Here is a 72,089-nt window from a genome sequence, read left to right on the forward strand (position 1 = left end):
TTGGTCTCAGCGCGATGTTAGATGCAAAATGATAGGATGATTTATTACGCGTCTAGATAACTAAAGGTGCATGAGAAGAACTATCATGTCCACGACCTCGAGTTAGCAGCTATTGTCCATGCCTTGAAGATCTGACGGCACTATTTGTATGGTGTCCCATGTGAGGTTTTCACCGATCACCGAAGTCTATAGCATCTGTTTAAATAGAAGAACCTTAACTTGCGGCACCAGAGATGGTTGGATTTGCTTAAGAATTATGACATCATTATCCTCTATCATCCCGTAAAGGATAATGTGGTGGCCGATGCCTTGAGTCGCAAGGCGGAGAGTTTGGAGAGTTTAGCATATCTACCAATAGCATCAGAGAGCGCCAATATGATGATCCTCATTTGCTTGTCCTTAAGGGCATGATTCAGTACGGTGGTCCCAGAGATGTTACTATTGGGGATGATGGGGTATTGAGGATGCAGGGTCGGATTTGTGTGCCTGACGTGGATGGGCTACGTGAGTTGATTCTTGAGGAGGCCCACAATTCGCGATATTCCATTTATCCGGGTGTCGCGAAGATGTACCAGGACTTGAGGCAGCACTATTGGTGGAGCAGAATGAAGAAAGATATAGTGGGGTTTGTAGCTCGGTGCCTCAACTGTCAGCAGGTAAAGTATAAGCATCAGAGACCAGGCGGATTGCTTCAGAGGTTAGAGATTGCAGAGTGGAAAGGGAGCGGATCACCATGGATTTTGTAGTTGAGCTCTTATGGACTTCGAGGAAATTTGATGCTATTTGGGTGATTGTGGATCGGCTGACCAAGTCCGCGCACTTCATTCCGGTTGGAACTACTTATACTTTGGAGCAGTTGGCTGAGATTTACATCCGAGAGATTTTTTGCCTCCACGGCGTGCCAATGTCCATCATTTCAGATCGAGGCCCACAGTTCATATCGCAGTTTTGGAGAGCCGTGCAGCGAGAGTTGGGTACCCAGGTTGAGTTGAGCATAACATTTCACCCTCATATGGACGGACAGTCCGAGCGCACTATTCAGATATTGGAGGATATGCTACGCACTTGTGTCATTGATTTTGGGGGTTCTTGGGATCAGTTTCTGCCACTCGCGGCTACTACCAATCAAGCATTCAGATGGCTCTGTATGAGGCTTTGTATGGGAGACGGTGTAGATCTCCGGTGGGTTGGTTTGAGCTTGTAGAGTCTAGGCTATTAGATACTGGCTTGGTCCAGGATGCTTTGGACAAGGTTAAGACAATTAAGGAACGGCTTCGCATGGCGCAGTCTAGACAGAAGAGTTATGCCGACAGGAAGGTCCGTGATGTTGCTTACATGGTTGGGGAAAAGGTGTTGCTCAAGGTTTCACCCATGAAGGGTGTTATGAGGTTCGGGAAAAAGGGCAAGTTGAGCCCTCAATATATTGGGCCATTTGAGGTACTTCAGAGGATTGGGGAGGTGGCTTACAAGCTTGCCTTGCCACCTAGTTTGTCGAGTGTGCATCTAGTATTTCATGTTTCTATGCTCCGGAAGTATGTCAGCGATCCCTCTTATGTTTTGGCTTTCAGCACAATTCAGTTGGATGGTGATCTGACTTATGATGTGGAGCCGATGGCCAATTTGGATCGGCAGGTTGAAAGTTGAGGTCAAAGGGCATAACTTCAGTAAAGGTGCAGTGGAGAGGTCAGCCAGTTGAGGAGGCTATTTGGGAGATCGAGCTGGAGATGCGGAGCAGATATCCACACCTATTTGAGACTCCAGGTATGTTTCTAGACTTGTTTGTGGACGAACGTTTGTTTAAGAGGGGGAGGATGTAACGACCCGGCCGGTCGTTTTGAGAGTTGTAGTTATGTTCCCCCATTTACTGCTCATTTTGTACTTTATAGCTGTTATGTGACTTGACGGGGTAGTCGGTTTGGGTCCGGTGTGATTTCAGGATGAAATGAGACACTTAGTCTTAAGATTGAAAGCTTAAGTTAAAATGATTGATCAGATGTTGATCTTTGAGTAAATGACTCTATAACAGAGTTTTGATGGTTCTGTTAGCTCCGTTAGGTGATTTTGGACTTAGCAGCGTGTCCGGATTGTGATTTAGAGATCCGTGGTGGAATTAGGCTTGAAATGGTGAAAGTTAGAATTTTGGGAAAGTTCGACCGGGAGTGAACTTTTTGATATCGGGTCGGATTCTGATTGCGGAAGTTGGAGTAGGTCCGTAATGTCAAATGTGACTTGTGAAAAAATTTGGGGTCAATCGGACGTGTTTTGATAGGTTTCGACGTCGTTTGTAGAAATTAGAAGTTCAAAATTCATTAGGCTTGAATCTATGCACGATTCATGTTTTTGGCGTTGTTCGAGGTGATTTGAGGGCTCGACTAAGTTCGTATGATGTTTTGGGACTTGATGGTATGTTTGGTTGAGGTCTCGGGGGCCCCGGGTTGAGTTAGGATGGTTGTCGGATAGATTTGAAGTTAAAGGGAATGCTGGAGGTCACCAGCTTCTGGTGCAATCGCACCTGCGGAGTAGGGATCGCAGGTGCGTTCTCGCATAAGCGAGAAAGGAGCCGTAGAAGCGGCCAGGGAGGAAGTGAGTAGAGGTCGCAGGTGCGAGGTTGTTTTTGCACCTACGATGCCACAGATGCGGTTGGAATTACGTAGAAGCGGAGTTGGGCCGGTCTGGGCAGGGCAGGGCACATGTGCGAGAGGTTAACCGCATCTGCGAGCCCGCAGGTACGAACGAGGCTCTGCAGATGCGGAGTTGAGAGAGAGGCATGTTTCCGCAGAAGAGGGTAGATGGCCTCAGAAGCGTCTCCGCAGGTGCGAAACCTGAAGCGCGGCTGCGGGCCTGGGGGACTTAAGTGATTTCCACATAAGCAGAGGATTTACCGTAGAAGCGGTTCCGCAGGTGCGAATATATGGCCGCAGGTGCGAAAAGCCTGGGCAGATTATTAAAACAAGGGTTCGCGATTTCGGCTTCATTTCAAATATTTCAAGCACGATTTAGGCGATTGTAGAGAGGGTTTTCGAGGGAATTCTTGAGATAAGTCCCTTGTGCTTATTTTTGATCAATAATATTGCTTCCCCATTGATTTTCCCACCTATTTGGTGTGTATTTAAGGTGTAGATTGAGAGTTTGAGGCTAGGGATTTGGAGAGTTTGATTTGGGGATTTGGGTGACGATTTGGTGTCGGATTTTGATAAATTTGGTGTGGTTAGACTCGTGGTTGAGTGGGCTTTCGGGTTTTGTGACTTTTATCGAATTTCGAAACGTGGGCCCGAGGGCCGGCTTTGAGCCGATTTTTGATTCTGATTAATAGCTTAGCATTTTCTTATGGAGTTGATTCCTCTAGCCCGTATTTATTATATCGCATTGTTTATGGATAGATTTGAGGCATTCTTAGGCTGTTTTGCGAGGCAAGGGTGTGTTGGAGTAGGAATTTGCTCGAATTGAGGTAAGTAACCTCATATTACGTGTTATGTATTTGGTTTTGAGCTGACGCACGTGCTAGGTGACGAGTGTGTGGGCGTGCACCGTAAGAATTGCGACTTGGTCAAATTCCGTGGAACCGTGTAGTTGTATAATCTATTGTTATCTGTACATTTTTCATGTATTAGAGCAATTTAACCACAAATCATGTTTAGACTACGTGTTGGCATTGTAAGGACCCACAGAGGTCGTGTACATGTTGAATTATCTGCTAAATTATTATTTTATACTCAGTCACAGTTTATTTGTATATTACATCTCAGTCTCCATTATTCATTTTGTATGCATTATATCATTGTTGTCTGGGCTACTTATTGCGATTTCTGAGAGCCCGAGAGACTGGAGAGGTTAATGACTAAGTGAGGCCGAGGGCCTGATTATGAGGTATTGTACTATAGCACGTGAGTTGTCCGTGCAGCACGTGAGTTGCATGTGCAGATCCAGATGTTATACTATATAATGTGAATTGTTCGTGCAGCACGTGAGTTGTTCGTGCGGATCCAGATATTATATTATAGCACATGAGTTGTCCGTGTAGCATGTGAGTTGTCCGTGCGAATTTATAGAACTTGGGCTGAAGGAGACCCTCCGGAGTCTGCACACACCTCCAGTGAGCGCAGGTACCTACTGAGTGCGAGTGTCGAGTGCTGAGTGAATGGGAAGGCTTAGTGACTGTGGCCCTGAGAGGATGCATTTGATTTCATTATTGTTGTACTTAGCTTCCATGTATCATTGTCTTGAAAATTCTGAAAGATATTACACTCTGTTTCACCTGAACTTGTCATGGAATAACTGTTGACCTAATTTATCGAACTTGAGAGCATGCCTACTTTCTTATGTTGAAATCACTGTAATTGAACTATAACTGTGAACTCGTCACTACTTTTAGTTCTTTATTTAGCATTGTTACTTGATAAGTTGGTTATACTCATACTACACCCTGCACTTCGTGTGTAGATCCAGGTATTCCCGGACACAGTGGGTGTTGATTTTCGCGCACAGTTGATCTTCTTGAGATTTCGAGATAGTTGCCGGCGTTTCACAGACCTTGTTTCTCCTTCCCTATCTTTCCACTTATTGTATTTAGATTCATATTATCATAGACACTATTTTTCGGACTTGTGATGTATAGATGCTCATGTACTCAGTGAAACTCCGATGTTGGGAATTTTCGCGTTGTATTTTGGATTTTCTATCTTGTTTATGAGAAGTTGTTATCATTTAAACTGTTTTAAATCTGTTTTCTGTTAAGTGTTGGAGTTATTTCATAAATGTCGGCTTGCCTAGTACCACGATAGGCACCATCACGACATGTTAGGATTTTGGGTCGTGACAATTTTATCCTTAGGCTTAATACCTTGTATTGCTATTACTTGTTATCAGTACTTCTTTCATCTTTTCTTTAGCTGAAGGTCTATCAGAAACAACCTCTCTGCCCTTCCAAGGTAGGGGTAAGGTTGCGTACATCTTACCCTCCCCAAAATCCACTATGTTGTTGTTGTTGTTGTTGTATCTTATCTTTAGCCAAGTGATTTGCTAAGACAACTTCATTCCAAGGGATTTTAGGTCTATTTCGTCCTTATTTAACACGTTCACACACCATAGTCTATCAAGTTGATGGTTATGTGCCAACACTATCCCAAAAATAACAACAATAACATATTCAGTGTATTCCCACGGTATGAGGTATGAGAAGAATAATATATATGCATATCTTACCCATACCTCTGTGGAGGTAGAAAAACATTTTCTAGCACCTTACCCTTAACAATCCAAATTAGGATAGAAGAGTACCTTATATAGTCAGCCATCAGCAAAATCGTGTCAAATTGTCCAAATGTTTGATTCTATTGGCCTATTGGGTCATGACATGCCTCTCAAATTATGGCTCATACCATGGCCCAAAAGCCGAAATAAGTTCTCCGCTTTACAATCATTTCCATTTTGGGATGGACTTTCAACCTTAGCCGAAAAAGAGACATTCCAATGAATATCTGCCACGTTTATCCTCGAGATTCCTAAGGCACTTTGTCTTTAACGGCTGTTAACGAACCTACCCACGCTGACTCTGGAAGGAAACCAATACTCGAAATCAAACCGTCCGCTTATCAAGCGCCAAACATCCAACGGTCAGGTAGCATTTTCGAAACTGTTCAGAGAGCTATCCGGTCAATCACAAGTCTCCAACCAATAAAATCCGAAAACGTGTCAGTCAACTCACGCATGACAGCTACTACATCCACCGGATTACCTGCAACAGCCGGTTGCCAACCGCAATCATCTGCCTTTATTCTCTGTTCTTTGGTTTCCCCATTTTCCCTTTTAGGAGCTTCTCTTTTTTTGGAAAATTTCTTTTCCTTCGTTGTGAGAATCATTACAATCATTTCGGGTCTTGCTTGAATCGTTTCGGTATTCGGGTCTGGTAACTTTGTTTCAATTTCAATATAGTTTTGATGATCCTTAAGTTGGTCCATAAAGATCCCTCTTTTAATTAGGTTCCTAAATTATGCCTTCAAATGGGTTGGTGAAAAATTAACCATTTTTGTGCGTTTTAATTATTTTTGATCGGTTGATTTTTAATGATATTAGGCGGTTAAGAAAGTGGGTTTGTTTCTGCTTATTGTGATCTAGGAAGAGCTCAAACGGGTCTCAAATTGGTCAATAAAACTGAAAGATTAAGACTTTTAATATTGCCAAGAGATTGAATCCTCTTATTTCCTTCGATCTGGGGATAAATTGAATTTTGACGGAGTATTCAATTTTTGGGGTTTTTAAGGAATCTTTTTTGGCTCTCAAGATTTGGTTAAGGAAGTAGAGTTGATGATCTTGGGATGCATATGGCTGCGGGCACTGATTTTTCACCGCCATTTGGTATATTAGAAGAGGGCTACAGTAGTCAGGAGAATACATCTTCTGCAAAAGATGAATTGCGAGAGGGATCAGGCGAGCTAAAGCAGACAATTGGTAAACCACCAAGGCACCTATCTGTCGGACGACATTCATTAGGCTCTGTTGCATTTGTAGCAGCGACGGATTTGGTAAGTTATTAGTTAATTAATGCTTTGGTCTTGCAGCTACTGTTTTATCTCCTAGCTGATTTACTTTATGCTACTTTATTATTTAGTGTTTTAGTCTAAGCAAATTTTTTATCTGAAACAACTTCTCTGCCTTCAAGATAGGAGTAAGTTTTGTGTACACACTAACCTCCCGACCCCGCTTGTGTGACTATACTGGATTTTTTGTTGTTGTTGTATCTAAGTAAAAATTTAGTTAGAGGTTTGTCCGAAGTCCTTTAGTGAAGGCAGTTTATTTTATTTTAAAATCTGGTTATATAGCAATGAATTCTAGTCTGTGTAGTTCAGAGGATGATTCCTTCTTTCTGTCCTATTGAGAGGATGATCCCTGACCATCTCTTGTGGTGTTAGATCAGAGAGATGACCACATCTAGTTCGAGGTTGGCGTAACCTAACTTGATGACACTCTTATAGAGTTTTCCAACCTGAAATGTTTTGTAAAGCATCTTTCTTGCTCGGTGATCAGTCAATGAAATCATTCTGGATTTGCACATGTATATTGGAGCATAACCTTGTTGGCATGAGCTTCAATATATAGATAGCAACTTGCTAGGTGCTTTCGTATAAGTGACCATTCCAGCACTCAAATTCCCCATCCTTTCTTCTCTTCCTTTCTTGTGCAGGACTTTACATTATTTTTATGTGTCCTCTAGTTTTGCCCCATATTTGTTGTATTTTTTGGGGCCCTTCACCTTGTTGCTCTATGACAAGCCTTGTTCATCGTCTAGTTCCCCCCCCCCCCTCCCCCCGAACTTTTTTTTTTGGGGGGGGGGGGGGGGAGCACATCTGTATCAGCATCTGAACTTCTACAAGTTGCAGTAAATTATCCTTTGATGCTGGCTAATAACAGCATTAGTACCTTCTATCAATCTTCCTTCCTGTCAATTAGACTATTACCCTCATACTTTCAAAAAAATCTACAGTAGCTTAGATTGTGCAACTAATGTTTTTTTCCTCTTACATTTTGCTAGGATCTTGAAATCGGAGTGAAAGTTTCACTGTACCCTTCAGAAGAGAACTCAAATTTTTTGCCAGTATTCCGTTCTGGAAGTTGTGCTGAGAAAGGACCCAAACAGTACATGGAGGATGAACACATCTGTATGGATGATCTACTCAATCATGTTGGTGACATGACAGGTCTAACTTCACCAGGGGCGTTCTATGGGGTGTGTAACTTCTCTACTTGTCTTTTGGATGGTATAGCTGTAATGCCACCTGTTATTAACTCCTGCACTTCATCAGCCTAAATGAACTACTTTTTCTGCTGGATATTCTCTCCTTATTCACTCAGCCTTAGGTCGAAACAACTTCTAGTTTATTTTCTGTCGGATGAAATTAGGAATTAGCTTAAGCATGTCGTAATTCGAGCAAATTACCGAATTTGTTTGATCAGTACGAGTGTTAAGGACTTCAAAATGATCTTGGCTGTGTACTTTTATCAAATCAATCACATTAGCAAATGGAGATATCAGGGGTGACCATTTTGGGCTTTATTTTCTTTGTAGTTATCATGTGGGAAGAGACTGTTGTGGTAAGCAAAAAATGGCCAAGTATATGTTGAGGGAAAAAGCAGAAGGAACACGAAATAGCAAAGAATCAGGAGCTTGTTCAGAGCTCACTAAAAAATATTTATTGAACAGTAACATATAAGGCAATGTACAGAATTATTCCTAAGATGATTTTATGAATCTTATGCTATACTGCAATATCTCCATTCATATTTTTAGAACTACAACAGTCTGAGTTTTCATAATCCAGAAAGGACTCGTAAACTCTTCCTTTTGTTGTACACCAAGCAACTAATGAATCAAAATTATTTTATGTTTTAGAACATCGAAAGCTTTTTAGTGCATACTACTTCAAAAAACTCTGAATATTCTGGACTTTTTCCTCATATCTTTTAAATGTATCAAAATTCTAGAAATTCCAGGACAAAAGAAAAGAGAAAGATTCAAGAAAGACAAAACTGACTCAAATTTACACTGCATGTGTACTAAAGCAATCTTCAAATTCTTAATTGTTGGCTAAATCGGCTTTATTGTGTTTATCTAGGATGCATGATAAATGATATGCACATGTAAAACATGTACAGATGCAAACTGTTTGCATTCTTTTAAAGTGAACAACTTTCTAAGCAGGTATTTGATGGCCATGGGGGTACAGATGCAGCACTATTTGTTAGGAATAACATTCTCAAGTTCATACTTGAGGACTCCTGTTTTCCCCTGTGTTTGGAGAGGGCACTCAAGAATGCTTTTCTGAAAGCGGACTATGCCTTTGCTGATGATAGTTCCCTCGACATATCCTCTGGCACTACAGCACTGACAGCTCTAATGTTTGGAAGGTTAGTAAGTCTGCATCTTTATCGTCTTAAAGTTCTTCCATCTGGACTTCTCTTGTTGAAATGAAAGATCCCTCAGTTCTAGTGACTACTGATCTAGTGACTGCTGATGTTTCTGACACTTCTTAGAAAAATGTACTTTCGGAAGGGAAAAATAAGATCAGAATCTCTTTCTTTGTTATTTGTCAAGTTTTTGTTATTTATGGAAATGAATGAGGATATTTCTTGGACCGGCTTGTGAAGTAGAATAAAGGGAACTGCATTGATTTTGTTTCCATATTTAAAGTTCAAAAATATGTATATATATATATATATATATATATATATATATATATATATATATATATATATATATCCTTCATTCACACTAATTCTAACTTAACCGTCAATATGGGCCTAAATGTGGAAATTAATGCAATATTAGGCTACCATAAATATGCTTCACGAACTAGTGCCAGTGTACAAATTGCTTGGTCTGTTTCGTTTCTTCTAGATTCCTACATCAAGTGCAAATGGCTTAATTTGTCAAGTTTCTTTATCATATGTACTTGATCAAATTTTCATTTCAACAAAGTTCGTTGCTTATTAGTGTATAACACGATTTGATCTTTTGCAGAACCATGATGGTTGCTAATGCAGGTGATTGTCGCGCGGTGCTGGGGAAACGAGGTAAAGCAATTGAGCTGTCCAAGGACCACAAACCAAATAGCACGTCTGAAAGACTTAGAATAGAAAAACTTGGAGGAATCATATATGATGGATACTTAAATGGACAGTTATCTATAGCACGTGCGTTGGGAGATTGGCACATGAAGGGCCCAAAAGGATCTGCCTGCCCATTGAGTGCAGAACCAGAGTTGCAGGAAACGTTGTTGACGGAGGATGATGAGTTCCTTATCATGGGTTGTGATGGTCTTTGGGATGTTATGAGTAGCCAATGTGCCGTTACACTGGCCAGGAAAGAACTGATGCTGCATAATGATCCTGAAAGATGTTCAAGAGAATTGGTCAGGGAAGCCCTCAAGCGCAACACATGCGACAATTTAACAGTAATCGTGATTTGCTTCTCTCCAGATCCTCCACCTCGGATAGAAGTTCCTCAGACTCGAGTTCGTAGAAGCATATCAGCAGAAGGACTGAATCTTCTAAAAGGAGTACTGGAAAGCAACTCATGAGAAAATTCTGGGAAATGATCAGAACGTCCCTCTTATCAATAGCCATTTGGAAAGACAGATCATAACTGGTGAGGGACATTTCTATCGCCCACCCCCACCCTGCAGCAGCAGCTTCCTCATTATGGAAATTCACTCAGGCTTATAGGCAGGTTTTAATTTATCAAAGCCCGTTGTTGTGGATGTGTTGTATCAATATAAGATATACTTACTGTATAAGTTCCAGCTCCTTTTTCTTGCTGTACAGATTCCAGAACCAACTCCTTGTTTATCTCCCTTCTAGTGCATTTACTAAGTATTAACTATTAATAGATTCTTTAACGCTTAAAAAATAAAATGTATTCATTTTTGAATAATATTTTATACTGCACTATAGAGCTTTCTTATGATGCAAAAGTTAATCCAATCTAATAACGGTATGCTGGAATTACTAAACACGTGTAGACTGTCAATGGCTTTGATGCCACAAGTGAAAATACAGAATAATAAATTTTCACATAAGAGACCAAATGCTACCTACATACCAGCCTAATCTGACATGTCCTCAGCAAATGTGCCAACAACGGTTAGACTTGTTTGGTACGAGAGATAAGAGATAATTAATCTCGGATTAAATTGAAATGAGTTTATTTCACATTTAGTTAGGATAAAATCGTGGTATAACTCGTGAGATTAATTATCCCAAGATTGTAGTATTTTTTTATTCCCTGGGAAAGTGGGATAACTAATTCCAAAATAATTAATCATGAAATAACTTATTTCCCAACTGAACGACTCAAGAGATTAGTTTCCTTACAATGAGTAAATTCCTACGCATTGTATGTCGCCACAGTCATAAATTCAAAATTGGTTGAAGCTTGTCAAACAAGAAGCATTGGTGTCCTATATGTTGGGAATAAACCCCCCACATAAATAATATTCATGGTAATAACAGTGGAACAATAATATAGTATCGAAATACGGTAATCAACAAAAATAAAAAGAACAGCAAGGACACAGGGATTTTAATGTGGGAAACCCTTCTAAATAAGAGGGAAAAATCACGAGCCCGATAGGAGCAAAGTAATCAACTAATAATGATGAATTTTATACTCAGTAGTCCCGAGTAAAGTACTCCAGGGACCACTACACACTCAAGAGAATAACCTTCTTTTAAGATTCTCACCTCACTACAATATCGCTCACACTCTCTATTTTTCATCACATACTACACCTCCTATGAATACCTCACATTGCTCTCTATGCTCTCAGATATATTTCTCTCTGAGATTGGTGTGTTAAATGAGAAGCTGAAGCCTTCCTTTTAGAGGAAGAGTGAGCGTCCACTCCAACCAATCAAATTGATTAGTTTGCAAACTATTGTTGCCAACTTACCGATTTGCTTTTGTTTCAAATCTAGATTTACTATCAGATTTGGTGTTTTCTTTTTTATTTTTATTTTCTTTTTCTTTTATTTTATTTATGGGGATGGACCCCACAAATCTCCCCCTCCAGACTCATCCTCCTGAAGAGGTAACACCGGACTTCTAACTTGAGTGCATGCCGATAAGTTCTTTGCACAACTCAAACTTGCCCCTTGATACCACCTTGGTCAGCATATCTGCAAGATTCTCACTTGTGGAAATCTTCGGGACATGTAGAGATTCACTCTCTACCTTTTCTCATATCCAATGATATCTCACGTCAACGTGTTTGGTCCTTGCATAGTACATGGAGTTCTTGCTTGGGTCTAAGGCACTTTGACTGTCACAATAGACGACATACTCCTTATGATGCAAGCCGAAGCTCTTGAAGGAATCATTTTAGCCATATCATCTCCTTACTAGCTTCAGTAGCGGCAATGTACTCTGGTTCAGTTGTAGAGAGTACGACACACTTCTGCAACCTCGACTGCCATGATATAGCTCCCCCATTGCATACATCAAGCTTCCGACTGCTGAAGAATAAGGAACTCTAGCCATGTTCCCTTTGTCAATATCACCCGCCATATCAGCATCTGTATAGCCCTTCAAGATTAGATCAGATCCTCCAAAGCACAAACAATCTCCTGTGGTACCTCTCAGGTACCTGAGTATCCACTTGACTACTTCCCAATGTTCTTTTCCAGGATTTTCAAGAAACATGTTGACAACACCAACTGCGTGAGTAATATCAGGTCCAGTGCATACCATTACATACATCAAACTTCCGACGGCAGAGGAATAACGAATTTTGGTCATGCTCTCCTTTCCCTCCATTATTGTAGGATACATCTTCCTGCTCAACTTTAGATGTCTATCAAGAGGTGTGATGACTGGCTTAGCACTCTTCATGTTGAAGCGTTCTAATACACGTTTAATGTACTTCTCCTGAAACAACCACAACTTTCTGCTTGTTCGCTCTCGGACTATCTTCATCCCTAAAATTTGTTGTGCTAGGCCCAAGTCCTTTATGTCAAAGGACTTAAACAAGTCTCCCTTCAACGATGCGATCAACTCCTTGTCTTTTTCTACAATTAACATGTCATCCACATACAACAATAAGATAATAAAGTTATTGTCAGGAAATCTTTTGAAGTATACACATGGATCACAATATGTCTTTATGTAAGTTTGACTTTTCATGAATGAGTCAAACTTCTTGTACCACTGCCTTGGTGCATGTTTCAACCCATAAAAACTCTTATTCAATTTGCACACCATGTGTTTCTTTCCAACTACTTCAAATCCTTCTGGGTGCTCCATATAAATCTTCTCTTCCAAATCTCCATGAAGAAATGCAGTTTTCACATCCAACTGCTCCACTTCAAGATCTAGGCTAGCTGCTAAGCTCAAAATTATTCGAATAGAAGTCATCTTGACAACATGTAAGAAGATTTCATCAAAATCAATACCTTTCTTCTGTTCGAAGTCTTTTACCACCAATCGAGCTTTGTATCTTACTAGCTTGCCATTTTCATCTTTCTTGAGTTTAAAGACCCAATTGCATTTGAGTGGTCATTTACCCTTTAGAAGTTCAACCAACTTGTACGTGACATTTTTCTGTAGATATTCCATCTCTTCTTGCATGGCTCTCATCCACTGGTTCTTTTCTAGATGAGACAGTACCTCCTTACGACTTTCTGGCTCCCCTTTATCACTGATTAACATACTTTGTGGAAGGGTACCTGCATGACCTTACCCTTGGCCTTTATGATCTCCTCGTAGGTTGAAGTTCTTCTTCTTCTTGCGTGGGGTACTCCACTTGCTCGACATTATCATCAAGTTGCTCCCCCTGCTCAATAACATCACAAGGTTGCTCCCCATGGCCGGCAACCTCGTCGGCCGTACTTTATGCACTTGTGGGATAGTTAGAAGTAGAATGAATGGTAACAAGGTTATGGATTATACCATTCTTTGCCTTCTCTGACTGGTCATCTGCAAATCCAACTTCACTTTCTCGAAAGACTACATCTCTGCTTCTGATGACCTTATTTTTTACAGGACCCCACAATCTGTACCCGAACTTTTCATCTCCATATCTGATGAATATGCAGGGAACGAATTTATCATCCGTCTTTGTTCTCTGCTCCTTTGGTACATGTGCAAAAGCTCTGCAACCGAACACCTTCAAATGTGAGTAGGACACCTCTTTGTTGGTCCAAACTCTCTTTGGAGTGTCAAAATCCAATGGAACTGATGGACTCCTATTGGTCATGTAATAGGCTATCTGAACTGCTTCACCCCATAATGACTTAGGCAGTTTAGCCATTCTGAGCATGCTTCTCACCTTCTCCACAATGGTGCGATTCATTCTTTCAGCTATACCATTGTGTTGTGGGGTTCCAGGAACTGTCTTTTCATGTCTGATCCCATGACTTGAACAATACTCTTAAAATTCCCTTGAAGTGTACTCACCTCCATTGTCAGTTCGGAGATGCTTTAGCTTTTGTTAACAAAATATTTGTTACCGCACATCGATTCAATTTTCATTGGACCACAAACATCATAATATACCAAATCAAGTATATTCAATTTTCTTTCAGACGATGTATGAAATGAGACTCTATGCTGCTTACCAAATAAACAGTAGTCATAAGGTTTTACCGTTGTACCTTTGGCATAAGAGGTAAGTGATTTCCTGGCAAGAATTTGCAATCCCTTCTCGCTCATATGACCCATTCTTTTGTGCCGCAAATCTGCAGAAAATCTCATTTTGTGTCGCGTTCAATTCACCTCGGCATATTTCTGCATTTGTCATGTACAACGTGCCACGAGCAACTCTCTTTGCAAACACCAGTGATCCCTTGGTGAGTCTCCACTTTTGATTTGTAAAATAGTTCTCGTGTCCATCTCGGTCTAAAGCAATTCCCGAGATCAAGTTCATCCGCAAATCAAGTACATGTCGCACGTCATTTAGAACCAATGTGCATCCGACATTTGTCTTGATAAAAATATCACCGATCCCCGCAATCTTTGAGTAACTCGTGTTACCCATTCTCATAGTGCCCAAATCACCTGCTACATATCTGCAAAAAAATTCTCTTACCGTTGTGGCATGGTAAGAAGTTGTTGTATCAACCACCCATTCCGACTTTAGACCTGCCAAGTGCATGCATTCCTCTTCATCATTTATAAAGAGGACAATATTATCATTGTTTTTCATCATGGCGGTTGTGTTGTCATCATTCTTCTGGCCACTGCTTTCACCTTTGCCCTTTCTTAGATTTGGGCAATCTCTTTTGAAGTGATCGGTTGATCGCAATTGTAGTAATTTCTGGCTTTTGATTTAGATTGGTTCTTGGACTTCCCACGACCTCCATATCTACTATAATTGCTTGAACTTCTTTAGTAACTCCTGCCCCTACCTTCGGTGATGAGAGCATGTCCTTGATTTTCAGGCTTCTTTCTCTTCTTCTCATTGAGTAGAAGAGCCGATATGACGTCCTTCAACTCAATAGTGTTTTTGCCCATGCAAGATGGTTGTTGGCACATTATCGTACGAAGATGTCAATGAGTTAAAGAGCAAGATGGCTTTATCCTCTTCCTCGATCTTTACTCCGAGGTTGACAAGCTGCGTGATTAATCTATTAAACACATTTAAATGTTACAAAAAAATTGTACCTTCACCCATATGTAGGGCATATAACTGCTTATCAGGTACATTTTATTTGTCATCATATTGGACCTGTATAGGCTTTCCAACCTTGTCCAAATGCCACATGTAGTATCTTCATCAATGATGTTATTTATCACATCATCTGATACGTGCAACTTGATTTCACTAGCAGCATTTTCATCCAAGTGAGCCTAATCCTTAGCTTCCACGATATCAGGCTTCTTGGCATCACTATCTAATACCTTGTATAATTCTTGTTGGATGAGCAGATCCCTCAACCTTAGTTGTCATGTTCGAAAATCGCTATCTTTGTTGAATTTTACTATCTCGTACTATACTCCGGGCATATTATTCACCGAGTATAGTACTATCGACCGTGAACAATATTTATGGGAACGAGCAGAACCTGTGCTCTAATACTAGTTATTGGGAATAACCCCCCTCCCCCCACATAAATAATATTCACGATAATAACAGCGGAACAATAATGTAGTACCTATATACGGTAATCAGCAAAAATAAGAAGAACAATGACACAAAGATTTTAACGTGGAAATACTCTTTTAAAATTCCCACCTCACTGCAATATCGCTCACACTCTCCATTTTCTCTCACAGACTACACCACCTGTGAATACCTCACACTGCTCTCTATGCTCTCAAATATATTTCTCTCTGAGATTGGTGTGTTAAATGAGAAGTTGAAGCCTTCCTTTTATAAGAAGAGTGACCGTCCACTCCAACCAATCAAATTGATTAGTTTGTAAATTGTAGTTGCCAACTTGACGATTTGCTTTTGTTCCAAATCTGGATTTGCTATCAGATTTGGTGTTTCCTTTTTTTTTTCTTTTATTTCATTTATGGGGATGGACCCCACACTATCTTAGCTGAGAGTTAGATCCAAATTATCGACGAAATCATGATTAGATTGAGAACAAATTTGTTTGTTTGGATAGTTGCATTAGCTGATGAGACAAAATTAATTAGGTGCACTAATGTCAACATAAGACATAACTTCCATTAAACTAAATTTTAGAAAATCAGGTGGCAATGTGCACACGAGGCACATCATTGTTTGCTCGTGTGAGTCCTTAATCATTACTTGAGATTGTCATATGCAGGGCTGTGGATTTGGATTAGATATCCGGATCGAAATCCGAACTGATCCGCTCAAATTCGAATTTCGGATATCCAGATCGGATTCAGATTGGTATAATTTTAATTCGATCCGAAATTCGAAATTATTAGGGGATGTATAAACACTAAACTTTAATTTCGGATAGCCAATACTTCCTTTACATCTTCCTCCAAGTTATTACCTTTACAATTGCTGGATTTAGCTACATTGGCACCATAGTACCCTCATAATTGCAGAAACATAATTTTTTCTTGTTGTATTGCCTCTTCTACAAAGAAAATATAAGTATGAGTTTTGCAACTCAAAGGCATAACAACTCGAACCTCTAGAGAAATATTTTCTTAGAGATGCAATGCTCATAAAAGGGATGAAAAACAAAGAGATGTTTGAATTAGCACAAAACACAGAAGAAGTAGATAAGGCATATGCATTAGCTGATTAGATTAACAATTGCCTTAATAATACGTATAATCCGATCCGAAAATTCGAAATATTTATCCGATTCAAACTTTAAAATCTAATCCGATCCGATATTAATTGGGATCAGATTCAGATTGTATTTTATAGAAATCCGATTTTTCAATTCGAAATGTGCTAAATCCAATCGGATTCGATCCATGCACAACCCTAGTCATATACTTCTAAACCATGGAGATGGGTCATGCTGTTGTCATGAAATTAGGGCGGATGACATATTTTTGTGTAATTGACCATAAAATTCTAACGGTTGCCAAATTTTTATGTAATTAACCACAAAATTATGATTGGTATTTCTGGTGATTGTCAGAATTTTTGGTGCGTGCTACAAAATTATGACCAGCATGTTTTAAAATTATGACGCATGGCTATTCTCTCAAAACCTTTCTTAACAATGTCAATATATAAACAATAATTTTCAAAAGGTCCGTCCAACATAATTTCGCTAGGGAAATGCACAAAATTTTCTCTTTGAAACCATGTTTATATTTTGTTCTTGTTATAAAGACCTTTACATACATAGGCTAAGCGACGCATAATTGCTTTCATCTCATCTCTCTCCTTCTCCCCCTCTTCCTAATCTATTTAGCTTAGCATATGATAAAAAGTTGAACTCATATATGTCTGGGTTGTTTTTATTTGACAAAGATACATTGGGTTGATTCAAGAAATAACCACATATTGTTTTCGTATTTTGAGATCATTTTCAGAAAGTTTACTAAACCAGAGATGTGTGCTTGAGAGACAAAGATAACTTTAACTTTAGAGAATGAATTCAAAGTCAAAGCTAGGCTAAATTAAACTAAAAAAAGATAAGAAAGTAAAATCAATCATACAGGTAATCAGTGAACTTTTGAACCCATGGTCGTTAGTTATAGAAGAAATTGAAGTACTTATAAAAAATTTATGACCAAGGTCTAAAGTTGTCTGAAAGATTTTTTTTATACAAAGTTCATTGAAAGATTTAGACACGACTGGCCGACAGTCTAAAGTTGTAAAAGAACTATGAAAAATACTTTAGACCTCGATTTAAAAGTTATCCAAAAGTGATAGCAAAATTTTCCATCCTTTCAACTTGTGTAGCTCATGAGTTATATTTGTAAACTTTTAAAAACATGGCAAAAATATAAACATTGGTCTCAAAAGGGGCTATTTGTGCACTTCAGCCAGGAAAATGCAATTGCTAATGGGCAAACTGGGCATTCAAAAAATTGGGGCTCATTTTGTAATTGTCATTTACGTGCAAACTGCAAAGCGAAAGAAGAGAAAGAGTACTCGGGAAGTCCCCCGCCACAATGAAAATGAAAAAACCTCTTTCCCGCCAAAGCAAAAAAACTCACAAAATACACGAATCCACAATTAGTTCGACATCGCAGAAGCCGTCTCCATTGCAGGAATGAAGAATTATAAGCCAGCACCACCGCCGTCGGCGACTCAAAACCCTAAATCCTCAATACATGTGGTGCATATTGGCGGCATTCCGGTGGAGTTCCCATACCAACCCTACGGTACACAGCTCGCTTTCATGAATCGAGTCATTGCCACACTTGATCGAGCACATAGGGAGGGTCGTTCTCACGCGCTGCTAGAATCTCCCACCGGTACTGGAAAGTCGCTGTCCTTGCTTTGCTCAGCTCTTGCTTGGCAACAGAAATTCAAGTCTAAGAATCTTAATCTTTATTCTCATCTCACCCACTCCAAACCCGATCCTCAAGCCGTTGCTGATCCTATTGGTCATGGCGGCGGTTTTATTCCTGAAACGCAGCCCTCAGGTACTTCATTTCGTTCCGTTATTACTTTGTAAGATAAACAACAATTGAAGTGTAGGACTTGAAGGCAGAGGCGGATTTCGCATTTAATTTTTTTTGCCTCTGCAGGGAACCCGGATACAACATCATCGGCTGCAACTAATGGGGAGAACAAGAAGAAAAATGTGGCGCCTAAAATCTTTTATGCCACGTAAGATTAATATTTTTTCCATAGTTTTTTAGATCAATATCTGGACCCTATGTAAAATTGAACCCTTAGAGGCTTAGCAGGCCATAAGCGATGAACCAAGGCTTTAGCGTGTGAAGTTAACTCATTCTAGAAGCAGCAAACTCTAGGCAAAGTAATTGGCAGAATTTGTGTATTGAAAATCAGGTCATCTTTTTCTTCTTCTTTTCAAATGTGATTCTCCATCACACACACACACGCGCACATGCACACTAGGATCAAGTAGGTGATTCAAAAGCTTCACTGACCATTGCGTCTCCAAGGAGGATAAAAGCCTTCAAACCATATACTATGTTTTGCTCGCACCAAAAAGTGCTAGGTATAAATACTCAGTCTTCAATTTGTGCACTGCTATGTGTTTATCTGTAAAGCATCTTTGACTCTCACCGGCCACGTCATGCACATAGGTGCCATTCCTAAAAAAATTTCCACTCTATCCACGTTGCATCCTCTCCATGTTGCTAGCATATCTTCTAATGTCCTTGGCATTACCCACATTATAATTTCATATGCCTGACTTTGTGGCCTGTCATAATTTAGTATACTTGGACCATTGTGACTCTTTCTGCACTTGGATAATATTCTTAGGAGGACACATGCACAAATTGCTCAAGTGATTCGGGAATACAGAAAGACAAGTTATCGGGTGCAAATGGCTGTGCTGGTGGGTTTCCTTTTTTCCTTTTAGTAAGCTATTATATTCTTTTCCAATCTTAGTTACCATGTAATCATGTTTATGGTTATACCTAAATTCCCATGGCTATCATTAGTCCCTAGTGCTTAGTTCAAGTGGCAAAGGTTGAGGGACTTGTGATTCAGGTCACAGGTTCGAGCCTTACGTCATGCGAACTAAGCTTGGTATATAATTGGAAAAGGGTAGATATGAAGGCTCATTGATCCTAAGGGTCGGCCGCAGACGAATATCTCGGCCAGTAATAAAGAAAAAATGCCCACGGCTATCATAAATTGTATAATGAATCTAATGGAATTAGGTTATTACTCCCTACATGTATATAGATGCAGACAGATACACACGTGTATATGCATACGTGCCTTAGGAATTACACTTGCTAAAATTTTCTTGTATATTCCTACCTATTGCTAATATATACGGTCATATCATGTGAGAATAAATTCTTCATTGGTAATTGAAAAAAAGAAAGAAAATGAACAAAGTTGCATACGCAGGAGGCTTGAAACTGCAACTGTTAAGGCTCCTTTCACTTGCAATTTCCTTTTGGGTGATAAATATGTTGCTAAGAAGTTTCAGAATGTCCCTTTATCCTTTGTTTCTTTTATTCCTCTAATTTTTCTCTACGTGTACAAAGTAACCCATTTAGGAGTTTTGTCTACATTTTCCATTATGTTTTGAGGTGGTCTTTATGGCTAAAGGCAGTAATAAACATGTTTTAGCTGCTCTTACAGTATACATACTCTTGTTTTATGAAACAATAAATACCAAATGGAAGATAAGATGCTCAATTTTAATGAGACAATTTGTACATGTTGAACAACGACATGATTGACATTGTTAAAGTGTCCCAAATTGGTTGTAGGAACGAGTTGTAGTCTCTTTATATGGTTCTAAGAAATGCTCAATCCCTTAACACTTAAGCTAGCTTTTTTGATTGAGCTAGGTTCAAGGTTCATTTTTCTTGTCATGATATTAGATATACACCTATCCTTGTTTTTTCCTAATGTTGGGTCCCCAAGTTATGTTATCCTCAGTTGAAATACACGAAAAGGGAAACTTTTTTGCGGTGCATGGGTCCTTTCCCTTGGATGACTTGAGTAATGGAGAGACAACTGGGCCCTACTGTGGTAGAATCTCGTGAACTGGGCCTACTATGCATTGGGGGTGGGGGGGTTAGAATGTCCCAAATTGGTTAAGGAAATTGGTAGTAGTCTCTTTATATAATCTTTGGTAATCTTCACCACTTGAGCTAGCTTTTGTGATTGACTCAAGCCCATGGTTCATTTTTCTTAGCAGTCATGATTGATTCCAGATACAACTTTAAAGTCTTATTTGTTCATATTTTTGTTGTGAAAAAGGAGATATTTGAGGTAGACTAATGAGAGGTATTTGGGGGCAATAACTGGTTTAAGCTAACAACCATAAATTGGCTGGGAAATTAGGATTTGCTGCCAAGAATTATGATTAGTGGCTACATATGAAAAGAATTCAAGTGAAACTATTAGGCAAACAACATGACAAGACGAGGATAATCCACAGTATGTAGGTGTGGTGCAAGGATGCCCTAATAGAGCTCAAAACCATGATCTATTTTATTGAGACGATTAAGCTACAATCACAGTTAACAAATTTGAAAATGACAATTTTGAGGGAATTGTCAAGTACTTGTGCCTTCGTTGGCAAATATTGCAGATGGAAGTACTAATTAGAAGGACTCCAACTAAATGACTAAGATTCAACAATTAACAATAAATTATAATATAGAGTTTTGGATGTGAAAACTCGGTTCAAGGCACACTATGGAAGTTGTCTTCAAAGGTAGATTCAGTTGCTACCCAGGTGCAAATAGCAAAGTCACGTCCTACTCTCAAGATACAAAGAACCACTTAGGAATCTTTAAAGTATAATAAATCAAAGTACTGGATAACTCTCAAATTGTTTAGCTGCTTTTGTAGGAAATTAGCGTGAATATGAAAGCGACTTTAGAGGAGATTGAAATGATGAAAGGTCAAAGGATGAATCCATGGAACTCAAAATCGTACGGAAGTCAATCGATAATTTCTTGGGCTGGTGCCTTAAGGTATTTAAAGAGTGAAATATAACCAATGCACCTTTTCATGAATAGATGTGTCTTACGAAGATTGGATCTTCAGTTAATGAACTAATGTGTTGTGCAAAGATTAGATACATATCTTTAGAAAATGTTGTGCCTTTTCAACAATAGGCATATTAAATTTTGAATCACTAACTAAAACCAATAGGTTTTCATATGTCAAAGTATAGAACTATCTTTGCTTTTGCTGACTTGCATGGCTAATATATTCTAGTTTGAAATGAAAGAAGGTTATCCCAGGTATTTCACAAGAAAAAGAGAAGCACTTAAATGGAACCAAACCAAACTGAATCACTTTGATAATCAAAGTAAAGAAGGATCCGGAAGCTCTTGTCGGTCTCCACTGCGTATTATAATTTGGATTATTTCATAATGTTCGATTAATATTTTGATCAAATTAGAGTTTGGGTTAGGATTTGTATGAGATAGATGATCTCGATGAGACTGATATTCCAAATATTTCCTTTTGGATCTTACTGAATTTGTTACCATTTGACAAAATATGCTTTGAAGTTTAATTGTAACATATTACTTCAAAGCGATTGCATCCAAGAATCACTTATTAACCAAACAAGTTTAGTGCCTTCCTAATATCTTATATAGCTACTAGGAGTGTTCAATTCATAATCAACAATGTGGTATGTCATATATATGTAGTTTATAGATTCATTTTAGTTATGGAGGCTCTGAGCAGGATGATGGATAAAGTTGTTTTCAGTGGCTATCTGAGGGTTTCAATGTAGTAGTTGGGGAACAAGGGTCAATAAGTTGTCTCACATCTTTTGTTTGACAATGACATTTTAATTTTTTGTGATGCAGATAGGTGTCAGTTGGAACACTTGCGACATGTTTTAGTTTGGTTTTAGGTGATGTTAGTTCTCAAAATCAATCTTAGAAAGTGTGAGATCATTCCAGTTGGAGAAGTAGAGGACATTGAGAATCTTGCATCAATCATGAATTGTAAGGTTGGTGTTCTTCCTACTACTTACCTTAGATTATCGTTTGGTGCCTCAAACAAGGATCAAGCAACTTGGAATCTCGTACTACTGAGAGTTAAGAAGAGATTGGCAGGATAGCAAAAGAGATCTTTGTCCAAAGGAGGAAAGGAAGTGCTTATTAAGAGCATTTTTTGGGGTATACCCACTTACTTATGTCTTTGTTTCAGGCACCTGTTAGTGTCATAGAAAAGATGGAAAGACTACAAAGAAACTTTTATAGGATTCAGCAGACGGGGCAGAAAAATTTCACTTGGTAAGGTCGGAGATAGTGATGACTCATAAATGTTGGGGAAGGTTTGGCGTTAAAGATTTGAGGGTTTCAATAAAGCCTTAGGAAAATAGTTACGGAAATTTGGGTTTGAGGAGCATGCTCTTTGGAGAGAGGCGATATCATAAAAGTATGCCATTTGGAGAGAGGTGATAGTACCAAAGTATGGGGTAGTGGAAGGGGCTTGGAGGACAAAAATTGTTACTATGCCTTATGGTTGTGGTTTGTGGAGAAATATTATGAAGGGATAGAAAGAGTTTAGCCAATTTGTATCTTTTCGAGTAAGTGGATGGGAGGAGGGTTAATTTTTGGGGGCACAGGTGGTGTGAGGTCAATTCTTTTAGAATTACATTTTCAAACATTTATAGGATTTCACGTCAAATAAAGATGACATTCCAACAAGTCCAAAGAATACAAGATGAAGAGGTTTTTTAGGATTTGAACTTTAGGAGGAACTTTCAAGATTGGGAAGTGACAGAATTCCAAAACCTTGTAGGCTTGCTTCACGATTAAGCAACATTGCAAGATATCCAGGATACTTGGAGGTGGGGGGAGGGAATCAACATAGTTTTTACTTTTTTCTATCAAATCTTATTATGAAAAGTTGCTAGTCAGAGAGGAGGTTCCTTTTCCACATAGATTGATTTGGAGTCCAAATGTGCCGAGAAAAGTATGCTTCTTTGCTTGGTTAGCTGTTTCGGGGTTATCTTGACTGTTGGGAAGTTGAGAAAGAGGAAGGTGATGTACATCAGCTAGTGCTTCATGTGCAAGGGTTCACGTGAGTACGTCGATCATCTTCTTCTGCATGGCCAAGTGGCCTCGAGGTTATGATGGGTAATATTGAGCTAGTTTGGTGTCTCGTGGGTGATGCTAAAAACCATGAAATATGTCATATTCAGCTAGATTCGTGGTAGAAAGAGAAGGAGACATAGGGCTTGGGATGTGGCTCATTTGGCATTTATGTGGGTTCTTCGAAGAGAAAGAAATAGGAGAGCTTTTGAAGAGATAGAGATGGATTTTGTACAATTGAAAAGTAGTCTTTTATCCCTTATGTCTTTTTGGTGCACCCATGAAGTTCCTATTTGTATAGAAGATTGAGTTGTTATTCGTAGAGAATCATATTTTTATGTAGGACTTTACCTTTTGGTATACCCCTTGTATGCGGGTTTTAGTAGTGTTATCAAAGGCGCGCTTAAAACGCGCTTTAGCCCTGAAGTGAGGCTCAAATCATGTTGACCGCTTAGCCTTGCTTAACGGGCTCTTCAGTGTTGTCATCAAGGCTCTAAGACATACTTTTCCTTGCCAATGAGCATAATCCTGAAGAGGCGATACTAAACAATTGATATTTTATTTTAGAATAAATTTTCTTCAATTTCTTTATCCATATATTTAGTATTCATGCTTATTGATATTAGTCTTGGACTACATATACATATATGCATTTTTTCTCCATTTGCGCCTTTCTTCATTAAAGCCCGCGCTTTATTTGCGCGTTGCGTTTAAAGCCCCAATAGACCTTAGAGCTTTTTTGCGCTTTTCGCTTTTGATAACACTAGTTTTATGCCCAAAATTTCTCAATAAAATTTATTACCTTATCAAAAAAATTGTAGCTTACAGAATATAATAATTTAAAACTACCTCCTCCCTATTCCGTTGAAAATGTCTTTCTACTTGCCAATTGTTAAATCCTTAATATCCTACAAGAGAGGGAATCCCGAGAAATATACATGTTAGAGAAAACTAGCCAATTTTTCTGTCACACCCCAACTTTGTGAGTGTGGCCGGTACTCGGTGCCTAAGGCCCGTGCTTACCAATCCTAATACCTGTAATATACTTAACCATATGTGGGATGACGAGGCCTCTGAAGAGTGATTACCTGATCAAAAGACATAACCACCTGCCCGCAGAAAAGGTCCAACATACGTATATATACAACAAGGCCGACAAGGCCAATATAAACACAACGGGTCCACTAAGAAGGCCGACAAAGCCACACAAGACTACTATATATAAGACGACTGTCTACAAGCCTTTAGAGAGTACATCAATATCTGGTCGGGACAGGACCCCGACATATCCAACTATGTCTACAAGCCTCTAGAGAGTACATCAACAACATCTGGTTGGGATAGGACCCCGACATACCCAACTATGTATATATACACAATCACCATACCTATCAGCTTACTAAACAACTTTGGAAGAAGGGAGCGTGGCAACATTCAACTGAGTCAAGTCACCTATTGCAAGGTATCGTGTGAATCTCTATCTGTACCTGCGGGTATGAAACGAACGCCCCAGCAAGGGGTCGTCAGTACGAAAGATGTACTGAATATGTAAGGAAGAGTACAGAAGTCAACCCGAAACTCATAAAAAACCTCTGAAGGCATACACTGTCACAATCCTGGATATATATGCATGTCTGTGGAAATCAAGCCACTAAACGGGGTCATATAATATAGTATCAAGCCACTCTGCGAGGCAAATCATGTCATAACATAGCGTACCCGGCCTCGAAGAGGACTCTGTCGTACCCGGCCTTAATAGGACTTGATAATGTCTTATGTCGTATCATAACGTACCCGGCCTTAAAGAGGACTCGGTCGTACCCGACCTTAATAGGACTCAATAATGTCAAAATAAGCTGTAACGGTGTGCACATATAACTATAAGTGCTGTACCCGACCGACTATAGCGCGGCTCGGTAAGAAAATAGATACACATATATAAGTGTAATGCAAGCAATAACTCTGAAGGGCCTTATGGATCTGATCGGAGTGGCTCAAGGTCGTTATCCTCCTTATGTAATTGTGTCTGTATCAATTGTCCGAGAGTCAACAAAGATCATCAAATTCAAAGGCTATCAAGGCGTGAAGTGATCCCGACAAAGAACAATAGGAGTCATGAACTATATCAATATGAAACAATGAGGTTCACAACCTTTAATCTTGAGAATAGAGTTCTTTTTGAAGTAACGACGTTATGGTTACGTTCTTTGTAGATCATGCCAAAAGAAAGAAAGAGTGAGCCTTAACATACCTTTGTCGTTAATTAACGACTCAACGTATATCTTCCCGAAGACTTCAATCTACATTAAGACAATAAAACTTGTAGTTAATGCCATAGAAGAACTTACAAACATGTTTCTAAGCTAGTAGGTCATTTATAGAAAATCGGAAAAAATTTCCCCTATAAAATTCCACTTCCATCCAAACCAGCATAAAAACAATAAGAACAACATCAACAATAACACACCCAAGCTACCACATTAAGAACCAGCCGAAACCTAGCTCAAAACCCTTCCAAAACAGTACACACGCACAAACAACTCAAACATACTTCCACCTTCACTTTCAATTCATAGTTTTTACATGTTTTCTTCTTCATTTCACTTAATTGATAAATGAATAATTTTAACAACATCAGCCACAACATAATCATATTATATTCCTAATTTCCAGCCATCACAAATCAAATTTATCACCTCAAAACAGCCCAACAAAACAGTAACCATATCTTAGGCTATTTCAATGCTATCTTGTAGTATTTTGCTTTAAACAGCCTCACCAACACTTGTAAAGGCTTAAGCACAAGCAAGGAGATAATTACTTACCTTATACAGAAACTACAACTCGAAATCCAAGCTCCTCTTAGCTCACAACAACCCTTAATGTCATCACAACATCATAGAAGCGCTTTCCGCTACCTTTACGGGGTTCTTGATGTTAGATATAGGTGGTTTACCTTAGAAATCACCCTTAAACCATTGAGAGCTCTTAGAGAGCCTTTAGAGAGATATGTGGGGTGCTCTGGTCGAAAAATGAGAGATAAGGGCTTCCCCCGTTTTTATAACAAAAGGATAAGTTTCCACCGCCTAGGTGGGTCCCATAGGGGCTGCCTGCGCAGTCTCGCGAAAGCGCGAATATCTCTCTACTCCGATGTCGTATCGATGGACGGTTTAATGCGTTGGAAACTAGACTCGTAGATCTTCAATTTGGTGCATGGATCACCCCGTAAATCCAAGTACATTAAGAGAAAAACTCGGTAACATTAGACCCAAATTTTCAGTAAAATTATGAACGTAACTTGCGACAACTTTTTGCCAACTTTTGTTTCATAACGTGCTTGACTTCAAAACTTAGCACACGACTATCATACGATTAAAATACCTCGTAACATCACCTTCTTATGATGTTAAGCACCCTAGTCTCACTTAAAATTATGGGTTATAACATCCCCAACTTGTCGACTTCCGACGAAACTTATTTTCTTCAAATCATTTAACTTCTAAACCTTACAACATGTGCGATGCATGGTTTTATACACTCATGAACTTGAGAATAGTCTTGATCTCTGAGCTTATGTCGACTAAATCATGACACACTTTAACGTGTGAAAATGTGGGATGTAACATCTTCATTAAGGATTTTGGATCGTTTTGCTTCTATGTTTCTTTCAGCTTGATATTGTACTTGTTGTTTGCTTACTATTTATCTTCTTTCAGGCTTCACGAAAACACTACTGTACAAATATGAATGTACGAGGTGAAGACAACATTGATGAGAAATGGTGATTTTCCATATATTCATAAAATCTGCTTTCCTATCTCTTTTGTCCAATGTTATAATGTTATGGCTGAAATTGCAGCAAGTTAATAGTGAAGGATCGAGAGGCTGGGTGCTCAGAATTCAAGTTAGTTAGTTTGACTTTCAGATGTTTCTATCGTCTATTCTTCTCTTGATTAAAAATTGAGATTTTAATCTAATTTCTGAATAGAAATTCTCATAAAGTCAAAGGTCATCCATCCCTTCAGAAAGGAGGGTGCCACGAGGCTCATGATATTGAAGATCTTGTTAAAGTTGGACAAATTGTTAAAGGTGACAAAGTCTGTGTGTAAAGTTTTCCCATTATTTTCTATGCAAGGAGTGAACTCATCAGCAAGCTATTCTACAATTTTCAGGCTGCTCATACTTTGCAGCGCGCTCCATGGCTGATGATGCGGAATTAGTGTTCTGTCCATACAGCTATATCATCGATCCAGTTGTTAGGAGAGCAATGGAAGTAGATATAACAGGGGCCATCATTATTCTCGATGAAGCCCAGTATGTATAGATATAAACCACTTGTGACATTTGTTGTTTTCCCTGGTGACTTGTTTGTGTAGAAAATAATGGAAAATTTAATTATACATATTAAAATATGCACAAGGAGTTTCGTAAAAACAGATGATTTTGACATAATAGCTGAGCTACAAATGCAGAGTTTTGCCTGCTATGAAATATATTAATTCATCTTTAGGTCTAGGAAATGGTTGTTTTGAACATCAGACAACAACTAATACTCTGTCTGATCCAAATCGATAGATCTATTTTGCTTATCAATTATTTTCAATTTGATCAATTTTTCCGAGTTGAAATTGTACTTATACCGTTTCATCTTTTGAAATAAAGTTCAGATATTGAGAAGTTCTTGAAGAAGTGCTTCAGCAAAAATTCTTTCCAATTCAAAATGATGAAAACAACTGTTAAAAATTGCTAGTAACTGATTGTTTTATTCAACATGAAGTAAAATAAGAGAATTATTTCGAGACAGAATGCTTAAACACGTATTGCATATCAGATAAAGTAGTAATGATTCATCAGAAGAATTGAAAAATGTATGTATTCCATAATCAAAATGAAGTATATACATATCATTGTCTTGACTAGTTTTTCGTATATTTGTTTTGGTTGGTGTCTGTCTGCAGCAATATAGAGGACATTTCTCGTGATGCTGGTAGTGTGGATATTGAGGAGGATACTTTTCTTCGTAAGCATGGACTAGCTTTTCTCCATGCCCTTACTTAATCTTTTTATTTGGGGCCAAATTGAAAGAAGACTTTCTTACATTTTTATTTTAGTTCATCTCTCACAGTTCTTGTTTTCTGGAAGAGTTGCAGATGGAACTGGAGCAACTCACACTATCTGATACTATGACTTACCAACCTTTGGTAGAAATGGTACAGGTAACTACTGCAAATTTTAAGTTCTGTTGACAGCTTATAGAGCTTTCCATCTATTCGTGTATTCATCGTTTTTGCAGGACATACTGAATTGGATTGATAGGAAGAAAAATACTTTAGAAAGGCACGACTTCCAACACTATTTCTCATGGTGAGTTATGGTTCGGTTATTGTTCCTGCTTCAGATGTGAAGTAACAGAGAAAAACATATATGTAATGTGAACAGATCAAGTTTGTATTCATCATTATCAAATGTTGGAACATTATATAACAAAAGGAGTATCCATTACTTCTCATAATTAGACTGTTCTTGATAATTGCAAAAGGTAAAGTGATAGACAGGGACTGTTTTCTTGCATTTCCCATGTATTTGGCCAGTATCTTCATTCTTTAAACTTGATGCATACAGTCGTATGGAAATGCTTTAAGATGCTGAGGGACTTTATCACTTTCCATACTGCTGAGGATAACTCCATTTATCATTTTTGATAGGGAAGTATAATTTTTCTATTTTAAATTATACTTTACATTGCTTCATAGAAGCTATAATTTTTTCATGACTTTCTTTATTTAGTATGGAGTCTTAGGAAACTGAAAGGGACATGGAATCAATTACTTTACTTTTGAAAAGCAAGACTCTGTCAGTGTTTAGGTTTCCATTTCCGACCAAACTTTGGTTATGTCATGTTACAGGACATTGTTTTAAATGTTTGGCATGGGTACCCCACATATTCTAATTGTTCAGAGTCTAAGAAAGCTCTTAAGTTTTGGCGCACTTAAACATTTATTACTGCTGAAGCTGAATCAGGAAATCATAATTGTATATGGTGTAAAGCCTTCAAAGTTGATCTTCAACCCAATAAAAATATTTGTATATGCAAAAGAAAAGTACTAAAATTCTACAATTTGAGTACAAATTAGATCTAACCATATTCTCACACAAGGTGAAAGCTATTTCATATACTTATTTGAGACTCTGACTCAAGGTGATTCATGCTCAAACATTACTGCAGGTAACATTGTTTCTGCTGTTAACTAGTTTTCACATTCTACCTGTGCATGTTGTGCGCTTGTGTGTGTGTGTATATATATATATATATATATACATACATACATACCTATTTATCTCATCTGCTCCAACTTAATTTGTAGTTGGACGGGTGACAAGGCCTTGAAAGAGCTACAAGAAGCCAATGTGACGAAGCAGTGCTTTCCCATTTTACAAGAATGTGCCTCGAAGGTAAATTCTTGTTGATGCTGGTCTGTTTAGTCTTAAAATAATGATAATGGTTGTTAAGTCCCACATTGGTTGAGGGAATGGGTTGTGACCCCCTTTTTTGGTGTTGGACAATCCTCCCTTGTGAGCTAGCTTTTGAAGTTGAGTTAGGCCCAAGATCAAATTTTCACATGGTTCAGATCTAAGGCACATCGATCCCTGTTGTTGTGATTCTCAATGTCGGGTCCACATGTCATGTTATCCACACTCCAATTGTTCTGTCCTGAGCGTTCTGGGGTACTAATTCCCACATTTGTTGAGGAAATGGGTTGTGGCATCCTTATATGATTTTGCACAATCCTCCACCCATGATCTAGCTTTTAGGGTTGAGTTAGGGCCAAGGTCCATTTCTTCACAGTGGAGATATGAGGACAAGTGTAAGTATTTATATAATTGCACTTGCTCTCACCCTAATCTCTTATCATTTTCCCCCTGAAGGCCATCAAAGCTGCTTCTGAAGCTGAGCCAGAGACAGCTCATTTGAGTGGCATGGCAGCAGCTGTATTAGAGGGTACTGCATCTTATATCTAATTCTAAATGCTAAACTTATCTTTTAAAGGAACTTTATGTACATTGACAATTATGAGTATCATTCAGGACTATTCACCTCACTTCGTTACTTCTTCTCGGGAAACGGGCTTCATGTGTGTGATTATCAGCTAGCTTTACAACGACATGTCAAGAAAAGTCCTGGTAAGTACTGATATATGTGAGAAAGATGCTGCTTATTGTTCCTGTCTTCAGGCGCACTAGGTCTCCCATTTGATCTTATTAAACTAAATTGCACAGATCATTTAACATATTTTGCTGACAAAAATATTCTAAAATATTTACAGATATTTGTTATGAATTGTAACAAGAAATGCTTTGCATGTAATGATGGGCTTTTGTAAGAAGGACGTTTAAGTGTTCTTTCTTCAAAGGAACTTGATCTTCTGAATGCTTTTGCAGGGCATAAAAGGATCTGAGGGTTTATTTAAAACTTTCCTGATTACTAAAACTAGTAGAGATACTTGGTGATTCTGTTCTGTTTCGATCTGGTTCTGTATCAGTTAAAAGAGGTGAAAGCCCTTTAACTCCATCCTTGGAACACACGAGAAGGAAATGAGATAAACATGTTTATGCTTCAGACATCCCTGACTACTTTGAAGCACCTCAAGCCTCAACCACCACACAAAAGAATAAAAAATAGAAAAGAAACAAAGAGGAAAGGATGATTTATTTACTGGTGACATGAATACTGACACTGATGAACTTCTAGAAGATATAGTCATAATGCTCTAATCCTGAGTTAGAGATCTAATTCATTTCTTGATAGTTAATTTTATGCTGCTATCCCTCTATGAATGTGCAGGAACTGCTGTTGGTAGCTGGACGCATTCTTTTAGTTTGTGGTGCTTAAATCCAGCGGTTGTGTTCAGAGAAATTGCTGATTCTTGTCTGTCAGTGATTCTAACATCAGGGTATGTGCAATATCACACATCACATGGCAACTTCATTCAAGCATTAATCCTTGTTGGTGTTTGGAAAATTTAGACAATTCCTTTTTGCTTGGGTCCAATTAGAAGCAAACTTAATGACTTATCTAGCAAAACTTTCAGGTCAATGGTGTATGGTTCAGTTTCATGAATATGTACATACGTCAAATGTTTCTTGTCTCTGTTTACTTTGTTTGTTCATGATCTATCCTTGCACATTCTTATTTGTGCCTTCTCCTGCCCTTCACTTGTGATGCCTCAGAAAGACAGTTATGAAAATCTGCTGCTTGAAGTTCCAGTTCCTTATTTGATGTGCTGCATCTTTATTTTTACTAGTATTAGTACCCGCGTGATGCGCGAACACAAATATCAAATTATGATTTGGGTTATTTGGATTATATGCAATTTACCTTAAAATTTAAACTCTCCGGATAAAAATTACATATATCATTAGATATCAATTAAGAAGCATGACATGAAACTGTTTCTCATATCTTGTATTGGATAACATATTTCTTTTTTATATTTGTAACATCCTTGATCTTAGCACTTGCATTTATTCCGTGGTCGATATTAAAGAGTACTAAAAATATCACGTTGTAATTTGTCTTGTTTGAGCATATTATTTTAACAAAATTCTTACTACCACTTTATGTTTTACTTCAAAGTCGAATAAGTCTTGTCCTTCAAAGTCGAATGATTGTCTTTGTTTACTTTGTTTGTTCATGATCTATCCTTGCACATTCTTATTTGTGCCTTCTCCTGCCCTTCACTTGTGATACCTCAGAAAGACAATTATGAAAAGCTGCTGCTTGAAGTTCCAGTTCCTTATTTGATGTGCTGCATCGTTATTTTTATTACAGGACTCTATCACCAATGAATTCATTTTCCTCTGAACTTGGTGTTACTTTCGGTACTTCTCTGGAAGCTCCACATGTTATAGATGTTGAATCACAGGTACTTTAACATTTGTCATTGTTTTGGGATCTGCTGGAGTTCGGACTTTATTTATAGATGAACTCAATGCCAGCCCATGAATTGCAGTTTTGGGCTGCTGTAATCTCGAGAGGACCAAGAAATTATCCGCTGAATGCAAGTTTCAAAAATACAGATTCATATGCTTTTCAGGTATTATGTGATATTTATGCTAAATTTTCATTTGTCAATTTGTATTTCCCTCTGTCTGATGTTGTAGTATTCTTCGTGAAGGATGCCCTTGGCATATCTTTAGAGGAAATATGCAAGATTGTTCCAGGTGGTTGTCTTGTATTCTTTCCTAGCTATAAGCTGATGGAGAAATTAAGCACTCGCTGGAAAGAAACAGGTCAATGGGCCCGACTTAATGCTCGAAAGCCCCTTTTCGTTGGTAAGAAACATTAAGTCCATCCTTTGGACATCAGTAAGATATTAGCAAAACAGGCAGTAAGATTATCCGAACTATTCATTGCATGCTTTTCCATTGATGCATTGGAAATTCATCATGCTTGCCAATTGTTGATCTTTACTGGTGCTATTAATTCTTTCTTTGATGTTTGCGTTTAGAGCCAAGAGGGAATCCAGAAGAATTTGAATCAGTTTTGAAGGGTTACTACAGCTCTATTAACCAAAAGGGGAAGCTGATGATGGGAAGAAAGAAAAAGGCAAAAAAGTCAGCTCTTAGCGACAGTAATCCACATGAAGTTTCAGATGAAAACAAGAAAGAGGGAGCTGCTTTTCTTGCTGTTTGTCGAGGAAAGGTACATCAGGGTTAATTCCTCCTGTCAAGTTGTACTAATTTTCTAGTATTTGAACTATCACAAATGGCTGTCTTGCGGAAGTTCAGTCTCACTACTCTGTCGGGTCCAACTGCCCACATGGCCAATTGGCAACACTGAGGTGCAATCTGTAATTACCTAATTTAATGTTCAACTTACAATCTTACTAAGGGAATTCGTCTTTTGCATTTGACATAACTTACAAAATTCCGGTATGACTTGAATACAACTGTTCTTAAAAAGTTAATCAACACAGTGCAATTGGAACCCCCGACAATAGCCTAGATTCCTATATGTTTTGTTAGAGATATAATTAAGTAAATAAAAGAGTAAACTTTAAGCTTTCAGATGAGATGGTCATATATTTTAATACGGTGGCAAAGCACACTTAGGTGTTGGGTTTGAATCGACACCCATTATCAGAAAGAATTTCCACGTACTTGGCTCGTAAAAAAGAATCAAGCCCGCACGTGAGAGGACGTATTAGAGACATGAATGCTTCCGGTCTTTCTCAACTCTTAAATTATTTGGAATGTTGAGAAAGGCTTTAATAAGATTTTTTTGATTCATATTAACTCAGTTCAGGTTTATTAATTTGTATAATGGAGGAGTAGCAGCACTTTTATGGCCCATTAACATTGATTTGGAGTTTCTTAGGGGTTATAACCTTTCTGATGCAACATAAAATGGTTCCATCTTGGAGCTTGGCCACCCTTCCCAGCATTAAGCAATATGTTTTGCAATGTTCCTATTATTTTATGTTTTAGATATGTCTTTTGTAAAATAATTTGGTAGTATAAACATGTAGCTTTGCAACCTTAATCTCCTTGCTTAGAAGCCATTACATGGTAGACAGTGAACAACGTAAAGCTATCGAAAACTGAATTTTCCAGGAAAATACTTTCTATGGCCAGACAAGCAAACAGACTTTCATCCTTACAGTTCTGGAATGAATCCTTTGTAGAAAGTGCATTGAAAAAGATTTTAACATTCATGTCAACAATGACTTGCCAAGATACTTCACTGAAGAGTCCTTCCTCTGTGATAATATGGTACTTTTGCAGCAGAATCAGTTAAGATGTTGTTTAGAGTTGCTTTATCTTTATTTATGAATAAGCTCTTAGGAGCACATTGTGTTGTGCATAGTTTATTAGCTTCAAAGTCCATCTTCATTATATTTCTTTCTCCACATCGGAGGCAAAGAAAATGAAACTTTGGCCTTTCATTTTTGTCTGTAAGATTATTCAAGCTTGAAAAGATTCGATATCTGAATATGCAAGTGGTTTCTGCAGGTTTCTGAAGGCATAGACTTTTCCGACGAGAAGGCTCGTGTAGTCGTATCCTTTTTCCTCTCTTTGAATTATGTTACTACTATTTGTCTTCCTGGAATCTGATAAGGACGGCATAAATGCGGACATAAATCCTGATGTTCTTATGTGGATTCTTATAGTGGCAATTCATTTTTATATTGCAATTTGCAAGTATATTTGAGATTGCATGGGCTTTTTGTTCCAGAGTTTTCGGTTGTTGTGGTTATTTTCTTAACTAAATTAGATAGTTGTAGGCATTCCCTTTCCAAACATGTAAGAAATCTCTCTTTATATGAATTTCTACTGATTCATATATGTTTCAGTGACTAATATGGGGCTCATTTTCCATCAGAAATGATATTCAAGTCTCTCTTAAGAAGAAGTTCAATGATATTTATAAGTCATCCAAAAATCTTCTGAGTGGGAGTGAGTGGTATTGTCATCAAGCCTTCAGAGCTCTCAACCAGGCTACAGGTAGGCCATGTCTCTGGTATCTTTCTAAACATCTCCATGTTGAGAGTTCTTTTGTTATCACATATATGATGTGATTAAGAGTATAATCCATAACTCAAACTAAATCGTTAGCAAGAGTATACGTCACAGATTCATCAACTTGGTGTTTGTCAGCTTAATCTGTATGATCATCCATAGTTGTTGCAGTTGTGGACCATCATATAATATCAAATACTTGTAATTTCTATTTTATGAATTATTTTGCACTGTTTAAGTATTTTTTCCACTTACAAACTTTGGTCAAATTATTTATTATTATATGTACCTTAAGAAATAATTCATATTAATTAAAAATGATCTTATCCAGTCAATTTATAGCTTAAGGTGAATTAAGAAACACAATTTGTATCTGGATTAATTCATAACTAAAAGTATTGAAATAATAAGCTCATTTTTTCTGGTTTAACAGCTTTAAGGTATTTAAGTTATTTTTACAAAAAAAGTGTTTATCAACACATTTTTACCAAAATGATATTTTCCATTTAATGTTATACAAAAATGCCATCTCTATGAGTAAACTATTTTGCAATTAATTGCTTCGTATAGGGATGTCTTAGTTATTAAAGATTTCCCGAAAAAGTTTATCTATGTTGTGTGATTACTTTGTAATCCACCAAATTCATTGGGTTCTGATATAATTGGTTTTTTGTTTTGTAGGTCGTTGCATACGCCATAGATTTGACTATGGAGCTGTGATCTTTTTAGGTAATTATATTACCCCTTATTTGGTTGCGTAAAGAGAAAAAGACGAGAGAATTTTTCTTTGCTAACTTAGAGAGTACGCACATAAAAGGGACCTCCTTATAATGGTGATTTGGTTACTGGAAAAGAAGAAAAATGGAGGAGGATCCCTAATTGCCATATACAAAATTCTACTCATACTTTGTTCTTAGATATGTATAATGTATCTGGGCAATATTCTAACACTCATCTTCAAGTTGGAGCATATAGATCATGCGCCCCAAATTTGACAAAAGTTTAATTGATTTTGGTCCTTGAGTGCTTTAGTGCACACATTCACCAACTAATCATTTGAACTAACAAAATTTAGTGGAGATAGATTAGAAGTGTGCTTTCTAACCAAGTGACAATAATTTGGATGTTCTTGATCCTCTCATAGAACACTGAGTTAGAACTTAGAAGTGCCATGAATCACAACTTTGACTATTGCAAATCAACTTTGTTTGTCTGACCTTTCTGAACTTCAGCTCTTCACTTACTACTTCAACTGCATAAGCTCATATGTTGCCTATATAGCAAACTAGGCCTCTATGCTCCACCTAGAAAATGATCTTAGTTTTTTACATGTTTAAGAGATCAAACATGGATCACTCTTTGATGCTAACTTGGCCCAATTTGCAGTAGGATAACCAAAACATCACAAATATCTCCTTTCATTATCAAAAAAAAACATCACAAATATCTCCTCGATCCTTGTATTGGATTGCTTGGCCTAGAACACCAGCTTGGTACCACAGCATGTGGATGATTGCATCCCAATGACCATCACAAGAATCCAACAAGAACTGGCTGGTCATGCTAACAACTAAGGACTTCATAAACAACTTATTGTTGTAGCAGCTCTTAACTTATTAAAGGCAACCCCTGTTTTGGAAACTTGACACTAGGTTGGGGTTTTGTTTGTGAACTGTTAGAAGCCAACCATCTTGATCTTATCCAAGATTATAAGGGCATACTTGCTTGATGAGAGCTATCTGAGCTAAACTGAGACATCTCCATGTGCAAACTCATGGAGACTACCTTAGACTATAAAGAAGCCGACCAAGTCAACATACAAGACCCCAATTCACATAAGCAACAATGACTCTATTTGCTCTATCTTGTTGGAACACTTGGACCAAACATTTTGGGTGGGATAAGGATCTAACTATTCAGAGCTTCATTCGCTTTGGTACTCTGTATTTCTGTAAAAAAGGAGAATAAGAGAGAAATATCTTATTTAACTGGTGAAGTACATGTACAAGAGAATTCATTATACAGGGATGTTGGCTACGTAAAATAAAGAAAGGTTTCTCAGTTTGGGTTTCTATTTATTGTACAATCATTTGAATATTTCATAAACTGCACCAACACATATTCTAACACTATGGACTTTCTTGACCATTGCTGACTATAGGTTCACATTGCTAGCAGAATCAACATGTGTTGGTTTTTTTAAAAGATGGGGCAACAAAAGGATTGATTGAAAAAGTCTCTCATAAATTTTATAAACCAAGAGGGCTTTAAATAGACAATTTAAAAACAGAATCTGCAGAAAATCTGGAGAATAAATATTCAAATTCAAAAACTTAAACTATCTCAACTAACTTATCCTATTAAATTTAAATTTAATCAAAGACTCCTCCTTCGACCAAACTAATTATTCTGGTAAATCAAATACCAACAGTAACAAATGCAAAATCCAACACTCCTCCTTGCTTTTGTTGCTGCAATAGGCTGATCCTCCTCAATTTCTGCTTTGGCAATTTGTGCTTGTGCATTCTTTCAAGTGTTTTTGAACTTGCATCCCATATGCAATGACTTGTTCTTTCTTTTTTTTTCTTCTTTTTGGTTGTGTGCATAGAAAACAATCTCAACAACTTTGTCTTGTTTGAAGGTTCTTCTGAAGGAGTTTTAATTTGGGTAATGATAAGATTTGCAGGGAGTGGTTGTAAAGATCTTTCTTCTATTACAACATTCCATAAATCATAGGTTTCAAGATACGATTTTATTTTCACTGACCAAATCTGATAATTTTCGTCAGTGAAAGTTTGTGGGGCATTCAATGAGAGACTGCTGCTTGCCATGTTTGAAAATGTGTTTAAAAATTGATATTGGTAAAAAATGATTTGAAAATGGTTCTTTGGAAGAATTCACAGATCCCGTAAGACCAATGAAGCTCTTGATACCATTGTTGGTTATTTTAAAAGATGGGGCAACAAAAGGATTAAAAGTATTGATTGAAAAAGTCTCTTTTAAGTTTTATAAACCAAGAGGGCTTTAAATAGCTAATTTAAAAACAGAATCTGCAGAAAATTTGGAGAATAAATTCAAATTCAAAAACTTAAACTATCTCAACTAACTTATCCTATTAAATTTAAATTTAAACAAAAACTCCTCTTTCGACTAAACTACTTATTGTTCTGGTAAATCAAATATCAGCAGTAACAAATGCAAAATCCAACAACATGTCCTTGTTATAGTTCTCGGAGTTTCTAGGAGAAGAGCTCCTTCCTTTTTGTTGAATTTCTTAATGTCTGGGTACGACACTTTTCTTCTTCATTATTAGGCAAAATATATAGTTTACCCATCAACCTTGTAGTGAAATCCCTGTTACACACCTCTCCTTCACGGGAAACCTTTTACACACTCAACCTTTTAAAACTGTGTCTAAGACACACTACTTTTGACCAGATAGCACTTGCGTGTTTACACACAAAAAAGCGTCTGATGCCCGTAAAACACCCATTTTTTTTCTCCCTTCCCCACAGGAACCCTTCCTCCTCCCTCTGGTCTTCTTCCTCACCCCCCTCCCCCCCCATCTTCTTCCCCAAATAGAATTTTTGAAAGAACATAAAATTTTAGATCTAAAATTGAGTGATTTTTGTTGGTTTATTGTCTAAATATTGTGAAAATCATTTATTTTTGATAGATTTAAAAGCTTTAACAGTAGTATTGAAAGTTTGGTAAAAAAATCTAGAATCCACCATTGTTGGGGTATCGAAATAAGCTTGTAAATTCAATTGGGTCTTGTTGATTATTGGGTTGTTGAACTCAATTTGTTGCTCGATTATTTTCGGCTAGTTGTTTAGATCTAAATTGCTCGGACTCTTCACTTTCAGTGCCGCACCCGTGTCGACACGACGTGGGTGTAGGATCCGTGTCGGATCTGGTCAACCGATTTTGGATACTTTGACCAAAATCAACGGAGAAATTTGGGACAGATACAATGATTTTTGAAAACAAATCAAAAGTTAGGGTGATATGGAAGAAAATGGAATACCTTGTATATATAAATTTCTATGTCAGTCCTTTTCCTTTTATCTCCTTCTAAAATTCTACTCTTGTTCAATATTTTCTCCTTCACGGAATACCTTGTAAGTTCTCCACATAGTGTCTCATAATTTAGACATAACTTTATAACTCTATTTTTAAATAATTGAATTATTTTTAGTTGAATCCCCGCACCCGTATCCATACCTGGATCCGTACCCCCGAATCTTTAAATTTAGATCATGAAGGATCTGACCTCTAGATCCGCACCCGTATCGGACACCCGCACCCGAGTCCGAGCAACTTAGGTTTAGATAGTGTGGTTTAATTTTGGTGTTGTTGGAAACTTTCTCACAAACAACTATGGTGGCAGTAACAATGATGCTTAAGATAGAAAATGGGAAGATGAAGATGGGTTTTAATTGTAATTTCTAATATTTTTTCCTTTTTAAGGTCAATGACACGTGTCACGACCCTATTAGGGCGTGACTTTCACGTTATTTGAAAAATTGGTCAAGCACAAAAGTGGTGTGTCGTAGACACACTTCTGAAAGGTTGAGTGTGTAAAAGATTTTCCGTGAATGAGAGGTGTGTACAAGAGATTACACTGCAAGGTTGATGGGTAATCTGTATATTTTGCCTCATTATTATCTAAATATATATTTTTGACAAATTTAATATTTTTAGAAGAAGTATTTAGTATGTTGTTTGTAAACAAGTGGAAATTGATTTTACCATGTAGAGGTGTTGATCTTTAGTAGATCTCGATGAACAACAACAACAACAAACCCAGAGCAATCCCACACGTGGGGTCTGGGGAGGGTAATGTGTACGCAGACCTTATCCTTACCTTATGAAGGAAGAGAGTCTGTTTCCGATAGACCCTCGGCTCAAGAACAATGAAAAAGACACAATAAACAAACATTAACAATGACAAAGAAATAAGATAAAAGAAACAAATAGCACATCATGTAATAGCATAGAAACTAGGAATACGAAGCTATAAGAGAAGTGCAAAAACTACCGGCAATAATGCCACATCGTCTAATTAGCAAGGAACTTGGAATAGGAGAATACAAGATTAGTACTAATACTACTAATACGACTAGAAGAGATTCTCGACTACCTGTCAACCCACAACTCTAATCCTCGACCTCCACACCTCCCTATCGAGGGTCATTAGTAGATCTTGATGAGTCAACAAAAACTTTATGTCATGCAATATAGGAAACTGGTGATGTTACATCATTTTAAGATAGACTATTTTAGGGCTTTGTTGTTTCTTCAGACTGCGAGTATTTCAATCATTCATCAAAAGACATATTGCTAATGAAACAGTGTTATGTTATTCATTATAGATGTTAAGTAAATTTGATCCCTAATATAAACAATTGTATCATGGTACATCCCCAGAGTTAACTAGCCCGTAATATCAGTCATATCTATTATTTAAATATAAAGGTATCTTGTTGTCAGCAATCTCTAAATAGAATTCTCTCTCTCTCTCCACCTCTCCTTTTCCCCTTTTTTGAGTACTTCTAATTAATTACAGCTTGGTACATTATTTCAAGAAAGAATGCCTCATTGCCTTTATATTGTTTTGAATAATTTGATGATTTTCTCTATCCTTTCTTGTATCAGATTACATTTTCTCTATACAATATCATTTTCATCTTCTTGCATGTAGATGAGCGTTTCTGTGAGGCAAGGAATAGAGCTTATATTTCAAAGTGGTTGCGGAGTTCAATAAGACACTTCGGCAGCTTTGACGAGTCAATAGAAGAACTGAAATCCTTTTTCAGAGATGTCGAAGTACTCATTGACAAACTTTAATTATTATCATGGCAGCTCTTGTTCTCTGCATCAGTCCATTGTCTCTGTTGAAGTTTTCCCAATATTGTTCTCCTTTTTATTCTATAAAGTTATTAATTTAAACCTTTTCTTTTACTTTAAACAGGAGCGTGCTGGCAAGGCAGTCATTTCCGTACAGAATTCTGTTATTGATGTTGAAGAAAATGCTTCTCTAACTAAGAGCGTAAGAACCAGGCAGAAAAATCATAAGTTGAGCACTTATAATGTGAAAGGGCTTAAGGAAGAACAAAATGGTGCATTGATTAGTCAAAAAGCTGCTCTCCTATGTCAATATTCACCTATTAATAAAACGTATAATACATCCTCCACAAAAATGAAAGTTCATGCTCCGCATTTGATGTTAAGTGATGACGAGGATGGTCGCAGAGGTTACATTGATTTGGAATGTGATTCAGAAAAATCACCTAGGTGAAACATGAATCCTTAGTGTGTTGTGTCTGAATTTTATTCCTTTCATTCAGTTGAAAAATGTCTGTATATTGAGCTCTCCACTGGACATTTTACCTCTGCGTTATTTTGTGACACTGAATTTCCAATTTTGCAGGTTTTCTGGAGATCCATTGATCCCCACTGACCTCGACTTAACCATTGTAAAAGAAACTCCTTGTCCTGATGACATTATTCACGTTTCTAGTCCTCAATCCTTCTCCAAGGATGAATATTCTAGCTCAACCATTATTCAAGCATCTGGTGAGCTCTCAGACCACTTGGCAAATCATCCTGTAACTCAACAAAATACTGCGTTGGGTTGTAAATCTTCCTGTTTGATGCTTACTCCTGAAAAAGATGTTTGTACCAAAGCAAACAGGATGTCGTGTGATGTTGAATCATCAATTAACTCAAGCGTCAATTCTCATGTGGGTAAAAGGATAAAACGTTTGGATTTGTCATCCATTGTTCATCTCCGTGCAGAAGAATTTGATATTCAGATGACCAACACTCCGATGCATGATAGTTTTACATGTAGATCAAGGAAGATTAAAGATGCATACCAGCGAATTGATTCTGGTTCCAGAATTAGTCCGTTAGACAAGGAACCGGAGAAGTCCAAATTTCCGAGGTCTCCAGTCCTGAATAACTGTGATACATCAGTTGTGCAGTCTAAACTTGCTATGCTGGAAAGACTACAGATATTTTGCTCACTTTGTGAAAATCCACTGGGGCTTCCTGAGAATAATTTATTTGTTATGTGCTCACGAACTTCGTCAACAAAAACTCACTTGAAATCTCTTTGGAAGGGCCAATTAGAAACCCCTGATCCGAGCAGACATAGTATACCTATTCTTGTAGCTAACTTTTCGTCTGTTGATCAACGCATCTATGAAAGAACCAGTGACAGTTTATCTGTACAGGGGATTTGGTGCAAAGAAGATGGTTGTGTTTTCAAAACTATTTTCTGCCCCTTTTGTGTAAATTCCAGACATTGTCTTGGTGTACAGGTCATGGCTTCTGATGCAGCTAATGTCCAGTTACTAAATAAGGTATTAATCTTTCAGCCACTACAGTACAGGTCATGGCTTCTTATTAAGATATTTCCGATTTGCACCATTTGTTTTCTGTGTAGGTGCTGCTTTATTGTGATTGCTTGGTGATAAAAGAGCCTGAAGCGTCAAGAAAGGTCAGTCAGTCCTTTGCTCATTCCTTGGGGACAAGTGACCTAGAATGTGTAAAATTGTAGTAGCACAGGCACATGTGAAATACCTTAAGCAGAGTCAAGTATCATGCAATCTCTTGGTTGATAGGTCAAATGCATCATGACTCAGACAATAGTGGTCATGCAGATCAATGGCTAATCCATGATATGCCTGTGAGCTAACATAATCTGAATCATTAACCTCTAATATGTCCTCTATTTGAAAGTGATTGGAGGTGTGAGAGGTTTGACACTGGAGGGCCTACGGAGAGGTAGAGGTAGGCCAAAGAAGAGGTGGGGAGAGGTGGTTAGGCAAGATATGGCGCAGTTTCAGCATGACCGAGGACATGACAGGAAGGTATGGAGGTCGAGGATTAGGATAGTAGAGTAGGTAGTCTAGAGTGTTCATAACAGTAGTATTGGCACGCAGTCTCGCTTTCTGTGGGCAGTAGGTTTTTATGACTAACCGTAGCTTTCTTTCATTGTTGATTACCTTAATATCTTGTTTTTATTCTGCTTTTATATGGCTTTTTGGTACTGTCCCTTGTCTATATTTTCATTAATGTGGTGCTTATGTTTTCCTGAGCCGAGGGTCTATTGGAAACAACCTCTCTATCCTCACAAGTTAGGGGTAAGGTCTGTGTACACACTATCCTTCCCGGACCCCACGGTGTGAGATAAGACTGGGTATGTTGTTGTTTGTTGAAAGTGATTGGTTCAACGACCAATAGAATATCTGTAAATTGACCATCCAAGTTTCCATTATCTCAGTTCTGTTACGGCACTACTATTGGGATGTCCCTAAAGATCTTGTATGTAGCATATTTATTTGATCCAGAGTCTTGTGTAATCATCATGTTTCTGCATGTGCATGGCACTTAATTCTGTAGCTGAAATCTATTGTTATTTGATGACTTCTCTAGGCTGGATATAAGCTCTAGATAGAAGAATGCTTTGACTATTTGCCGTGTAAGCAACCAAGCAAAAAACTTAAACCCAAGCCCTAGAGATACTAATCTAACTAGTTACTCTGGAATTAATGAAACATATGTAAGATCTTCAGAGAGTTTCTAGGGGATGATTCCACTGCCAACATGTTGCTTTATGATAAATGATCCATATCCCAAAATTTTAATGTGGTGACGTGTTACTATTTGGTGCTTTCTGATAAATGAACCAACGCCAAAAGTTTCAGTGCCCCACTAGATTTTTTTTTATCCTGTTAAATTTGTACCTTCTTTTCCACTCTCAATTTTAGGAATTATCTCCGTCCACCAATTCAAGCTCTGATAGAGGAGGTATTAATTCCATTGAGAGTTTCTCATTTACTCAGCAGCAGAACCTCGGAGGATGGAGAACTACAAAATCCAAGGCAAGGACATATATTTGGATATAGTTTTTGACATTGTTAACCTAATATATTGATTAAATGCATTTATCATGCAGATGCGGTTACCAAAGAGGAGCATCTCATCTAGTGTACAGACTGATGTAGAATGAGTTGGAGTTCACTAAATACATGATATACTTGCTGCAAAAGTTACGATATTACAAGACAAGCTTCCAAGATAGATGGCAAGTCAAAATGGGTCAGAAGTTGCTGACAATATGATTCTCTACTTGGAGTTTAGCGTGGATGCCTACAAATGAACTGTTTATGCAGTTCGATACAAGATATCATCACTCAGAGATCACTTTTCTAGTCGACGAGTGCACATATTGGACAGATATGGGAAAAATTTTATATGAAATTTTTTATATAATTTGTAAAAAAGGCACAAAAATGAGATGTCCTGTTGATGGCGTTAGTTAATTTTTTTAAAAAAATTTACGAAAAATGGTATGTGCATTTATTATTATTAGTGAATAAAATCTCCCTTAAATAAATGGTGTATATGGATGGCTTACACCATTTATTTCTTGTATCTTAATTCATTCATCCTTATTTATGTATTAAGTTAGTAGCTATGTCAACAATGGTTATCAACGTTATCTCTTTTCAGAATTCCGATGTTTTATAACGAAGCAGCAGCGGTTTTTGTCTTGTTGCTCTTGTAATGTAAGTGCACGTGGAGCTTAATTTACGACATTGAGCAGTAAATATTCACTTTTTCAGCATTCCCATCGGCCTTCTTTAAAGTAATGATCAGGAAACCTTCAACTTTTCAAGTGACAGTGAAAATCTTATTCGACTAATATGAATATTATAAATAACACTGGAACCATTGATTTCTAATTTTGATACTTATATAGCCATAATAGTGGAATATAGGAAAATAGAAGACCTATGACAGCTGATTACATGAATTCTCTGTGGGAAGTTCAAAGGCTAATATCAGCTTGCTTACGACAACATTACATGAGAATACAAGTATACATTTTGGTCAGTATATCCAATATTAACTGCCTAAGAAAGGTTCATTGTCATTGATAGGAGTCTACTTGATTCACAATGGCAGACCCGGCTTCTGCAATCGGATCACAGCCAACCAAGTCCCTTCCCCTACTCTAACTTTTTCTATTTGAATCATGGGTTCAAATTCTCAAATGTTGTTACATTGAAATTCCCTAGTTTCAATCCTAAAAATTTGGATACATCATCTGTACAAGCATTTTCCTAATTTCCCTGCCATGACTAAGCCCTCATTTTAGGTTAAACTGTAAATCTGAATAATCTAGTTCACTAGGTTCAAAAAATTAGAGCTGTAACACTAAATCTAGCTGCTGTGGCGATCCAACTTGTATACTAGAACTAGGGGAGCCTGAAGTTTGGACTTTGACATTCAGGTCTGGTGGGATAGGAAGAGATTGCCTATACTGCCCCGAAGATACAGAGGCAGGCCGTGAATCACCAGAAAGCCTCACATTCTGTTCTGTACGAAAATCAAGATTTTTACCTGGTGCTAAATTCCCAGAATGCAATGTAGTCCAGGTTTCCCGTAAACTATTCCCCAGCGACGAGACATGGTCTGAAGGTGAATGATGAGACGAAGTATCTCTTCCAGGAACTGTTCCACTCACTTGACCAGGCCTTGAGGCCTCTTGTAGGCCCGGTTGACCTTTCGGCATGGACAACCTTGCTACCTCCATTTGCGTAGACAAATCATAACCAAGCATACCATTGAAACCATTTCTTGGGTTAAGGAAATGTTTTTGCTGAGCCTGGGAGGTAGATGCAGGAGTTGCACAGGAAAAGCCACCACGACCCTGTGCAAGTTCATTTTGGCTATTCAATATCTTAGCAGCTTCAACAATTTCGCCAGTAGGCCTGCACATGACAGCAGAACTTGGTCCTGGAAGAGATGGTGTAACGGCTCTACCAGAATGGTGATCAGCTGCCAAGCTGTCTGATGATTTGTTCTGAGATGGAAAGGTTGACGGTTGTGTAGATCCTCCACCTTCTCCTACCCATCCAGGACCAAACTTAACTCCAGCAGGTAAAACAGTTTCTAATTTCTTAGTAGCTACTTTCCAGACAACAGACCCAAGATTTGCAGCAAATCTGGCAAGGCTTCTAGCATATGCATGCTGCTCGAAGTGAATACCTACCTGCATTATAGTCAGATAGCATGGTTTGAGAAAGACTAAAGCAAAAATATCACACAATCACAAGAAAATTCATCATATTTCCTTTTGCGGATTTTCTTCTGGACGGGGTGGCTGGGTGGGACAACAACAATGATAACATAATCTGTGAAAAGTGACACTAGACCACTGATTAAGGCAAATCTTCCCCACTGTTTGACTGCATGATCGGAGGATCAGCCGAAAAATGATTTTAAAAAGGACCAGCACGAGAATGTGTTACTACACCTATTATTTTACTGTGCAATTGAATAGTGAATAATGCTTGCCTATCCTATCTAGCGTACAAAAACAAGAACTTTCTTGGGCAGTACTGTTGATATACAAGTAACGCAGAAGTGGAAAGGACTCACTGGACCAACAAACTTCAGATTTGTTTTTCTCCATTTCTCATCAAAATCTAGTAATGGATAAGATAAAAAAGGGTAGCCCCGTGCACTAAGCTCCCACAATAAAGAAACCAGCCAAAACATCCACAACACCATGCACTCCTTGAAAGCAGGGAGAAAACAAGACAACCAAAAAAAGAAAGCAAAGCAACATAGGCTGTTTAGTACATACCGCCATTAACCGCTTTAGGTCTCCATCAGCATTCCACAACAAAGATGCCTCACCACAAGAAGCTGAAGGATGGAGTAGTTCGTACGTGTCACGCCTATTTTCATCAACTAAAAAATGCTTCTTTCCATACTTCATATCAGCCCTCAAAATGGAAGCTGCACGTAACAAAATAATAACTTTTTTCATCAAAACAAAAAAATAAAAGAGACTGCAGAAAAGTGAAAAAGAGTGCAAGATCAAACCTGGAAATTCATTATTCCAATCAATCGAAGATTCAGAATGAGTTTCACCATTGCGAGAGCGAAATGTCGAGGATGTATCAACAGAGCGGAACTTATAAAGCATAGGTCCCTTTCGTAGATTGTAAGAGCTAGATCCATTGACTTTTTCCTCCGCACTTGCAAGAGTGGCACCTGAAGAAAGCTCAGGACCAATACAATCAACGGGTGAACTCTCAACAGAATTTTTTAGGTTTTTGCTTGGGGGCGGAGAACTCTCCTCAGACTTCTTAATATTTTTGCTCGGGGGCCGGCCTCTGCGAACAACCTTAGGTTGCAACTCACCATCCTCCCCTTCATGCCTCAAATTATCAAAATCTCTTTTTGCTAGATCTTGAATAGATCGTGCCTAAAAGCAAAGGTTTAATTGAAATAAGTGAAAATGAAATGACTCTTCAAATTAATCAAATTAACGAGTTCAGGGAAAAGTGGAAGCAAAATTAAAAACAATCAGGAGCAGTCAAAGGCTAAAGCTCACCTGCCGAAAGTAAACAGTATCTGGGGCATTATACTGCATTGCATTTGAACATATTAAGAAGACATCAGCCTGCATGAGCCAAAATCATGCCAGAGGTCAGCATCAAATTCAGTTAACAACTCCAGCAGCAGCACAAGCACAATCCCGCCCCATCAAAAATAAAATATACGAGGAAAATAAAAATTGTGCCAATGAAAGTATCACAGAGTGAGAAATAAGAACAAACCTTAAACACAAAATGGAAAATAAGATACCAGGACTAGACAAACTTTACAAGAATGTCTGAAGGCTGAAGATTCATAATGTATTTGGAACCATTTACATCTCCTTATGTATACCTTTTCTAAATGCATCATAAATTCCGAAATTCGAGACTTACATATGCTTATTGTACACTTACAACTTCTTTATATTGATGCTCTTTGCTTTTTCTTTTTCTTTTTCTTCTTTTGATCTCAATTGCCAATTCTCTACCAGACACAGTAAAATGGACATATCAAAGAGCCACTAAAGACAATAATAGTGTTTCTAATTCACAGCATATCATGTGACCCCAATCACCAGAAAACAATGACATCAAAAGTTTTAAATATAAATTGTAGATAGAGCCCTGAGCTTCTTCAATCAAACACATTTTACCAGAACAGATTACTCATCCATGTAAGTTTCCAAATAAGCAAAAAAAAAAAATCAAGAAACTACCGAGAATGAAAGAGGATCATGAGGAAAAGTCTTGACTTCTCAACCAACTAAAAATAATTATAAGGAAACGAATTCCGTACGAAAGGTTGACAAGGCCAAGAGGAAGACAATGAACTTGTTCAACAGCTTCAGCTTTACTGAAAACAAATCAAACACAAAAGTTTCAATCCTGTAGCTTCTTTTATTTAAGATAATACTATTGACAACTTTTTTTTTGCTACACTATCTACAATTACTGTAGCAGTGTAGCCTTCAGAATTTGGTTGAGACATTAAGATCAAAAAGCAAGTGACTCTAATGTCTATGAAGGTCTTCGTGTAGCCAGACATCTTTTGTACCCACAAATTTTAAACCAATTGCCACTATAATTCTCTTCCCTAAACTTTTACAAATGACTAACAGTGCAAATATTGAACTGATAAATCCAAGAAATTTAGTCCCCCCTTAATTACATTAATTTTCTATGGTGTTCAAAAATTTCTTAAATGATCAACAAATATCAAGATCACCAGGTCAAATCTCACAAACAGAGAACTCTAACCTAAAAGAAGATTGTGCTCAGCTCAATGTGCACAGGTACTTTTTTTTTCTTGGAAATGGAGTCATATGTATGTTTTTTTTTAAAAACAGGCAGCAGAAAACATCAGCGAAAAGGTCAATCTGCAAGTTAGCATATTGAAATATCATAGTCCATAGTTGTCTCCAAAGTAAGCGATTCATCATTAAAGGGGCAAAGTTGAATCCACGAGTACTACAAGCAACCAGAATTCAGCTCGGTAATCTATTACCGACCTCTAACTCTTCCAGGTTTGAGTAGAGTCCTTCATCAAGTTTCTTCCTCAAGGTTCCGAAATCCATAGGATGCTCTATAATCTCATGATAATCAGGTAGCTGCAAAGAAACTACTTCAGTATCTACTGAAAATATCATTAACATCTAATCAAATGTGTCCTTCGCAGAAATGTACCTCGTCCGGATCAACGGGCTCGGAGAATACACCATAAGTGTCCTTTCTGCATTTCATCATAGAAAAAACTAATACATAAGCCTAGTACTGAATTAAAAAGGGTCTGCACTAGTACAAGAAATAAAAGAATATATAAGGACCTAACATATGGAAACAAGAAAAAGAAGAATGAAAAGAAAAAAGAACATACTTTTGAAGTCTGTCAAGAATGAACACTAACAACTTTTTGTCTGGCAAAGGTGTTGTGGGACCAGACACCAGTGGCGACCCTGTCCAAGAATAAATGACACCAATCAGATAAAAAATCAATAACTGGGACTTCCAAACAAAAATCCTCTTTTTTCTTTTAATTAGAAGAGCGAAAAGCCTTTGAATTTGCACCATTTGAAGTGTCCATCGCTTTCAAAAGCTTTTCCCCCTGCAAAAATTAATACATCATGCAGTTGTTAGAACAATAATCAGAAACTTCAATTAAGTGGGGTTACTAAAATATACATCAAGACTCAAACTTGCAGCTAAAAGGGTCTCTAAAAGCTGATAATTGAGCATAACGTCTTCACAAAAATCACGGCAAGTGCAACAGAAGTGAGCTTTTGAAAACGGAGTGCTAAAATGAAGAGGAAAAATAAGGTAGAATCCTAATTAAAAGCCGTAAAAATTGAATTAATCACATTATGAATTTTCAAAAGTAAATGTAAAATCAAAGGAGCAGTGAGTGAGTCAAAATACATGCATACATTTCAGATCTCGAAAGTCAGAGCAAAAAAGGAACGTTGGAAGTTACGCGCCAAATCCAAAAAGTTTTGGATCACATAAAACCTCGAAATTTTCCCACGAAAAACAAAAAAAGAAGAAATATAAATATTCCTCCATTTTTTTTTTCCAAAAATAGAAATACATTGACTGACTCAGTAAATTTTAATTGTTCAAAATATTCATATAAATATAGCAATAAAACCCCTCAACCAATTCACCACCTGATCAGCAACAGCGTCGTCAGATCTGAGATCCACGGCGTCAATTTTCCGTCTTTTAACAGAAGCCTCGTTATCATCGGCGTCGGAATCAGAAAGTGAATTGGCAGAGGACGAATTTTCTTGAAAATGTTGGGGCAAACGGACAACGAGCTTGACTTTCTTCTCTTTACGTTCGTCGTCGTCGTCGATGAAGTCCGGTGGCGGAGAATTAGGGTTCCGGCGAGTGGATCGGCGGGGAGGGGTAGAAATGGAAGTTTTATTGTCACGTTTATTGAGATCTGAAAGTGACGGACGGCCTTTCTTCTTCTTTCTCTTCATTTCCGTCGGCACTGTTGCTTCTGCTGTTGCTGTTTCTGCCTTACCCATTTTTCTCTTCTCCTTATTTTCTCTCTCTCTCTCTGTTTCTCTCATCAAACGGCTTTCATTATTCTTTTTTCTTAATTTTTTATATTTTATTATTTATTTATTTTTTATACGGAGTAAATTCATACGTCCGGCTAGTATGTTTGGCTGAGCTTCTAACGTCGGCTTCTAACTTATTTTTTAGAAGTGTTTTTTCTAAAAGTGCTTTTTAAAAAAATAATTTTGGTAAAAATAAATTTGTGTTTGACTAATTAATTTAAAAAGTATTTTTAAGTAGTAATTAGTATTTGGTCAAGGTTTTAAGAAGTATTTTAAAATATATTTTTTTTAAAAGTACTTTTCAAAAAAATACTTTTAGAAAGAAGCTATTTTTTTCTGTTTCTAAGAAATTGGTTCTGCTGCTACTCAAAAGTATTTTTTTTTTCAAAAAGATTGATCAAACAATTCAATTTTCTTTTAGAAAAATACTTTAAAAAAATATATATTTTTGGCCAAGAAAAAAGCTTAACACCTATAAAAGAAAACAGAATAATCAAAAAAAAAGTGAGCAAGGTGTGTAACGCCTCATATGTTTTTTTGCGGCTAAAGCTAACGCAACATGCTGAATATGTGAAAATATTCAAAAGGTTTGTTCCATGTGCTTATAAGTTATAACTAGATCAATTTTATTGATGACATATTCATCTGATTTAACTTATTGCAAATAGTTGATAAGTAATAAATATTAGTAAGTAATTTTAAGTGTTGAAATTAATTTTATAAGTAAACAGTTATGTGTAAAATTGATGAAACTAATAATATATACTTAAAGTTTTTGGTTTAAAAAATTTATTGATAAATTATTCTTTTGGCTAGGGGTGTTCATGATTCGGTTTGGGTCGGTTTTTACCAAGTAAGTCGATTTTTCAAACATTGGAACCAAATCAAACCAATTAAGTCAGTTTTTTATCGATTCAGTTTGATTTGGTTTTTGTTAGGTTTTCGATTTTTTCGGTTATTCATCGGTTTTTTTTCTTAAATATGAGACATACACTACCAAACGTATATTTCGGTGACTACATTTTCAATTTAACACTATCAAATCAATTTCTCCTTGAGAAATCTATCATTTACCAAGATATATTGATGATAATTGAATCAAATAGTGATGAATAATTAAAATACTCAATTAAAAATCGATTATTTTTAACATGAAATAAATTTTTGTACTTAGTAAAAGAAAACTACCAATCACACTAGAATGTAAAGGCAAAGAATTAGATTATTATAATAATAAAGAACTAGACTAAAAATATAAATGACTAATATGTAGCATAAAATTTTAGAAACTTTATATAAAAATATACATATATATAGGTGTAATAATAAATTTAAATAGCTACTTTTATAATCGGTTTGGTTCGGGTTTTTTCGGTTATTTTTTATTAAAACCAAAACCAAACCAAATTTGATCGGTTTTTAAAATTCAAAACCAAAACCAAACCAAACCTAAAAAGTATCGATTTTTTTGGTCGGTTTGGTTCGATTTTTCGGGTTTTTATGAACACCCATACTTTTGGCAAATAGATCAAATTTCCTTAAATTTTTCACAAAAAATTATAAATCTAAAAGTCTATGTAATGAAAAGGTTTTGTGATTTTATTTAGGATAGGCACTTTGAGAATTAGAAAAAAATAAAGAATAAAATAGAAAATATAAATTAAAAGTAGTTATAAGATGAAAAATTATAAGTTGGTCACGTTCAATTTATGGTTTTTGATTGATTATGATTTATAAGCGCTTTACTTGTTAACCAAATACGTAGATAAGTCAAAAAGTACTTATAAGCAATTTGACCGGCTTATAAGCTTAATCCAGACACCCTCGAAATCTCATTTTCCTTGCTCAAAATTTTATTAATGTCTTATTTAAATTTCAAAGCATACGTCAGTTTTATTGCAAAACTATGGAACATCAAATACAATCTCGAATTAGCAAAAGAAGAGGAATACAAGCAGAGGAACGTCAAATACAGTCTCGTTTTAGTCATATTTTATACTTTAATTATTGAACTTTATGTATGCTTGAGTTTAAATGATAGATGATTTGCACTTATTAAGTATTTTAATTCCAAGTTAAGAAGATACGTTGGAGCAAAATTGAATAATTTGGAACTTTGAAATCTGAATAAAAGTCCAACGAATTAAACCGAGATCGCGCTTGGGGGCCGAGACCAAGTCTGGATATCAAAAAGTGATAAAAAAAATTTAACTCTGAGAAAATTGCACTACCACGCCGCATGGGGCGCCGTGAGGCGCGACGCGGCAGTGCAAATCACTGGCCTGTCCCACAAACTTGGTCTCTGAACTTTTCCACTGGCGCGGCGCATGGCGCACCGTATGGCACGCCGCGCCTGTGCAACTTCGCTGATAAGTTTTCTCACTTCAGTTTGGAAAGGGTAGTTCCGTCTAGACCCGTTTTACATGGTATAGATACACCAAAAATATGATTTTGAGAGGACTTTTGACCTACAAAGGATTTGAGGAGCAACTAAGGCAAGAAGATACAAGATTTCGTCAAGATCTCAACCAACAATCGGTGGAATACAGGAGTTTGTATCGAATCATTATGTTGATGTTGCATATGTCTTTAAACCTTTTTTAGATGACTTTTTCCATTGTTATGGAGTAGTTTGCTATAGGGTTTGACGGATATGGTATTTGATTGATATTTGTAGTTTTAACTCTTGTTTAATTGTATGAATATATTGACAGAGCTTTGAATTGATTGCAATTTTGTTCATCGAATTATTTAATTGAAAGAGAAATATTTTGGCGATCATCTTTGCATTATTTTGGTTGATTTAATTTGTGATTCATCTAAGTAATCGAGAGAGCTTTCTGAATTGTTGATTAAACTAATTTAGGAGAATATTCGAGAGACATTTCCCTAAGACTAGTCCATTAATGTGTTCTTGCATATCTTCACAGTGATTTATATTGGTTTATTATGTAGAGTTCAGATTTAATCGAAAGAAGAATCTTGACCTTACATTTAAATTAATTATCGAATGAATTCGTGAAATCATTAGAACCTTCGAAGTGAACTCAACCAGAGTTAGATCCCAAATAGCTATCCTACACCTATCTTGTCGCAACCCTTATTTCTCATATTGTTTATAAACCGTTTTATAGCCTGTTTGGCCAAACTGAAAAAATCAGCTTATTTTGAAAAGTGCTTTTCAAAAAAGTACTTTTGGAAAAAAATAATTTGTGTTTGGCTAATTAATTTGAAAAGCACTTTTGAACAATAATTTGTGTTTGGCCAAGCTTTTCAAAAAGTGCTTTTATGTGTCAAATTATAAATAATGACATAAAGAGATTTGCTTAATAGTTAATATTATATAAGTAGATAAATAATTATATTTTTTTATTATTGAAGATAATAATCAAATTTTTTATTTTATTTAAGTAAAATATAAAAATAAAATTAAAAAGTACTTTATTCTTTCAAGATAATTTAAATATATCAAAAATCATCCAATAAATATGAAAGTTCATCCCAAAAGTCATTTTATATTACTTAATAGTTTAAACTAAGTAAGGTTATTTTGGTATATATAATATTTTGCAAAGGGTATTTTTAGTAGGAAGAAAAGTCAAAACTGCTTCTGCTTCTGCTTCTAGAGAGAAATTACTTTTTTCTGCTTCTTCAAAACTGCTTCTGCTTCTAGCCAAAAACACTTTTTTTTCAAAAAAAAACTTGGCCAAACACCTCAAATTAAGGAAAAAAAAATACTTATTTGAAAGGGAAAAAAGCACTTTTGGCATGGTGAGAAGCTTGGCCAAACAGGCTATTAGTTCAACTCTCATTCTTTACGATAAGTCTAATTATTAGTAATCTTAATTTAGTAGTTAATTGAAGTAGTAATAACTTCAACCAAGTTTTGATCATTCTAAATAGCAAATAAGCCAAAAATTACTTGAACATTTTTAAAATTCAATCTCTGTGAAGACGATAATTTTACTATACTATATTTGGCTAGCGAGCATCAATTTCGTGTTACTTTTTACGCTTGTTACTACAAGCACAAAAAGATTCTTTTAATCGAAAAAGGTGTGCTATAGGAAATGAAGTTTATTGTTCTAACAAACTTAGGCCATCTAAGTATATCAAGGTCTAGTTTATTTTTATTAAGATAAAATTGCCTTAATCTGATACATAACTGATCATTAAGATATTGTGACTAAATTTGACCTTTGAATGATCAAAATAATTTACTTTATCAACATTTGAATATTTATAATCGATATTTATTTTAAAAATAATAAATGTAAAAACTTATTAATATTAATACTTAATAAATATGATATCCATAAAATATTAATTTACATGGTGTCGTATAAGTTATCTCTTTGATAAATTATACTCTTAAAGCTAACAACAATTAGAGCTGGCAATGGGGTTGATAAGCAATGATGGTTGTAACATGGTGGTTGATGATGGTCATGCTTGGTAGAGGAATATATATTAGGACATAAATTGGGATTGCGGAAGTATATGAATATTTTTAATGATGTGAGATATTTTAGAAAAATAATACGGACTTTGAAGTATAGACGTTAGGTACTCAAATTTCCATTCGCAAACTCCATTCTTTTCGCATTCTTTATTTCGGTTAAAGGTAATGTAATTCTTTATATAGCAAGGCGTTTGATTTCTACAATCTGCATTCTGCATGTTTGGGTTAAGTAAAAGTAGCCTTTAGAATGAAGATAAACAAAACAAAGCCCAACAGACCCAGTTTACTCTCATCTCAAGTGATCTTATCACCCCCGACCCAATGTCCCCCCTCTCTCTATTTTTTTTCTTTTTTCGGAAGTCGTGCTACCTCATTTGTTTGCACTTAATGGAGGTTTGAATCTTAATCATTCAGATATCAAACATTAAGTGCGTTTATTTTTAATATCTGAATCTTAATAATTCAGATCTTAATCATTAAGTGTGTTTGTTTTGTTACTTCACAACCACTTAATGGGTTTGAATAGGTCTATATGATTAAGATCTATAACAAAGACTTAATTTCATTAAGATGCTATCATCCACATTCACTACTAACTGTCGTCACCGCCTACCATTATCAACTACCACCATCACCACCACCGTCCTCAATCATAGTCGACACCACTACCACCACCATCATCCTCAACCACAATCACACACTCACTCACCTCAACTACCATCACCAACCATCCCATAACCATCAACAACCATAGCCGACATCGCCCACCATTATAAACTACCATCACCTTCCTTAATCACCACCACCACTACCTACCATCATTAACTATCACCACTCACGACTACCATCCTCAACCATAATCACTATCGCTTCCAATCACCACTAGCTACTACCGAGAATCACCACTATCAACCAAATTCACCATTATCACCACACACTCAGCCACCTCAACTACCATCACTAACCATCCCATTACCATCAATAACCATAGCCCACATCGTCCACAATTATAAACTACCATCACCTTCCTCAATCATAACCACCACCACCACCACTACCTACCATCATTAACTATCACCACTCACGACTACCATCCTCAACCATAATAACTATCGCTACCAATCACCACTAGCTACTACCGAGAATCACCACTATCAACCAAATTCACCACCAACCACTATTATTAATGTGTATCTTATATTTTCAATGTTTAAAAAATAAACCGTCTTAATTATTTAGTATTTAAATTTTAAAACACATCTTAATATTCAGATGTGTATTTAGATTCATATATTTTAATCTTAATACACATCTTGATATTCAGATATATATTCATATTCAGACGTCTTAATCTTTAAAAAATAAATGAGGTTTACTAATGGTGTTGACTGTTACGCGATTGCAGGAGCTCGATTGAAATCGAGGATCATAATGCTGATTCAAGAAAAGCTTTCGAGAATTCAGCTATGGTTAGAGTTTACAGAAGAAGAAGAGAAAAAGAAGAGAAGAGAGAGATTAGGATAGAAGAATATAATTGCATATATGATTGTTATTGTTCACGACAATTGTATTTATATCTATTATAATTGATTGAATTCCCCTTCTATAGATTCTCTAACTAACGACCCTACTGACATATCCTCTAACTAGCAGTAGTTAGTTATTCTAATAACTCAAACTAACTCTAATGACAATTTGAATTTCTAACTACTGCTCCTCTGCTCGACTCTTTATTCCAAACACTGCTCGACTCTTTATTCCAAAAACGTGTATTAGTACTCCCCTCCAATAGAAGATCCTTACCCACAAGGATCAAACAATGGAAATCTGGTCTGTAAAATAGAAGCAATTTCCCACATAGTAGCATCAGCAGGCAATCCTTGCCATTTAACTAAAACCTGTGCGACAACTTTATTACCTCTTTTGATCATCCTTCTTTACAAAATTAACTTAGGGTCAGGGTAGTAGGGGTTTGCCAAATCAACAACTGGGGGATAAAAGATTTGTGAGGGCACTTCATGGCACATTTTCAGCAAGGAAACATGAACTGTAGGATGAATTTTCACCCCAGCAGGTAGCAATAGAGTATAGACAACTGAACCAATTCTTTTAATAATCTAAAATGGACCATAAAATTTTGCAGCTAATTTGTGTGATGAGTGATTTGAAATGGTTACTTGTTTGTATGGTTGGACCTTCAAATAGACCCAGTCTCCAACTTTAAATTATCTATCACTTCTATGAGAGTCTGCATGTTGTTTCATCCTAAGATGTGCTCTTCTGAGATGATGTTTAAGCAGTTGTAGTTTGAGCTCCCTATTTATCAATGTGTTGTCAACTTCAGCAGAAGCTGATTCTCCTGGTATATATGGTAAATGCAGGGGGGTGGTCTGCCATACAATGCTTCATAAGGAGTAGTTTGAATGGCATAATTGAAGGAAGTGTTGTACCAATACTCAGCCATTGGTAAGCATGGGAACCAGTTGGTAGCATCCTCACTACAGTAGCATCTCAAGTAAGTTTCAAGGCTTATATTCATGACCTCAATCTGCCCATCAGATTGAGGGTGATAGGCTGATGAAGTGTGCAACTGTACTCCTTGGAGTGTGAATAGCTCCTACCAGAATAAACTCAAGAAAACAACATCTCTATCACTTGTAATAGCATCAAACATCCTATGTAGCTTAACTATTGTGTCAAGAAAAACCTTAGCAACTGACTGAGCAGTGTATGGATGTTTAAGTGGAATGAAGTGGCCATACTTGCTTAGCCTGTCTACTACTACTAGGATTACTTCACATCCATTTAACTTTGGCAAACCATCAATGAAGTCCATGCTGATCTATGACCAAACTACATCTGGTATAGGTAGTGGTTGTAATAGGCCTGGATAAGCAGCTAAGTCTGATTTGTTCCTTTGATAGATATCACATTTCTAGACAAATTCCTTTATGTCTTTCCTTATATTCTTCCAGTAAAATAATGTCACCAGCCCCCTTAATATAGCTTCAACACATGAGTGACCGCCTTGAGGACCAGCATGCTATGCTGTCATGATTGCCCTTCTCAGTTCTGGAACTTTCGCAATCACCAATCTGCCCTTCCTCCTTAGTTGGTCTTGAGTCCAAGTGAACTGTTTATGAGCATCAGGGTTATGTTGAAGTTCTGCAATAAGTTGTTTAAGCTCAGAATCTAAATTCCAACTGGATACTATATTTTGGAATAGATCAATGTCATGAGGTGATAGTATTAGTGCAAATAGTTCAGCACCAGTGACCCTTGAAATAGCATCAACTACTTTGTTTTCCACTCCCTTCTTGTATTCTATAGAGTAGTCAAAAGGCATCAATTTTGTTAACCATAGTAGTTGAGAATTAGTGTGCAGTTTATGCTCCATAAGGAACTTCAGAACCTTCTGATCAGTCCTTATAATAAACTTTTGTCCCAGCAAGTATTGTGACTATTTAGAAACTGCATGAACAACAACCAATAACTCACTATCATAGACAGATAAGGTAGCATGTCTAGGTGACAGAGCTTTGCTAATAAAGGCTATTGGATGACCTTATTGAATGATTACTGCCCCTATCCCATAGCCACTTGCATCAGTCTCCACAATGAATGTCTTGTTAGCATCAGATAAAGCTAAGACAGGAGCCTGAGTAAGTGCCTCCTTCAGTTCTGCAAAGGCTACATCAGCTACTGGTGACCATTTGAAATTGTTCTTCTTGGTCAATTTAGTTAATGGTTTGCAAATAACATCAAAGCCTTTGATAAACCTCCTGTAGTAGCCAGCTAGGCCTAAGAATCCTCTCAACTGTTTGAGAGTGGTTGGTGTAGGCCAATTCCTCACAACTTCTATTTTGTGGGGATCAGTAGAGACTCCTTCTGCTGCAATAAAGTGGCCTAGATATTCAATTTTGTGGACTCCAAAGAAACACTTGCTCATCTTAGCAAACAATTGATGCTTCATCATCTCCACAAAGACAGACCTTAAGTGAATCAAATAATCTTCCATAGTGCTGCTGTAGATTAGGACATCATCAAAGAAAACCAACACATGTTTCCTAAGAAACTTGTGAAAAACAGAGTTCATTAATCCTTGGAAGGTTGTAGGAGCATTTGAGAGGCCAAAAGGCATAACCATGTACTCAAAATGACCCGAGTGAGTTCTGAAAGCAGTTTTAGGCACATCCTCCTTTGCCATTCTAAGTTGATGGTAGCCTGACCTTAAGTGTATATTAGAAAAGATTCTGGATCCTCCTAATTCATCTAACAAGTCTTCCATAATTGGGATGGAAAACTTGTTCTTTACAGTATGTTTATTCAGATCCCTATAGTCCACACAAAGTCTCTATGTACCACCATCCTTTTTCCCCACCAAGACCACTGGAGATGCAAAGGGACTACAACTAGGTTGTATGATGCCTTGATCGAGCATCTGCTGTACTAGGCCCTCAATGATATCTTTTTTCACAGAAGGGTACCTATAGGGCCTTTTATTCACAGGTTCAGTACCACATTGCAACACAATTCTATGGTCAAATACACCTCTAGAAGGAGGTAGTTCAGTAGGTTCTTCAAACAGTTTAGAATACTCAGATAACAATTGTATTAGCCTTACATCTGTTTTAGGTTCTTCTTTAGCCTTAAGTGCATGCCATTGTTCACCAGCACTCTCCATAGGCACTACTTAAATCATGCATAACTGAGAAGTGATACCTGTATGTTTGGCTATCTTTCCAGCTTCTTGAACCTTGACTTGGTTGCCATCTCCTCTCAGAAGATGCTTTCTTCCTTTGTACCAAAACTCCATAGTTAACTTCCTGAAGTTCATTTTTATATCCCCCAGAGTCAGCAACCATTGCACTCCTAAAACTACTCCACAGGACCCTAGTGTTAGTAGTAAGAATTTTGCTGAAAACTCATCACCTTACAACAACCATGTGATGGTATACATTCTGTCCACCATCATATTTCCATTAGCAACAGCCACCATTTGAGGAGTAGTTGATCTGATCTTACATCCCAAGTGATGAACCAAATCAGGATCTATGAAATTATGTGAACCCCCAGTATCAATTAGTATGTTCAATACCTTTTTAGCATGATAACCAATCACCTTTAGAGTTCTGTAGCCAAGAGAGCCATTCAGAGCATGGATAGAAATCTCCATTTGCTCTATGGGCTGAGCTAGTTCTAGTTGCTTGAACTCCTCCTCTTGTAGTATCAGTTCACCCCCTCCTCTATGTCATGTCCTTCATCTATTTCTTCTACCTCCAATACATATATCTGCTTGGAATTCTTGCACTTATGCCCAGGTACATACTTCTCATTGCAGAAGTAGCACATCCCCATTACCCTCTTGTCATTCATTTCTTCTATACTCAATATCCTTCTATTGAATCCTTTAGTATAATTTGAACCACTGGAGTTAGTGATATTTTATATGTCAATGCCATACAAGAGGGGGGAGGGGTGATTTGTGTGGTATCCAATTTTCACGTGTACTGATTATAGAAGGACCTGGTTCTTCTAAGTGTTCCTTAACCTACTATTGCTGAAATAGTAAATGCGGAAAGTAAAGAACACAAGTATTTTTACGTGAAAAACACCCGGCTCAAAATGTGAAAAAAATACGATCTACTACTCAGTGGGATTTTCCCCAATACTTCACTAAATCACTGAGCCAAAACAGCATTTACAAAGACTCTTTGTAAACCTAAAGATTACCTCTAATCCCGTAATGGCAACCAACCTCTAACTGTTGCGACAACTTCAAGTTAATTCTAACTTGAATACTCAGAGTACCTATTATAATTGCTTCTAGATAAAGCTGAAAGGTACAATTTGAAACCCACCTACTATAATTGAACTAGAATAAAAGACAGACACTTGGGACTGCTTCTTCTATCTAGTTCATGTAGCTTCAGGTTCCCACACTTGAATCACACAAGAATTGCTTGCAAAATGCCTTGCTATTTTGTTCTCAACTTACGTTTAACTTCTGCTTTTGTGCGTACCTGTAGAATGAGAACATCCTACAATATATAGAGTTAGTAGAATAAGAAACAACTAGAGTTCTAATGCTACTCTTCCTTGGTGGAAGATTTCTAGTTATCCTCAACTTCTAACTCCTCCCGTATCTTAGATAGTGTTCTTTTTGAGTAAGGTGTCCTTCTCCTTATCAAATATGCAACCTTTTCGATCAGGAGATATCAAATATAACAAGTTAAGCTTATCTCCTTCACGTCCATTCCTCATGCTCGAATCTGCCTGTGTCTGTGTATACATGGGATGGACCTGGTTCATGCATGTGCTTCCTTTGTCAATCTTCAAAACAAAACTTCACTTGGGCCAACAAATTCCCCTTTTTTGATGATGACAAACTCTGTGCTTTTCATAAGCTTAGGCCATGTTTCAACTCAGCCCAACATCAACAGAATGTTAGAACATTTTACCTTTTTAAAGTCACTTATCATCAAGGACCAAGTTCATTAGGTTATAAACACCACTGTCCAAAGTGAAAGCACAACCTTTTCCCCCCCTTTTGGCATCATTAAAAAGTTGCATAATAATGTTAGATAACCATATTTTAAATAGAAATTACTCATGGCCACTGGGGCTACTTCACATGCAATCATGGATTAATCATCATATATCAATCTAAGGATATTATTCATCTAAGAAATATAAACAAACAGTTAGAGCAAAAGACAATGAATTTCATTGATTGATAAGATCCTACCATAAAGCATAAGAAGAAATAAAAGCATTGGAACATGAGCAAAAGAAACAAAAAAATCCCGAACTGGGTCACTGGTTGATCTACACTAGGCTAGGAGGCTTAAGGCTGGGAAGGACTGGGTTCTTGGTTTTTGGCTTAGAGTAGTTTCACCATATCCTGAAGAATGCCATCATTTTTCTCCTTTTATTTTGCCAGCTCAGCTCTGAGAGTATCTCTCTCAGTCTCCACTTCTGCCAACCTCTTCTATAGCCTATCAATCTCAGCATCCTTAACCCCACTCTCTTTCACCAAGGCTCACACTTTGCTATTCACTGGTACCTTTTTGGATGAACCAGATTCTTTAGGAGTGGTTTGGACTTCATAGTCACAAGCAGTTAGAGTATTTGCCCCAAAATGATCCTTGCTTGTACCAACCTCTCATTTCTTGATGGGTACCTTGAAATGTGCAAGTACAACCGTGAGAATAAAGCCATAGGGTATGACATGAGTCTTTGCGCAATTTAGAACCCTATCAAGAAGCTGGATTATAAACCCAGGACAATTGATTTGCCACCCACTGTCCAAACATTCCATAAGGACCGGGTCCATGAATATGGCAATGTGCCTCCGTCCCTGCCTAGGCAGCACACATTTGTTTACAAATTCAGACATCACTTTATGGGGTGGCTTCATCTCACTTTTGTAAATAGCCTTGGGCTCAAGTTCCTCTTCATTGTCACCAAATTTCCTAGTAATGGCAAGGGCAGTAGGGAGATTCTCTAGACTTGGCCATTTTAGTTTCTTATAATCATTATACCCTTCAGCAGGTACACCCAAGATCTCTCTCAACTCTTTCTTATCAAAAGGTACTTTTACCCCCTTTACCACACTGGTTACCCTACCATCTTTTATCTCACAATTGGCCATAAACTCCACAATTTCATTTCTGGCCAGCCTGCCATCCATCTGAAGGACCATGTCCTTCCAGCCTTGCAACTGTAACTTCTCCAAAAACATCACCATTCCTTCCTCCTCCAAGTCCCTGATGAGTCTGCCTTTCAAGATAGTCCTCTTTCCAAATTTGACCATCTTGTCTTTCTCAGCATCAGAATTAACTTCTTCTTCCTCTCCACTCCATTCTTCTTCCTCCACAATTTTTACTTTTCTTGATTTCATAGCAGACCTGGTTCTTTTAGCCAAAGTGGATGGTTCAACGGACTTTGACTTTGAAATAAACTTCTTTGTGGAAGTCTTGGATTTCTTAGCTTTAGGAGTCAGAACCTCCACTTCTTCTATCTCATCTTCATCGCGAAGGACCATGTCTATCTCATCAATTTCAACAGCCTTAACAGGCTCACCCACCTTCTTCTTTCCCTTAGCAGTAGCTTTTCTTTTACTTTCTTCTAAGGCTTTCTCCAGTTCAGCCTCACTCTGCTTCTTCTGACTTCTTGTGGCTCTTCCTCTGGTGGGAAGAATTTCAACAGGGATAGAAGAGGCAACCTTCATTTTCTTGTTTGCCCTAGCAGTGCCAGGGGTGTTAACTCTTGAACTTCCTTTCTTCTTTGGATTGTAACTTGCAGTCACCCTTTTCAGTAGGTCTACGAGAGTTTCCTGTTCAGATGGAACAGGTTCATCTACCTTTTTCCCAAGTTGAACTAGCCCCTCGGTAGCTTCTCTAGACCCACTCCCCTATTTTTCTCACACTCTCCTCTATTCCAGCAGATTCCTCACCTCAAATAACCATTGCATCTGATTCTTTAGTTAGACTAACAAGAGTGGGTGAAGAACCAACCACTCCTTTTCCCTTTCCCCTCACAGTAATCCGAGCACCCTCACTTTCTTTTTCTTTTTCTTTTCCTATTCATTTTTACCACCAACCCTTCCAGACTCAGTAGTTTCAACACCTGCCATGGATCCTACCAGCACAAACCTATTCTCCAAATTCGTAGCAATCTCAGAAATAGTTTTAGGAGTAACTTTAGGGCCAGATGATACCTGTTCAGTCTCAGAATAACCCGTTTCTTCCCCCTCAGTAGCAGACTTAAATGAGTTGTCAGATTTCTGAAGTTCCTGGACATGGCTATCCTTTAATTGTTTACCTAATTTCTTAGATAATGCGCTCCCAGTCACAGTCTTGCGAGCAAGCATCTTAGTTCTTCCTTTCTTAGACAAAAGTATGGTTGAAAGTGTGATAGATGGTGGGAGTGTGGTTTCCTTGGGTGGGGATGAAGGATTTTCAGAAGGGTTTGCCATTTTTGAGTTTGGGAGCTTTAGAAAACGAGTTTGTGTAAAAGTAGAAGAGAAGAGAAGTTTTAGAGAATTTGGACGGCTTGAAAATTTAGAAGTGAAGAAACAAATGAATCCTAATAAATATAAAGTGGAGGAGTTCACTTGAGTAACGATAGCTTTTGCATAAGTCTAATCAAACTGCAAGTCAGTTTGAAAAGACGTTCAAGACTATCCCTAGAATCTAGGCACTTAATGCGGTTAGGACTTCTTTTGAACGGAACTGGTTCATTTTGTAACGGATAGGTCCAAAATGGATTTGGGATTAGATGGGACTCTTTTTTTAACCATGATCCAAATATAATTATTCCAAATTATGCAGAGTGTAGAATACATACCAAGTAATCTTGATGAACCAGGTTCTTCACTGAGAAATCTCTTATGTAAGTCTGAATTTTTCAAGAAAATAGAGATAATATCATTAGAGATTAATGAGTTATTTTAGAACATGGCACAGGAGTATACTATTGAAAGTATGAGACTGAGCAAAATCTAATCTAACTATATACAAAATTTATAGATTTTCTAACCAATTTTTTTTTCCTTTTTTTTTTTCGATTGTGAAATTTTGAACTGGTCCTTTTAGGTGATCTTAATCATCCCTAATTCTAACCTGTTCCTTTCAAAGTGATCTGTACTTAGAGCTTTTGTGGAGATGTCAACTATTTGCTTGTCAGTAGTACAAAATTCTACAGTGATCAAACCCTTTTCATAGTTGTCCCTCAAAAAGTGATGCCTATTATCTATGTGCTTAGTTCTCTTGTGATGAACCAGGTTCTTGGTTATACTAATTGCACTAGTGTTATCACAAAAGATGGGGATACGACCAATATCAATTTCAAAGTCTATTAATTGCTGTTTGATCCACAATAATTTAGCACAACATGAAGCAGTAACAACATACTCAACTTCAGCAGTAGATAAGGCCACAAAATTTTGCTTTTTGGTGGCCTAAGACACAAGACATGAGCCAAGAAAGTGTGCCATACCTGAGGTGCTCTTTCTATCCACAAGAAAACCTGCATAATCAACATATCCCACTAGATTAAAATTACTACCTTTTGGATACCATAGACAAAGGCCAGTGGTGTCTTTTAGGTATCTCAAAATCCTCTTGACAGCAGTCAAGTGAGACTCCTTTGGATTTGCCTGAAATCTTGCACAAAGGCCTACACTGAAAACAATGTCAGGTCTGCTAGCAGTGAGATACAACAATGAGCCAATCATTCCCCTATACAACTTCTGATCAACAGATGAACCAAGTTCATCTATATCCAACTTTGTAGCTGTTGCAATAGGAGTGTCAATTTCTTTGGATTCTTCCATTTTAAACCTTTTAAGCAACTCTTTTACATACTTCTACTGATGGATCATAGTTCCATTTGAATTTTGTTTAATTTGTAAGCCTAAAAAAAAATTAAGCTCACCCATCATGCTTATTTCAAATTCACTCCCCATTAGTTTAGCAAATTCTTTACTTAACTTATCAATGGTTTCTCCAAAGATTATATCATCAACATATATCTGAACTACCAAGAGATCTTTACCTTTTTCTTTAAAGAATAAAGTATTGTCAATTTTACCTCTCTTGTAGCCATGCTCAAGTAAAATTTTTGATAATCTTTCATACCATGCTCTTGGAGCCTTCTTGAGCCCATAAAGTGCCTTGTCAAGCTTGTACACATGATCAGGACATTCCTTGCTTTCAAAACTCGGAGGTTGCTTGACAAACACTTCTTCCTTTAGATAGCTATTGAGGAAGGCACTCTTGACATCCATCTGATGGAGAGTGAATTCCATGTAAGCAGCAAATGCTACGAGGAGTCTAATTGCTTCCAATCTTGCAACTGGAGCAAAAGTCTCATCATAGTCTATGCCCTCCTTCTGACTATATCCTTGAACCACCAATCTTGCCTTGTTCCTTGTAACTGTTCCATCTCCATCAAGTTTGTTTCTGAAGACCCATTTAGTGCCAATTACTGATCTGTCCTTGGGTCTTGGTACCAGATGCCAAACTTGACTTTTCTCAAATTGGTTGAGTTCATCTTGCATTGCATTTATCCAGTCTGCATCCTGCAAAGCCTCAACAATATTTTTAGGTTCAATAAGAGATAGAAAAGCATCAAAAGCACAAAGATTCTTCAAAGAAGACCTGGTTTTGATTCCAGAGGTTGGATCAGTAATTATATTCTCAATGGATGAGAACTTTGGTACTTATAAGGTTTCACAACCAGCTGGTTTCCCTTAGATATTCCTTTAGTGTTTTGTTGCTGAGGAACAGGTTCATGGACAGGTTCCCTCAGGGTTTGAGGATCAGTTCTTCTTTGTTCAGTTCTCCATGCCAGGTTGCCCTGGGTAGAAGGACCTGTTCCATCACCTGTTCCTTCCTTTAGTGCAGCTTCAGTCTGGGCTATGGTTTCATTTGAGTTTCTAACCAGCCCAATTGCTTCATCTTCATGTTCCTGTCTCTAAGAAAGAATGTTAGTTTCATCAAAAAAGTACATGAACACTTTCTTCTACACACATAGTTCTTTTGTTATAGACCTTATAAGCTTTGCTATGTGAAGAATATCCCAAGAATACTCCCTCATCACTTCTGGGATCAAACTTACCTAGGGAGTCTTTACCATTATTGTGCACAAAGCACTTGCATCCAAATGCCCTAAGATGGGATATGTTTGGCTTTATCCCTTTAAGTAACTCATATGGAGTCTTCTCTACAAGAGGTCTAGTCATGCACCTATTTATGATGTAGCATGCAGTGTTCACAGCTTCTGCCCAGAAACTATGTGGCAGTTTACTAGAAAGAAGCATAGTCCTAGCCATATCTTCAAGTGTCCTATTCTTTCTTTAAACTACTCCATTTTGTTATGGATTCCTAGGAGCAGAAAAGTTATGATCTACGCCATGTTCATCACAAAATTCAACAAATTTAGCATTCTCAAATTCAGTACCATGATCAAACCTAATTGATGTAAGTTGATTACCTAGTTATTTCTGAGTTTTTCTAACAAACGAAGTGAACATGTCAAATGCTTCATTTTTAGATGTTAAAATAATGTCCAAGTAAACCTAGAGTAATCATCAAGAAGCACCATCACATATCTCTTACCACCTCTGCTTAATGTTCCACAAAGATCCATATGGACCAGTTCCATCATCCTGGTAGTGCTTACCACTTTCTTGCTTTTAAAAGAGGATCTTACCTGCTTCCCCCTTGCACAGGCCTCACAAACCTTATCTTCCTTGAATTTAATGTTTGGCAGTCCTATCACCAAGTCCTTGGAGACAAGTTTGTTGAGTTGACTTAGACTGGCATGTCCAAGTCTCTTGTGCCAAAGGAGGGGATCATTATCCAACACACTTAAGCAAGTGAGTTCATTTTCTGAAAGTATGGACAGATCTACAACATATATGTTGTTCACTCTTTTCCCCTGCAAAACTATCTTATCAGTGGTAAGATTAATCACAAAGCATTTGGTAGATGTGAATGCTACCATGTTACCTCTATCACATAGTTGTGATACACTTATTAGACTGTACTTTAGTCCATTTATTAAGTAGACGTTCTCAATAGAATGAGAATCATTCTTTCCTACCTTTCCAACCCCAATAATCTCACTTTTCTTCCTATTTCCAGAGGAGACATTACCTCCTTTAAGGTCCTCAAGTGAAAGGAACTAGTTCTTGTTTCCTGTCATGTGCTTTGAGTATCCATTATCCATGTACCATATTTGACTGTTTTTCTTCACCTGGGCCTGCAAAAAGAAATCAAGGGTTAGTCTTAGGAACCCAAACTAGGCAAAATGATGAATTAATTTTTTTTTAGCCCAACTTGGTAGCCTATTTTTCCCTTGAACAAATTCTTTGTTCTTTTGACTTGCCTTTTCTTTTGCAGTGCATTCACTTTTATAGTGACCTGTTTTACCACAGTGTGTGCAAATCTTGTTCTGAGGAAGTGTGAGGTACTTGCTTTTAGGATCCCATTTAGGTACCAGGTTCCCAAAGCCAAGTCCTCTTATGTTGCTACTATGATGTTCCTGTAGCCATGAAAGTGCATCGGAGGACCTGTTCCATTTACAAGTTTTGTCTAGCTCATGCTTGACCTTGCTTAAATCCTCCTTTAGGTTTCTTACATGCTCATCCCTTTTATGCAACTCATCTTTCATTTTTCCTATATTTTCTTATAGAGTGAGTTGTGTGTGATCAACTGTCTTTTTACCTATTCCTAATTTCAGTTTTAGATTTTCAGATCTAAGCTTTAGGACAGTTGAGTCAAGTGCATGAACCTGGTTCTTCAAAACAGTATTTTCACTTACAGTTTCACTAACCCTAAGTTCTAGATTTTTGCACTTAGCCTTTAAAATCACACATTCTTTAGACAACTGTTCCTTTTCATTGTTTACATCCTCATATTCATCAATTAATTCTAGAAGTAACTCAGATAACCTTTCTTTAGACAATAATTTAATCTAGTCTTTGAGATGAATTATACTTACCTCAGTTTCCTCATCAGATTCTCCAATGGCCATAAGTGCTTTTTCACCCCCATCATCATCATCTGAGCTTTCTCCCCAAGCAGCGACCATAGCCTTGGTTGATCCTTTGCTTTTCTTGGGTTGAACCTGTTCCTTCTTCCTTTTCCTTCATTCAACTCTTTCCTTCTTCCATTCAATTTCCCATTGGGGGACAGCTTTTGATGAGATGATTAGTCTTTCCACACTTGTAACATCCATTATTGGTTTGCTTCTCAGGAACTTTTGATTTACTATAGCTTCCACTTCTTGAAGGAACCTTTCCTTTCCTCAAGCATTTCTTGAAATTCTTAATGATCATATCCATTTCATCATCTTCAAGATCAGAACCTTCAGTGATTCTGAGTGCCAGGCTCCTTTCCTTCTTTGGTACATCCATTTTCATGGTTTGTCTCCTAAGTTCATAAGCAGTGAGATTTCCAATTAATTCATCAAGTGGGAGGGTGGCAATGTTCTTTGATTCCTGAATGGCAGTAATTTTGCTCTCCCAAGTAACATGCAGAACCCTTGTCAATATTTTCTCAACTCTATCTTCTTCAGAAATAATCCTTCCAAGAGACTTTAGTTCATTTGTTAATGTAGTGAACCTTGTGTATATCTCTTGAATGGTTTCTCCTTCCTTCATAGTAAAGTTCTCATATTGAGAATACAGTAGAGTTTCTCTGGACCTTTTCACATGAGGTGTTCCTTCGTGAGCCACTTGCAGAGTGTCCCAGATTTCCTTGACAGTGGTACAACTTTGGATTCTGCTATATTCATCTGGACCAAGTCCACAAACAAGCCACTTTTTGGCTTTGACATTCTTCTTCCATTTCTTCAAGTCCTCAGCTATGCAATCTGCTCTTGTCATTGGTACCTCTACTCCTTCAGCATTTATCTTCATGGTAGCCAGTGGGCCATCTATGACAATGTCCCATAGCTCATAGTCTTCTCCTATGATGTGATCTCTCATCATGTTTTTCCACCAGGAGTAGTACTGGCCGTTGAAGAGTGGTAGCCTAGCAGTGGATTGCCCTTCCCTGTTCCAGGTGGTTCACTCATCTTGATCTTCTCCTAAGGTGTTAGCCTCTTCAAGGGTAACCTAACTATGATACCAATTTATATTTTATATGTCAATGCCACACAAAAGGGGGGTGATTTGTATGGTGTCCAATTTTCGCGTGCACTGATTATAGAAGGACCTGGTTCTTCTAAGTATTCCTTAACCTACTATTGTTGAAATAGTAAATACGGAAAGTAAAGAACACAAGTATTTTTACGTGGAAAACACCCGGCTCAAAAGGTGAAAAAACCACAACCTACTACTCAGTAGGATTTTCCCCAACACTTCACTAAATCACTGGGCCAATACAATATTTACAAAGACTCCTTTTAAACCTAAGGATTACCTCTAATCCCGTTGGGGCAACCATCGTCTAACTGTTGCGACAACTTCAAGTTAACTCTAACTTGAATACTCAGAGTACCTATTACAATTGCTTCTAGATAAAGCTGAAAGGTACAATTTGAAATCCACCTACTATAATTGAACTAGAATAAAAGACAGACACTTGGAACTGGTTCTTCTATTTGGTTCATGTAGCTTTAGGTTCCCACACTTGAATCACATAAGAATTGCTTGCAAAATGCCTTGCTATTTTGCTCTCAACTCACGTTTAACTTCTGCTTTTGTGTGCACCTGTAGAATGAAAACATCCTGCAATATATATAGAGTTAGTAGAATAAGAAACAACTAGAGTTCTAATGCTACTCTTCCTTGGTGGAAGAGTTCTAGTTATCCTCAACTTCTAACTCCTCCCTTATCTTGGATAGTGTTCTCTTTGAGTAAGGAGTCATTCTTCTTATCAAATATGCAACCTTTTCGATCAGTAGATATCAGATATAACATGTTAAGATTATCTCCTTCATGTCCATTCCTCATGCGTGAATCTGCCCGTGTCTGTGTATACAGGGGATGTACCTAGTTCATGCCTGAGCTTCCTTTATCAATATTCAAAACAAAACTTCACTTGGGCCAACAGTTAGGAGTAGGTAGTAAGGGCTTACTAGTAGTTCCTTGTCCTGGATATCTCTTGATTGAAGAATTAGGTGTGTAAGAGGATTGTCTAGTTGCAGCTAAGTAAGCCTCTTGCATTATGGCAGTTCTGTACACCTGAGATAGAGTAGTAGGGTTGGTGAGTTTGACTGCAATGTCCAGCTCATGTTTCAAACCACCAATGAAACAACTGATGGCATTTTCTTGAGATAGCCTCACTCGATTCAGATTCCTTTCAAAAATCGCTTGGTATTCTTTCACACTTCCATTCTGTTTGATCTTTTTGATCTCCTCCATTGGATCATCAAAATCAGTCCTAAACCTTTCTACCAATGCCATAACATATTCATTCCAAGTAGCTGACTGTAGATATTGTCTGTACCTCATGAAGGAAAGATGTCATTGAATAGCCTCTCCTTCCAATTGCATTGCAGCTACCTCAACTCTTTCCTCAGCAACAACTTTTTTCATAGAGAAAAATTGTTCAAGTTTGAACAACCACGATCTCAAATCTTCACCAGTAAATTGCAGGAACTCCATTCTAGACCACCTCGAGAAGTTAGAATTGAGGTGATTACAACTAGTAGGGCTCCTTTCTCGATGAGACCTTCCTTCAGATGGTTCACATTCATTCTGCACTGGTGATTTATCCTTTGGTTGCTCCCTTGAATTCGTGAATTGCTCCTTCAATTCAAGGATTGTCTGATCCAATTGCTTCAGATGTGAGACTTCACCTGATAAAACTCCCACATCTGCTATTAGTTTCTGCATCAACTCGCGCAGATCAATGGGTTCTTCAGTCGAGTTATCAGTTGATCGAGTACCTTTTGCCATGATTCCGAGGATCAAAAGCTTTGATACCAATGTTACACGATTGCAGTAGCTCGATTGAACTCGAGGATTGTAATGCTGATTCAGGAAAAGCTTTTGAGGATTCAGCTATGGTTAGAGTTTACAGAAGAAGAAGAAGAGAAGAAGAGAAGAAGAGAAGAGAGAGATTAAGATAGAAGAATGTAATTTCATATATGATTGTAATTGTTCATGACAATTGTATTTATATCTATTACAATTGATTGAATTCACCTTCTATAGATTCTCTAAGTAACGACCCTACTGGAAGATCCTCTAACTAGTAGTAGTTAGTTATTCTAACTAACTCTAACTAACTCTAATAATAATTTAAATTTCTAACTACTGCTCCTCTGCTCGACTCTTTATTCCAAAAATGCTTGACTCTTTATTCCAAACACGTGTATCGTTGACCCCCCATTAATACAACCTAGCCCTCTTTCCTTTTTCTTGTTTTGTTTTTCAAAAAACAAAAAACAAATATGATAGTCGGCTATTAGTTTTTGTTTTTGTATTTCTTTATTGAGACAAAGGATTTAAATTGGCTTCCTGATCAGAGGCAGGTCTATGTACAGAGAGGGGTCAC

General features: G+C 37.3%; 3 protein-coding genes across 3 annotated transcripts; 2 read left to right on the forward strand and 1 right to left on the reverse strand.

Moving 5' to 3' along the window:
* Positions 1–5,542: 5,542 nt before the first annotated feature.
* LOC107767658 (putative protein phosphatase 2C 27) lies at positions 5,543–10,423 on the forward strand. The gene is made up of 4 exons (XM_016586735.2): positions 5,543–6,521; positions 7,529–7,723; positions 8,696–8,901; positions 9,515–10,423. Exons 1-4 carry the CDS (start codon positions 6,315–6,317, stop codon positions 10,071–10,073), a joined length of 1,167 nt encoding a protein of 388 aa, XP_016442221.1. The 5' UTR covers positions 5,543–6,314; the 3' UTR covers positions 10,074–10,423.
* A 7,549-nt stretch (positions 10,424–17,972) lies between these two features.
* Positions 17,973–44,543, forward strand: LOC107767657 (uncharacterized). Its single transcript, XM_016586734.2, has 28 exons — positions 17,973–18,532; positions 18,638–18,719; positions 19,344–19,419; positions 27,334–27,398; positions 27,477–27,521; positions 27,606–27,706; positions 27,790–27,931; positions 28,576–28,637; positions 28,760–28,833; positions 28,911–28,981; positions 29,983–30,070; positions 30,545–30,617; positions 30,704–30,799; positions 31,461–31,569; positions 32,448–32,541; positions 32,629–32,712; positions 32,794–32,950; positions 33,127–33,320; positions 34,631–34,675; positions 34,893–34,921; positions 35,001–35,122; positions 35,819–35,866; positions 40,842–40,966; positions 41,112–41,434; positions 41,571–42,507; positions 42,591–42,644; positions 43,918–44,031; positions 44,106–44,543. The coding sequence occupies exons 1-28, from the start codon at positions 18,157–18,159 to the stop codon at positions 44,157–44,159; spliced, it is 3,840 nt and encodes a 1,279-aa protein (XP_016442220.1). The 5' UTR covers positions 17,973–18,156; the 3' UTR covers positions 44,160–44,543.
* A 430-nt stretch (positions 44,544–44,973) lies between these two features.
* LOC107767656 (uncharacterized) lies at positions 44,974–50,641 on the reverse strand. Its single transcript, XM_016586733.2, has 9 exons — positions 50,208–50,641; positions 49,612–49,648; positions 49,421–49,499; positions 49,231–49,276; positions 49,056–49,154; positions 47,562–47,630; positions 47,048–47,432; positions 46,806–46,960; positions 44,974–46,208 (listed from the first exon to the last, which is right to left on the reverse strand). The coding sequence occupies exons 1-9, from the start codon at positions 50,616–50,618 to the stop codon at positions 45,357–45,359; spliced, it is 2,133 nt and encodes a 710-aa protein (XP_016442219.1). The 5' UTR covers positions 50,619–50,641; the 3' UTR covers positions 44,974–45,356.
* Between the last annotated feature and the right edge of the window lie 21,448 nt (positions 50,642–72,089).

This window comes from Nicotiana tabacum, chromosome 23, assembly GCF_000715075.1.
Source record: "Nicotiana tabacum cultivar K326 chromosome 23, ASM71507v2, whole genome shotgun sequence".
NCBI classification, from domain to species: domain Eukaryota; kingdom Viridiplantae; phylum Streptophyta; class Magnoliopsida; order Solanales; family Solanaceae; genus Nicotiana; species Nicotiana tabacum.

What these genes read in the sequence shown, in the direction of transcription:
- LOC107767658 (XM_016586735.2), top strand. Translation starts at nt 6,315, where the DNA reads ATGCATATGGCTGCGGGCACTGATTTTTCACCGCCATTTGGTATATTA. An exon ending in TTGTAGCAGCGACGGATTTG is followed by an intron (nt 6,522 to 7,528) that starts GTAAGTTATTAG and finishes ACATTTTGCTAG; the next exon opens with GATCTTGAAATCGGAGTGAA. An exon ending in ACAGCTCTAATGTTTGGAAG is followed by an intron (nt 8,902 to 9,514) that starts GTTAGTAAGTCT and finishes GATCTTTTGCAG; the next exon opens with AACCATGATGGTTGCTAATG.
- LOC107767657 (XM_016586734.2), top strand. Translation starts at nt 18,157, where the DNA reads ATGAAGAATTATAAGCCAGCACCACCGCCGTCGGCGACTCAAAACCCT. An exon ending in GACAACATTGATGAGAAATG is followed by an intron (nt 27,399 to 27,476) that starts GTGATTTTCCAT and finishes CTGAAATTGCAG; the next exon opens with CAAGTTAATAGTGAAGGATC. An exon ending in AGCCTGAAGCGTCAAGAAAG is followed by an intron (nt 42,645 to 43,917) that starts GTCAGTCAGTCC and finishes TCTCAATTTTAG; the next exon opens with GAATTATCTCCGTCCACCAA.
- LOC107767656 (XM_016586733.2), bottom strand. Translation starts at nt 50,618, where the DNA reads ATGAGAGAAACAGAGAGAGAGAGAGAAAATAAGGAGAAGAGAAAAATG. An exon ending in ACGACGCTGTTGCTGATCAG is followed by an intron (nt 49,649 to 50,207) that starts GTGGTGAATTGG and finishes TAATTTTTGCAG; the next exon opens with GGGGAAAAGCTTTTGAAAGC. An exon ending in TTGGAATAATGAATTTCCAG is followed by an intron (nt 46,961 to 47,047) that starts GTTTGATCTTGC and finishes TGTTACGTGCAG; the next exon opens with CTTCCATTTTGAGGGCTGAT.